The 72,089-nt window shown below is 30.0% G+C and overlaps 2 protein-coding genes and 2 pseudogenes across 7 annotated transcripts; 2 read left to right on the forward strand and 2 right to left on the reverse strand.

The window, feature by feature from the left end:
- The first annotated feature begins 4,986 nt into the window (after positions 1 to 4,986).
- Positions 4,987 to 26,258, forward strand: HEN2 (RNA helicase, ATP-dependent, SK12/DOB1 protein). 4 transcript variants are annotated; one of them, XM_022897723.2, is made up of 17 exons: positions 4,987 to 5,102; positions 5,411 to 6,456; positions 7,889 to 8,203; positions 8,337 to 8,441; positions 8,528 to 8,596; positions 8,859 to 9,026; positions 9,103 to 9,174; positions 9,247 to 9,363; positions 15,055 to 15,261; positions 15,346 to 15,504; positions 18,933 to 19,022; positions 19,177 to 19,269; positions 22,484 to 22,637; positions 23,598 to 23,746; positions 23,839 to 23,934; positions 24,234 to 24,326; positions 25,800 to 26,258. In XM_022897723.2, exons 2-17 carry the CDS (start codon positions 5,485 to 5,487, stop codon positions 25,929 to 25,931), a joined length of 2,991 nt encoding a protein of 996 aa, XP_022753458.2. In that variant the 5' UTR covers positions 4,987 to 5,102; positions 5,411 to 5,484; the 3' UTR covers positions 25,932 to 26,258. The 4 variants fall into 4 exon arrangements, with proteins under 4 accessions (XP_022753458.2, XP_022753461.2, XP_022753460.2 ...); XM_022897726.2 differs by having other exon boundaries at positions 25,821 to 26,258; XM_022897725.2 differs by having other exon boundaries at positions 5,471 to 6,456.
- A 495-nt stretch (positions 26,259 to 26,753) lies between these two features.
- LOC111301778 (cytochrome P450 CYP73A100-like) lies at positions 26,754 to 28,860 on the reverse strand. Its single transcript, XM_022897729.2, has 2 exons — positions 27,900 to 28,860; positions 26,754 to 27,729 (listed from the first exon to the last, which is right to left on the reverse strand). The coding sequence occupies exons 1-2, from the start codon at positions 28,787 to 28,789 to the stop codon at positions 26,994 to 26,996; spliced, it is 1,626 nt and encodes a 541-aa protein (XP_022753464.2). The 5' UTR covers positions 28,790 to 28,860; the 3' UTR covers positions 26,754 to 26,993.
- A 1,318-nt stretch (positions 28,861 to 30,178) lies between these two features.
- LOC111301780 (pentatricopeptide repeat-containing protein At5g66520 pseudogene) lies at positions 30,179 to 39,561 on the forward strand (annotated as a pseudogene). 2 transcript variants are annotated; one of them, XR_016328206.1, is made up of 3 exons: positions 30,179 to 32,191; positions 33,593 to 33,731; positions 38,919 to 39,561. The product of XR_016328206.1 is annotated as a pentatricopeptide repeat-containing protein At5g66520 pseudogene, transcript variant X1 (transcript). The 2 variants fall into 2 exon arrangements; XR_016328207.1 differs by having other exon boundaries at positions 30,190 to 32,191; positions 38,285 to 39,561.
- A 6,306-nt stretch (positions 39,562 to 45,867) lies between these two features.
- Positions 45,868 to 46,629, reverse strand: LOC149514660 (uncharacterized; annotated as a pseudogene).
- Between the last annotated feature and the right edge of the window lie 25,460 nt (positions 46,630 to 72,089).

Here is a 72,089-nt window from a genome sequence, read left to right on the forward strand (position 1 = left end):
ATGTTTTCATGTTCAACAATGTTAATTCTATGTTATCCATAAGGTTACAACATAAAAAAAATGTAAGAACAAATATTAATAGTTAAATATTACCATCATAAAAATAATTAAATGCTCTTTGAAAGATAAAGTACATTTTCAATATATGTATACGAACATAATCATATATATTCACTTGTTAAGTGAAAGTGAAAAGCCAACTTGAATTATTGGTCGTTAAACAAGATCACAGTGCAAAAATTGTTTATTTTTAAAGTGTAAGTCTTTTAACACATCGAAGTGAGAATTCTTTTTTAGAGTTGTACGATGCTTACTTGATTGCTTTCTTATATTTTCTTTCTATTTCTTTATGAGAAACTATTTTCTTTATTTTGTTGTTAAATGGTTAAATGTCTTTTTATATGGGAGATATGGGCGACTACTTCTTTTACTTTTAATGGAAATTTGTAAACTGCCAATAAAGTTTTTATGTCATGGGAATAAATTGGCCAAAGTAATTATTTTCATGGTAACTCACCCATGGACGATCACCAACATTTTATTGTCCATGACTCATGTATTAATGTTTAAAGCTTCGAATTATATTTCAAGCATCAATAATTAATTAACATCTGCATATATGTTAAAGAATCTAAAAAGGTAAAGAGATAAAAATAAAGACAACTACCGTGATAAGATAATAGCTCCAATAATAAAATGTTTGAGTGAGTTGATAAGTTATGATATTAACTAACTCAATGGTCAAGGTTGTACATGGTGAAAGCTTAAATGCTTAAGTGAAGAGATTCATTCAACAAAATAAAAAATTTAGATTTGATTAGTTAATTTTTTTTTTGATTCATAGTAGGAAATAAATACATGTAACAAAATGTTTTACTAGCTTGGTGTATTGATCATGATTTTTCGCAAAAACAATAATTAATTGAATCAATCACATAAAAATTTAACCTCATCACATCATTATTATGCAATATAGAGTGAACTTTATACCTATTACCTCAAATTAAACAGACAATAAAAGAATGAATGATTGAAATTACTTTTTTTCAAGAAAATAAAAGTAATTGAAATCACTTACTCAAAATATATTTATAAGTTCTAAAAACAATAATGACCTTGAAAATTATTTCCTTTTCCTTCCACGTATGAAGAATTTTTAGGAAATCACAAATAGAATTACAAATTGAATGAACAATAAGATATCTTTACGGGGTTATTTCTCTACGAAAAAACTATAAAAATTAGTTATTTTTAACATATAAATACAAATATTTAAAATTCCTAAAAATAAGATAAGATAAACAAATAATATTTAAAAAAATTTTAACTAAAAAATTGTTTAGCGTAAAAAAGTGAGAATTATCCCAAAATTGATATCATTTGTTATAAAATGTGTTAGAAATGTCGTAATATCTTAAGAGAGAGTTGTAATAATTTAAACATAATAAATGTTAAAACAAGCATAAAAAGATATTATTATAATGTAAAAAATTAAGTTGACAATGTAAAAGAATTATTATTCTAAACCTAAAAAATAATTCTAAACTAATAAATAAGTGTTAACATAAAAAGATGAGAATAATTATAAAATTGGGATCATTTAATGTAAAATGTGTTAGAAGTATTACAATGTAAAAAGGTAAGAATAACTTTAAAGTTGGTGTTACTTGATGTAAAATGAGTTAGAAAGATCGTAACACCCTTATAAAGAGTTTTGATAATTCTAAACATAATAAAAGATAATAACAAGTATAAAAAATATTATTTTAATATAAACAATTAAGTTCGCAAAATAAAAGAATTATTATTACAAATAAAAAATAATTTTAAATAGAAAATAAGAGTTAACATAAAATAGTAAAAATAATCATAAAACTGATATTATTTAACATAAAATAGTTAGAAGTATTGTTATACCTTAAAAAAATTGTAACAATTCTAAACATAATGAACAGTAATAACAAATGTAAAAAAATATTTTTGAAACGTAATAAATTGGTAACATAAAAAAAATACTATTATAAATAAAAAATAATTTTAAACTAAAAAATAAGTGTTAATGTAAAAAGGTGAGAATAATTGTAAAATTAATATCATTTGGTGTAAAATATATTAGAAGTATCTTAATACCTTAAAAAAAGTTTTGATAATTTTAAATATAATAAAAGGTAAGAACAAACATGAAAGATTTTATTATAATTTAAATAATTAAGTTGATAATAAAAAAAATATTATTATAAATAAAAAATAATTCTAAACAAAAAAGATGTATTAACGTAAAAATGTGAGAATAATTGTAAAATTGGAATAATTTAGCATAAAGCATGTTAGAAGTATTGCAAGGTAAAAATGTAAGAATAGTTGTAAAATTAATGTTATTTGATGTAAATTGGATTAAAAATGTTATAACACTTTAACAAAGAGTTGTGATAATTTTAAATATAATAAAAAGCAAGAACAAGAATAAAAAAAATATTATTATAACATAAATAATACTTTTAGCAACATAAAAGAACTATTATTACAAATAAATAATAATTCTAAAAAAAAGTGTTAATATATAAAAGATGAGAGTAATCGTAAAATTGGTATTATTTGACATAAAATTGTTAGAAGTATTGTAATATCTTTAAGAAAAAATTATAATAATTTTAAAACTAACAAAAGGTAATAACAAATGTAAAAAGATATTATTATAATATAAGTAATTAAGTTGGTAATGTAAAAAAATTATTATTACAAATAAAAAATAATTTTAAACAAAAAATAAGAGTTAATATAAAACAGTGAGAGTAATCATAAAATTGATATTATTTGATTAATAAAAAATATAATAATTTTAAACATAATTAAAAGTAACAACAGACATGAAAAAAATTATTGAAATGTAATAAATTTATAACAAAAAAGTTAATATTATAAATAAAACTAATTCTAAACTAAAAGTAAGTGTTAAAGTAAAAAGGGTGAGAATAATAGTCAAATTGTTATAATTTAGTGTAAAATATATTTGAAGTATCGTAATACTTAAGAAAAAGTTGTGATAATTTTAAATATAGTAAAAGGTAAGAACAAATGTAAAAGATTTTATTGTAATTAAAATAATTAAATTGATAACATAAAAAAATATTATTATAAATAAAAAATAATTTTAAACCCTAAAATAATTATTAATGTAAAAAATATGGGAATAATCATAAAATTGATAAAATTTAACATAAAATATTTTAAAAGTGTCATAATTTAAAAATATAAAAATAGTCGTAAAATTGGTATCCTTTGGTATAAAATTAGTTAAAAGTGTTGTAACACCCTAAGAAAAAATTGTGATGATTTTAAACAAAATGCAAGGTAAGAATAAGTACAAAAAATATTATTATAACATAAATAAATTGATAAAATTTAACATAAAATGTTTTAAAAGTGTCGTAATTTAAAAATATAAAAATAGTCATAAAATTGATATCGTTTGGTATAAAATTAGTTAAAAGTATTATAATACTTTAAGAAAGAACTGTGATAATTTTAAACATAATGTAAGGTAAGAATAAATGTAAAAAATATTATTGTAATATAAATAAGTAACTTAACAGTGTAAAAGAATTATTATTATAAATAAAAAATAATTCTAAACCAAAAAAATAAGTGTTTATGTAAAAGATAAAAATAATAGTAAAATTAGTATAATTTCTCTTAAAATAGATTAGAAGTACCATAATATCCTAAAAAGAGTTGTGATAATTTTAAACGTAATAAAATATAAAAATAAACATAAAAAAGTACTATTATAAAGTCAATAATTAAGTTGACAAAGTAAAAAAATTATTATTATAAATAAAAATAATTTTGGACAAAAAAAGAGTGTTAATGTTAAAAAGTGAAAATAATAATAAAATTAGTATCATTTGACATAAAATATGTTATAACTATTGTAACATCTTAAGAAAGAGTTGTGATAATTTTAAATTTAATGAAATGTGAAAACACGTATAAAAAATATTCTAATATAAATAATTAAGTTAGTAACATAAAAGAATTATTATTATAAATAAAAAATAATTCAATCAAAGAATAAATGTTTATGTAAAAAAGTAAAAATAATCATAAAATTTACATGATTTGACATAAAGTATATTAGAAGTGTTATTATACCTTAAGAAAAAAGTTGTGATAATTTTAAACATAATAAACTATAAGAACAAGTATAAATATATATTATTATAAAATAAATAATTAAATTGGTAATGTAAAAAATTATTATTTATAAATAAAAAGTAATTTCAAACAAAAAAAAAGTGTTACCGTAAAAAAATGAATATAATCGTAAAATTAATATCATTATCGTAACACTTTAAGAAAAAATTATTGATAATTTTAAATAAAACAAAAAGTAAGAATAAGTGTAACAAAAAATTAAAATAAAATAGATAATTTACTTGAGAATGTAAAATAATTGATATTTTTAAATTAAAAGATTCTAAATAAAATATTGTTAACTTAAAAAGATGAGAATAATTAAAAATTTATATCATTAGGCATAAAATGGCTTGAAAATGTCTTATTCTGAAAAAATTTTAATAATTTTAAACGAAAAGATAAGAAAAATATAAAAATATATTATTAAATGTAATTAATTAAGTTAATTTTGTAAAAAAATTAATATTATAAAATTAAAAATATATTATTTTTTATTTGTAAATTAATAAATTAAATAAAATTATATATACTTTTTTTAATATTTACTTGTTAATCTGTTCTTCCATTTTTTCTTATTTTTTAAAAGATTATATTATTTTTACAATTTATTATAATATATTATAAGATATTATGATATACCTAAATTTAATGTCGATATATTGTTACCTTAGAAAAAAAAAAAAGAAAAATTTGCCAAATCTGTTGAAGTTTGGGCTGGACCTAGGTCCATAAATATTCAGAAGTGAAATTTTCCAATTGTTATACCGTAACAATAACAAGGGCTCGGTCGTGTTTCTCGTGGCCGATGGCTCATCCAAATTCTAAAAATTGAGTAAATCTGTGCGTCAAGTATCAAGTGCGAATCTGCTGCTGCCCCTGCTATTTTCACTCTCAACGTTCACGAGGTACGCAATCAAACACAACTTCCTCTTTGAAATAACCCTAATTTTTCTTTTTCTTCTTTTTTTCGAAACCTCTTGCTGAACTTGCTCTTCGAGTTTATTTATGTGGGAGAAAAAACTTGAGCTCTGGGATTATTTCAATTTTTTCTTTTAAAATATACTTTTCGTTACAGCTAAAGGTTGTTGTTTTGTGTAACTAGCATTATTACTACTTCAATTCTTTGCTTTTTTTTTTGTTTTATGATTTAGTAATTGTGTGATATTCTGTTCAATTTTGTTTTTGATGATAAAATTCCTGATTTATTTAGCAGAAAGAAAACGGCATAAATATTTTGGAAGGTTAAGTGACACTGGTATTTAATAATAATCAGAGTAAACCCTTAGAATGGAAGAAGAATCAGCTACACTAGGGAAACGTAAATCACCTGAGAAGGCAGATGTTACAGGGACCCCTAAGCAAGAATCTGCCTCCAGACGGAGAACTCTAGCTCGTACATGTGTGCACGAGGTTGCAGTTCCAAGTGGGTACATTTCAACTAAAGATGAATCGATTCATGGAACCCTCTCAAATCCTGTGTACAATGGGGAAATGGCTAAAACTTATAAGTTTGAGCTTGACCCATTTCAGCAAGTATCTGTGGCTTGCTTGGAAAGAAATGAGTCAGTTTTGGTCTCAGCACATACATCTGCAGGTAAAACTGCCGTTGCTGAGTACGCCATTGCAATGGCCTTTAGAGATAAGCAGAGGGTCATATATACTTCACCATTGAAAGCTTTGAGTAACCAGAAGTACAGGGAGCTGCATCAAGAGTTCCAAGATGTGGGGCTGATGACCGGTGATGTTACCTTATCACCTAATGCTAGTTGTCTGGTCATGACGACAGAGATTCTGAGAGGGATGCTTTATAGGGGTTCAGAGGTTTTGAAGGAGGTTGCATGGGTTATCTTTGATGAAATCCATTATATGAAAGACAGGGAAAGAGGGGTTGTTTGGGAAGAGAGTATAATATTTTTGCCACCAGCTATAAAAATGGTTTTTCTTTCAGCGACAATGTCCAATGCCACTGAGTTTGCGGAGTGGACTTGTCATTTACACAAACAGCCCTGCCATGTGGTGTACACAGATTTCCGGCCAACTCCGTTGCAGCATTATGTTTTCCCCATGGGTGGGAGTGGATTGTATCTTGTGGTTGATGAGAATGAGCATTTCAGGGAGGAAAACTTTATGAAGCTCCAGGATTCATTCATAAAGCAGAGACTGGGTGATTGGAACAATAGTGCAAACGGGAAAAGTAGTGGGAGAACTGCAAAAGGTGGGAGTGCTTCAGGGGGTTCTGACATATACAAAATTGTGAAGGTGTTGCTTCTTCTTTTAAATGCTGCTCTTCTTTGTGCTAAGCTGTGTTCTAGTATTTTTCAAAGTATGCTGGTCTCTTTTGTTTTCCTCTGGTTAATTATGTTTCCCAAGTTGTCTTCTCCTTTGATTCACTTTACTGGTAGGATTGAATATCTGAAGCTTTTATCTCTGAAATCTGAGACTTCAATAGTTTCTATTAGAAACACAATCAATTTTAGAATTGTGAAATGTGATTGAAAAAGAAAGAAGAGGAGTTTTCATGGGCATAACCGGAGGTTCTGCTTCATGCTTAGCAATCTTCTCAATTAGCATGCAACGTTTTTATTTTCTTGAGGATTTAAATTTGACACTGTAAACTATTTCTCTTCCTTTTCAAGCAAAATCTCCAAGTATAAAATGTTGCTTTTTTACATTAAAATATTAATTTCCATAAGATCTCTCCATTTAGAATGCCCAAAATGTTTTTAGTGGGAGGGTTGCTTCTGTTGATGCAGTTATAAGTAAGCTTATGGCTTAGTAATAATTTTATCAAACAATTTTTATCTTACCGGGTACCTGTACACTATAAGCAGCTGAGTCTTGTTCTCTTTATGTATCTTTTCATACAAAATAAAGTGTTTTGAACAGGGATCAAAATCAGGGTAGAGCATGGGTCCATTTGTAATGTTTGTCAATTTCTCATTAATTTGCTAGTGGATGATGGCCTTATCTTTCTTGATGCTTGTATGCTCACATTTATGGGCATAAATATGTAAACTATTAAATGGTTGCAGTAACTCATTAATGTAAAGGTAAAAATGGATGATGCAACATAGGTTTTAGCTGAGGGAAAATGGTTTCAATGGTTTTCAATGTTTTTATCCTGCAAGTATTAGTGGAGAGAATGAGAGAAATAAAGAAAAAGAGAAGTGGATATTTGGTTTTCAAGAATTGTGTATATGTTGAACATTTTTTTTTTAATCTATGTTATTAATTGTTTAGGATCTTCCAATACAAGAATGCCATGCCATATTATGAATGGTGAGAAAAGATCATATTATTGGGATGATGATGTGCTGAGAAGTTTCAAATCAAAATTCAGCAGTGCAAATCTCTTTACGTCATTCTTAAATCTATGGTTATTGAGGATATTGCCACTAATATGCAATTAACCTTATTTGTGGCTAACATCCTATCTCTCAACATTTAACTTGCACACCATGGATTGTGTGGTCTTGCCTGAATCATTCCTTCATTTAATCATAGTAAAAAGCAATCAGAATTAGTAATGGGAGTCAGACATTTTACGCAAGTGTGAGCAATGATAATATTAAATACTTAGACCTGGTCAATGAACTTTCGGCCATCTATACCAGGTCTTTTTTTTCTGCTATTGTGATCATATTTTATACATCATTAGTTAATGCTTGATTGTACTATTCCGGAATTTCAGATGATTATGGAACGGAAATTTCACCCAGTCATTGTTTTTAGCTTCAGTAGAAGAGAGTGTGAATATCATGCAATGTCTATGTCCAAGCTTGACTTTAATACACAGGAGGAAAAGAATGCTGTAGAAGAGGTTTTTCGGAATGCAGTACTCTGCTTGAATGAAGAAGATAGATGTTTGCCTGCTATTGAGTTAATGTTACCCCTGCTTATGAGAGGCATTGCTGTACATCATTCTGGTCTTCTTCCTGTTATCAAGGAATTGGTGGAGCTTCTTTTCCAGGAAGGCCTTATAAAGGCGCTTTTTGCCACTGAAACTGTAAGATCATCACAAGGCTCCTAACTCCTAACCAACTCTATTTCATTATATGTGCTTTATGTTATTGTTCATTATGTTTTTAACTCAAATATTAATGGTGAATATCTTCCATGATGAATTTTGTGTATTACAGTTTGCAATGGGTTTAAATATGCCTGCAAAAACTGTTGTATTTACTTCTGTTAAGAAGTGGGATGGTGATAGCCATCGTTATATTGGATCCGGTGAGTATATCCAGGTAAGTCAATATTTTGTTACCTTTCCTTTAAAGGAATTGATACTATTTAAAGTTGATGGTCATTTACTATGGCCTAAACCCTGTAGATGAGTGGAAGGGCGGGGCGCCGTGGCAAAGATGAACGTGGTATTTGTATCATTATGATTGATGAGCAGGTGATTGTTCAATTCTTTTAATGTGCATCTGAAGTCTGCAACTATTCATCACCATTTTACCAATTTTTAAAAGCCTTGCAAGATATAACTGTTTAATTTTGACCTTCCAGCATTTTATGTCGTCTGCTGCCTTTTTCACTGCAAATTGATATTTGTAGAATTACTTTCTTGTTGGAGTAGAATCTTGGCTAGCAGTGTATTATATTCTCTTGCTGTATGTTTTCAAAGCAGCAAAAAAAGTTTACATTGCTTCTTTTTATAGATGGAGATGAATACACTCAAGGACATGGTTTTGGGTAAACCAGCTCCTTTAGTCAGTACTTTCAGACTGAGTTACTATTCAATTTTGAATCTAATGAGCCGTGCGGAAGGCCAGATCTCTGCTGAGCATGTGATAAGGAATTCGTTCCACCAGTTTCAGTATGAGAAGGTCTCTGCTAAATCATTGTTCTGTTTATATGAGGATATGGTGCATGCAATAACATGTGGACCTTTGCTTGTTTCAGACCTTACCTGATATAGGGAAGAAGGTTTCAAGGCTGGAACAGGAAGCTGCCTTGCTAGATGCTTCAGGAGAGGTAATTACATTCCTTCTTTTAATGTGTTTTTACAATTTTTGTGCCAATTCAAACATTTATTTATATGTGCAGGCTGAAGTAGCTGAATATCATAAACTAAAACTTGAAATAGCCCAGTTAGAGAAGAAGTTGATGTCAGAAATTACTAGGCCTGAAAGAGTTCTTTATTATCTTGATCCTGGACGGCTGGTATGTGCACAATGTACTTGATGTTGAATATGTTGCACAGCTTTTATGTGTGTGTGTACATATATATATTTATATATATAAATACAGATATCTATATATTTATGTATATTCAAATATACTTTTGTTCCATAAATTTCCATAAAGTAATGCTCCAGATAACGTATTAGTCAAAAGTTTTGTAATTCAAACTGCCCATTTAGTTAATCACTTTTGATATTTCATTGGAAGTGCAGCTCCTGTGTGTGTAAGGTTATTATGCAACTCCTTTATAGACATGGGTTGCTTAATATTAAGTTAAACTCTCATTACCATTATTTGGTTGTCCATCTCTTTTAGGTCTGGCAGCAAAAAACAAAATCAGCTTGTCATTACTTCTTAGAGGCATATAATTATAATTCTTTGAACCATGCAAAAATATGCAATTAGAGCAGGAACTGAAGGAATGAGATTAGATCCTCATGCTCCCTTTCTGTTGGTGCCTGTGTAGGGAATCATTTCAAACATTTCATTTGCCCGAATTTTTTGAAACAGAAAATCTACCAACTTGTTTTGTGGTCTGTGGAAACACTGAGTGTATAGAAAACTTTTCTGTAGAATTATACAAGCATCATAGTTTTATATATAGCTAAGTAGAGGGTAAACTAGACAATCAAATCTTCCTAAATTTGATCCCTATAATTAAGGGATTGTCTATCCTAATTTTTTGTGTTTAATTCTAGGGATTCAATTTCTTAATTCTAGGAATACAAATATATATAGATTACAACCAGCTGTAACTTAGTATTTTCCCACACTCTCCCGCAAGCTGGTGAATAGGTGTTTTCCATTCCTAGCTTGGAAATAATTTCCTAAAATATTGTATTCCTAAGACCTATAGTTAACACATCTGCAAGTTGACCCTGTGTTGATACATACGGTGTGCAAATCAACCCGTTGTCTAGTTTCCCCTTTATGAAGTGTCAGTCTACTTCAATGTGTTTTGTTCTGTCATGTTGCACAGGATTGTGTGCAATGCTTATTGCAAACTTGTTATCACAATAGAGTCTTATTGGTCCATCCCACTTGAGCTTCAAGTCTTCTAGGATAATCTTTAACTATGGTAGTTCACAAATTTCTTGAGCCATTGCTCTAAACTCTACTTCAGCACTTGATCTTGCCACCACATTTTGTTTTTTACTCCTCCAAGTTACAAGATTACCACTTAGGAAAGTGCAATAGCTTGAGTTAAATCTTCTATCAGTTATTGAACTTGCATAATCAGCTTCTATATATGCCTCTAGTACCAGCCTCGAATTTCTTTTGAACAAAATACCTCTCCCAGGATTGGCCTTCAAAAAGTGTAGTACACGATAGACAGCTTGTAGGTGCGTTTCTTTAGGATTATGCATAAATTCATTTATCACATTCACAGCATATGGTGAGAGCTAACTAAGCCTTCCAACTAATATCTGGTACATCTCACTATCTACAGTAGCATCTTCAGTAGCTTTTCCAAGTTTATGATTAGGATCTATAGGGGTGCTTGTAGGTTTACATGCTAGCTTTCTAGTTTCCTTAAAAAGATCCATCACGTATTTTTGTTGTGAGATGACAATACCATATCGTGAGTGAGTTACTTCAATTCCTTGGAAGTACTTCAATCTCCCTAACTCTTTTATCTCAAATTCTCTAACCAAACATTGTTTTAGAGAGCCTTTCTCTTTTTTATCATCTCTGATTACAATTATATCATCAACATATACTAACAGAATTATGACTCTCCTTGAATTTGAGTGCTTGAAAAATAGTGCGATCCCCTTGACTCTACATATATCCCATTACTAGCATCAATTTGGCAAATCTCTTGAATTAGGCCCTAGGAGATTGTTTAAGGCCGGATAAAGCCTTTTTTAGCTTGCATACTTTGTTTTTCTCTAGATGACCTCCAAATCCAGGTTGAATCTTCATATGTATTTCTTCTTCCAAATCACCATGCAAAAAAGCATTCTTTACATCAAATTATTGAAGCTACCAATTGTAATTTGCAGCCAAGGATAACAAAATCCTAACTACATTCATCTTGGCAACTGGAGCAAAAGTTTTCTGATAGTCCACTCCATAAGTTTGAGTGTAGCCCTTAGGCACTAGCTTGGCCTTATACCTTTTAACAATACCATCCGCTTTGTATTTTACAGTTAAAACCCATTTACACCCAATTGGATTTTTTCCTTTAGCCAGCTCTACTAGTTCCCATGTCTTATTTTTCTCTAAGGCCTTCATTTCAATTTTCATGGCCTGTCGCCATTTCTCATTGGATAATGCCTTGGATAATGTAATTGGAATAGAAATAGTATTTAGGCATACAAGGAAATTTTTGTGGGATGCGAGAATTTTTCAAATGATATAAAATTAAAGATTGGGTATAGTGGATACTTAGTACATTCTCTTCTTCCTTTCCTAATGTCTATATGCAGGTTATAATCACTAGTTTTAGTTTTAGGAGATTCATTTTTATTTTGAGAAATAGAGTCAGAGACTGTAGTTACCTCATTTATAGAGTTAGGATGATGTTCTTGGACTTGCACCGGTTTAGGAGCTGTAACTTTCCTTCTTGAGTACGCCTGTATTTCTTTCATAGAATTTGAATCTGAACCATTCCAAACACATGTATTATTCTTAGTCACATCTTTTGTGTTTGGAATGATTCAGATTCAGTGTTTGACTTGGACTCAGAAGAACTAGGTTTGGACTTAGAAGAAATAATGGGTGAAAATGTTAAGGAGGATAAGTGAAACAGAAAGAAGTCTTTATCCTTATCTTCCATGAATGAAGTCTCTCATTGAAGATAAGGTTGAGTAAGAAATGGTTTACTTTCTTCAAAAGTGATATCAACAGACATATAGAATTTTTTGGTAGGAGGATGATAGCACTTATACCCTTTCTGAGTTGATGAATACCTCACAAAAATATACTTAATTGCTTTTGGATCCAACTTCCCTCTATTATGATTGTGAACATAAACAAATGATGTACAACCAAATATCCTAGGTGTGAGGTTGTTTGTGGTATTAAAGTTGGGATAGAATTGTGAGAGGAGTTTCATATGAGTTTTAAATCCCAAAACCTTTGAAGGTAACCTATTTATAATGTGTGTGGCAGTGAAAATAGCTTCCCTCTAGTGGGATTTGGGTATGTTTGCTTGAAAAAGTAAGGCTCCGGTTGTGGCTAGTAAATGGCTATTTTTCCCCTTTGCCGCTACATTTTGTTGTGGAGTATTAACATAAGATGACTCATGGATAATCTTCTCTTTTTGAAAATTGGTAGATAGATTTTGGTTGAAATAGTCTTTACCATTATCAAACCTAAATCTCTTGATTTTCACTCCAAATTGAGTTTGGATCATGTTTTGCAAGCTTAAAAACACACTATTCATATCTGATTTAGATTTAAGTAAAAAAATCCAAGAAACCTTGGTATAATCATCTATGAATGAAGCAAATCACCTTGCACTAGAAATATTAGGAATTGTAGAGGGACCCTATATGTCACTATGAATTAATTAAAAAGGAGTAGAACTTCTTTTATTGCTAACTAGAAAAGACACATTTCTATGCTTTGCAAGTTCACAAACATCACAATGAAAGTTTTCGACATTTAATTCTTTGAACAAAAAGGGAAACATGTTTTTCAAAGTTCCAAAAGAAGGATGTCCAAGATGAAAATGATAAAGCTAGATTTTGTTTTTATGGAGATTTTTTAGAAAGAAATGACAAAGGTAGACTATTCTTGATATTATTTGTGTTGTTTGATATCTCAAGATAGTATAGTTCGTCCATCTCTTTAGCGAGTCCAATCCTCTTCTCCGAACTTTGGTCCTAAAATTCACAATAGGAGGGATAAAAGTCACTTTGCAGTTTATATCTCTAGTAAGTTTTTGTATAGATATCAGATTAGTAGACAATTCAATAAACAATCCAGGAACATGAAAAACATTTTTAAGAACAAACGAGAGATTAATTTGAACATCTTTTAATCTTGCCATTGTAGGAAGTGAATTATATGCAACAACAATTTTCTTATTACTAGGACACATGGTATATGCACTAAACTTCTATAAGGAATGTGTCATGTGGTCTGTGACTCCTGAGTCAATGACCCAAGAACTCATAATAGACTTAACCAAGACATTTAATCCATAGGAAGCAAAAGCTTTACCTAAACTAGAGATCTTACGCAAAGAACATACCCTATTAGGCTTTTTAAGGGTTTTCAATAAGCTTCTCAGTTTCTCAATCTCTTCTCTATCCAACTCTCTTTGTTCTTGAGAGACTTTTGTAGTACTTTGATGGTTTTACCAGTTGTCACGTCCTCAAATTGGGTAATAGTGGCATATTTTGTTATCTCTGGTGTGGTTATCTGTCTCGGGACTGAAACGAGTCTTGATAGTAAAAATTTAATCAGAGACGCATTCTAGGCAATGAAGGGCAAAGAAGGAAAAAATAAGACTGTGAAAGACTTAACAGGATTTGGCTATGAAGGTTGAAAAATTTTTCTTCCCAAGAAAAGCCTAAAGTTTTGATACCATGTGTGGGGACCTGTAGTTAACTTACGAGGTATTATCCTATTTGACTCGAAAGTTTTACAGTTTTGTCCCACAAAAGGTGCCTTACAGATTTGGGTTTAGATTTTTACATATATATCATACCATATCCATGCATTCTTCCAATGTAGGATCAGGGGAGTCACAATCTCCCCCCCTTAAAGTTCGACATTCCTGTCAAACTGAGTCCAACCATGGGACCAATATCACACTGAATGTTGGGATTTAGAGGTGGCTCTTCACTGTGTAGCACTTAGTGGCTTCCACAATGTATCTTTGTAGAATCATACAAGCACCATAGGTTTATACAGCTAACTAGAGGGTAAACTAGAAAACTAAATCTTTCTAAATCTGATCTCTATAATTAAGGGATTGTCTATTCTAATTTTCTGTGCTTAATTCTAGGGATACAATTTCTTAATTCTAGGGATACAAATATATACAGATTACAATCAGCTGTAACTAAGTGTTTTCCCACATGGTCTTTATCACATCAAAATGAATTTTATTTGAATGCCATCCTGGAATTGAGTTGCTTTTGTTGGAACATTTCTTTTGATAGATTAATGAAGAATGCCATTATAGATTATATTATTTTAATATTTTGTAGTATTTTCCTGATTTTGGTTGCAACCCATAAATACTTTTAGGTTTTTTATTAAACATTCGGCAGAGTGCTTTGGATAGAAATTTTTTTCCTCTAATTAGATAAATAACTGTGTGCTTAATGGATGTTTATTTTAACTAAATGCATTAATTCATGTCTAGAATAATTTATTCTGCTTTCTCACAACTTATTTTAAGTTTTTCCAAATGCTTGGCAGTCTGTTTCCAGAAGAATGTTTTCATTATATATATATATATATATATATATATACACATCTTGCCTTTCCAGTTGAATTTTTTTCCTGTCCCAGTGATGTCTAGGTTTGGTTTAAATACATGGATTCATGCTTAAATATTTTAACTTGCATAAATTATCATGCTTTTAAGTGTTGGTATTGGATACACATCAATTGTTGGGTCACTTTATTGCACCTAACTTGGAGATATACAGTTAGATTTGTAACTTTGCAGTTTTTGATACTTGGATTCAACATTGCTTATTTCAGATCAAAGTAAGAGAAGGCAGTATAGACTGGGGCTGGGGAGTCGTAGTTAATGTTGTTAAAAGGCCCTCTGCAGTAGGTACATTGCCGGCACGTGGTGGTGGTTATATTGTGGATACATTACTTCATTGCTCTCCTGGTTCTAGTGAGAATGGTGCCCGACCAAAACCATGCCCACCCTGTCCTGGGGAGAAGGGTGAAATGCATGTGGTAAGTTGCCTCAGCCAAGTTAAAAAGCTAAACTTCAGTCTTGGTTATCTGAAGTTTCTGATCTCCAATTTGCATCTGTTTTAGGTTCCAGTCCAGTTGCCTCTTATTTCTGCACTAAGCAAAATCAGAATATCCATACCTCCTGATCTTCGGCCACCCGAAGCCAGGCAGAGTTTATTGCTTGCAGTGCAGGAGCTAGGAACTCGATTTCCACAAGGGCTTCCAAAACTTAATCCTGTTACGGTAACTATTCACGATATTAAGATATTGTGAGGTATTTTTTACTAGTAAAGCCAAGAGTGAGATAATGCTGAAAACTTTTTCCTTTTGGTTCATTTGCTTTGATAATTGGAACTCTTGCACTATTTGTTACTTTGTTCCATTTTATCATAGTCAAAATGTCTCATGTCTAAACTATTGGGCTGCACCTAGAGATACTCCATGCACCAACAGTTCTGCTGGAAAGAAAAAGACATAAAACTCCCTGGCAAATGTCAAAATAAATAACTAAAAACAACATAAATAGGCATCAAACAAATACCAATTGAAACTCCCAATACCATCACTAGACTCAAGAAATAAACCAATCATGTTGATCAACATCCTCCTTACCCAACCCTTCAGAACAATCTATTTTCTCTTAAGATTTGTTGAAATTTGACAGTCTTTGAACCAATCTATCTTGTTGAACTGCATCCAGAGTTCCCAAGGTCTGCCAATTGAACTTATGACCCATTATTCAGCAATAAATAAATCAGTAGAAGTTTCAATATGTTTTCATGTTAATCATATGATGGCAACATTAGCAAATGGGTCAGTGGTTTTCCATATCTTGTATTCAGACTTTCACTTATCAGCAAAGCAGGTGTACATGGATATGCAAAATCCATAACAGTTTGACTGCCTTGCTTCCTTCCTCTCATTTCATTCCTTTGGTTTGCCTCATAGTCTGTGCAGAATGCTCTGGATATAGGACAGATTATGTGAAGTCCACTGACTTAGGGTTCATGGTGGGCCAAGATTTGAAAATCAGTGATTAAGAGTTAATGGTTTATAGTTGGGGTAGTATTAGAGTTTAGAGATTGATTATGGTTAATTTAGTTGAGATTTGAGCTCAAAAATATGAAGGAAAGATTGCTGGAATTTTCTAGTTGCAGTAGAACTAGAATGAAACAAGTTTATGGGTGCCATTTTTGTGCTGCGTCCAGTGTAAACTGAAGCGTTGTTGCTGTAGGAAGAGAAAGAGGAGAAGAAATTTCCAACCACTTAATCATATGCTCTAAGAACTCAATAACTCAAATCTTGGTTAACAATAAACTCTAACAAATCTAGCTATACAAAGATATATATGCATACATATATATATATATATATATATATATAGGTATGTATGTATATGTATTTGTATGGGCGAATTCTAACTTGTCCTACTTGGACTAAGATTCCTGAAACTAATAGAATTAGAGAAGACCTGACTAATAGGAATTAAAGTCCAGAAGAAACCTCAAAATATTTTCTAAACTCAAAACAAGACCAGATGCAACATGTCTAAGGTTCATTTCATGAAACAAGAAATTATCAAAATGACCCTAGGGTGTGGGAATTGAGAATTTACAATTCTTCCTTTGTGTATCAAGATAACCCAAATTTATACGATAATCTCCTAAATTGCTAGTGCTTAATTATGTCTATGAAAAAAAAAAACTATCTTCTTTCATGGATGCATCCCCCCCCCTCTCCCCCCCAACAACATTGGAAAAAACTTGACCTTGAGTTTTGAAGTGTTGAAGTAGAAGAAACACCAAGTGTGCAAATCGAACTAACTTCATTAAACTTGAAACATTTCTCTGGAACCAAGATTGATAAGTAACAAATTTTCCTTCCTTTTCGTCTCATTAAGATTTTCCTTAGGTTCCGTAGAAATAGTGTTTTACACAGTTGACTTCTGTTTGGTAGCCTGGACAGCCAGAAACTTGAGTTTTTTATCCTCACCTGGTGCTAGAAAAGTTTCTTGAGTTCCAGATTGCAAGCTTTGACATTTTCATCTTCAATATTGATCTTGGCTTGCTCTGGGTGGCTGAATGGGGCTGGATTCTTCAGAAGTGGAAGGAGTAATCAGTTTAATGCTTGGGTAGTGTCTGATTTTGGGCTCAAATCAAAGGCCTTATCTCTCTATTCGTGACTGCATCTAAAATTACCTTGCCTGAGACAGCATTAGATAGCTTCTCAAGGTGGTCATTTATCTCATTCAAAGCGTTTTTCATTGTTATCGTATGAACACTTAATATATAAACTTCAGCTTTCAACCATGCAACATCCTTGACAGCTTCATGATCCTGATAAAATGCCTCAAAAATTTTGATGAAGTTTGAAACTTTGATGGAAGTTAAATATTGGTTACCATGGTTGCAGAATAAAATAGAGAAAAGATGGTTGTGGTGACAAAAGATGGACCTTCCACTCTGGTGGCAATTGATGTAGGGCATATTGAGAAAAGTCTGCCTTCTTGAGGTTTATGATGAGATAAGGCTGGAAAGTTAAGGAGTGGAGGTTTATGGTTTAAGGTTTGAATTAGGATTAGGGTTACGAATTAATTAGGTTTTAATTTAGTTGAGTTTTGATGTCAGAAGAGGCTTGAATGTCATGATAAGGTTGCTGGGATTTTTTTGGCAACATTAAAATAAGAAGGAAACAAGTTTATGAGTGTTGTTTTTGTACTGTAAACTCAGATCCATGGCATTGTACGGTAGAGAGACAAAGAAGAAATGAGAGAGGATATTTCCAATCATTTAATCAGAAGTTGTCCAAGAACTCTTGATAATTGAAGTTTTAATTATAGATCAACTCTAGCTACTCTAGCAATAGAAAGAGACATATATAGGTAGATATTAACCTGTCCTGCTTGGAGAATCATGTTACAATTAGGAAAGACTTGACTAACTAAAGAAAGCAATAAATGCCCTAATAATTTATCTAAACTCAAAATAACACCCAATGGACCATAACTAAGGCCCAGTTTGGGATTTTTAATTGAAATATTGTATCTTGTTTTGCATTGCATTTGCAGATCAAATTTGGTGATTGAGATGAAATGCAGTTGAATTGCAATGCCAAATGGGCCCTACAACTCATTCCACCTAAAAATGAAATTACCAGAATTCCTTTAGGATGCACTTTGCCTTATACAGTACAATGCCATATTCATGAAATATGGTCCCAAATTGCTAGTTCTAAAATTATTACAAATATGAAAATAACAAGGCATCTTGTTCCATGGCTGCATCATCTGTAGTAGCTATCGCTTAACAAGCATTACTGCAGATTTTGTCTCTATTCTATAATTTTCATCTGTTGTTTTTTTTTTTTTATCGCATAACAGTATCCTCTTTATTCTGTTTTTCCATGAGCATCATACATTTTGAGGAGTGGTAGCATTATATTTCAACAACAAGCTTTGAATTCTAAATTCATTTGTGTGAGAGAACCTTGGATAGGAATAAGTAATTAATTGCTGATTTAAATTGATTTACAGGACATGAAAATTGAAGATTTGGAAATTGTTGAGTGGTAGCATTATATTTCAACAACAAGCTTTAAATTCTAAATTCATTTGTGTGAGAGAACCTTGGATAGGAATAAGTAATTAATTGCTGATTTAAATTGATTTACAGGACATGAAAATTGAAGATTTGGAAATTGTTGAGTTGGTGAAACAAATTGAGGAACTCGAAAAGAAGTTGTTTGCTCATCCACTCCACAAGGTTTTTTTTTTTTATATTAATTAGAATTTGGCTTTTCTGTTTTTATTGTTTCAGTAGATAATATACCTGTACATATAATAATAGATACTAACTTATAGTGGTTTGAGGCAATCTATCTAGCCATTTTACTTATGATATTTGGTGCGTTTTGCAGTCTCAAGATGAGCATCAAATTAGATCTTTCCAGAGGAAGGCAGAAGTGAATCATGAGATTCAACAGCTCAAGTCAAAAATGCGTGATTCCCAGGTATTGCATTTGTGATTACCTCATTTATGTAGATCTGATATGACTTTGAAAAATGGATGATGCTTGTATTAGATTTGGCTTCAACAAATGTGAGTTTGTTTTGCTGAAAAAAAAAAATGAAAATCCTAAAACTCCTTCCGACATAGTTCACCATTTTCAATGCGATTTAACACTTTGCTGAATTGATACGTTTAAGTGTGTATATATATATATATTTGTAACAAATTGTTCTTTCACATAAAAGTTGTTATTCAAGTATCTATTTTCTACATCTCAATAATCAGTAAATGATCAGTTAGTCTATTTGAAAACTTTAATTGCTCTATAAATAAGAACTGAGAAGTGTTGATCATTTGATGAAAGCATAGTAATTAATTGAAGAAATGAACTGTTAACAATTAAAAAATAATATTAGGGAATAAAAAACTACTTAAATTAAATTGTTATGGAATCAAATAAAAGTATTAACTAAATAATAATAATATAAATAAATACCCCTGATTGAATGCCCACTTTTCATGTGTTAAAAATTTGAGGAATGGTGTATTTTGTCTCTTTACAACTTTTATTCCTCAAATGTCATAAAAGTTAGAGGAGCTCATCTAAAGTTGGTTTTTCAATGAAGGGCAACATTGGAGACACGTTTTCCAGTTTGAAAAAGTGGCATTATTCTGAAACATTGAGAAATAGTAAGATGGAAGGTTAAATGGAGGGCGTAATATTTAATTATTAAAAATACTATTTAATGTAGGGAAGGGATTTACTTACATCATTGTAAAACTAATTAGTTTTATACCCTTTACTAACCGTTAGATCAATATTAAATCTATGGCTGAGATTAATACATTCTTTTTACCTATCTTCCTTCTCTCTTTCCCTTTCACTATTCTTCTTAATTTTCTTTCTTTTTACTTCTTTCACAATTTCTTTGACTTCTTTTTCTTGGCTAATTTTTGTACAAAAATTAACCTTTCTAGAAGCCCAGAAACTAAGAGCAGTTGGATGGAGGATTAACCACCCAAATAGAATGTTTCATGAGATATCTAAAATTAACCCATTCATCCAATTGTGGAAAGTGAGTCTAATGTCAAACTTCCAATTTCTCTAAAGGAGTTGACCCCCATCAATTAGAGGGATGCTATGAGTAAATAATTGAATAAAAAGTTTCATGATCTGTTTTAATGTTCAAGTTGGATCTTATCATGAATTTTAGAAAATAAAAGAGATATCTAAGAAGTATAGGAAACAAGAAAAAAAAAGAGATGAGTTTAATCTTGATGAAAAGATGATGAGCATTAATTCTAAGATTAATGGGGTGGTGAATTACAAAATTGTTAAGAACCAATATGCTGTTAAAAGCAATAAAGACATAGAGAGAAGAAATGTGAAAAAGAAAGTGAGTGATGAGCTCTAAAAATAATGGTTCTATTAAGCTATTAGATTTATTCAAATCAACGGCTAATAAAAGTGGTAAAGCTAATTAAGTTTATAGTGGTGTAAATGGATCCCTCCCCTTTAATGTATTTTTTTAATTAATTAATTTTGTATTTTAATTATATTTGAATAGTTTTATTGTTATATTTCAAGTGTAGAAAGTGTATACAAATCTAAATATATTATATGCTTCTTCATTTTTGTTTTTGATGTAATTATAATTAGATTAGGCCATGCAATTTTTGTGTACTACAGTAACATTCTTAAAAATATATTTGATTGTAATTTTAATATAATTACATATTAGTTCATATAAAATAAGATTTTATGACTAATGTATTCTTTATAATTATTTTTATGTGATTGTATATTTAATATTTTAGTTGCAGATTGGTATATCTTTACATTTTTATATACTATTGATTTTTAAATAGTTAATATAGTTTACATGTATATCTTTATAAATTATTATAATCTTGTATCAAATTAATATTATTATAAATAAATATAATTTTTTTTTTATTTGAAACCCTGGAATAATGATGTTTTTCATAGATGGATGTATTCATCTACTTATGAACAATGTTAGAAATGGAAGCATTGTTTCTAAAACTATGTTGCTTTGACTCTTCATTTTTTAAAGTAATATTTTAGACATGTTCAACATGTCAAATTGACAAAGGTAGCAGGTCACCTTCCAAATAAAATGGAACCTTTAGTTTTGAACAATATTTTACATTGTCACTTTTACTCTAGATATGATTGGTGAAATAAAGTAAATAACTAAATTTGGAAACCTTTATTTTCTAATTTTTTATAAAATTGAAAAATAATTTTTAAGATACGATCAATTTTCTAGAAACTTGGATACAAGGGTTTCAAAATTTGGTTATAGGTCCTATTTTGTTCATTATTTTCAAGAGTAAAAGTGGAAATAAAAAAACTCTAAACAACTAAGTAGTCCAAAGGGTTTTCCTTAGAAAAACTAAATGCACCCATTTTGGATGTATACCTCTATTTAAACCCTATATTTAAAATTACTCTTGCATTTAATCAACATAATTGAAAACAATAGAAACAAAAAGAAATTGTTGATTCAAATGTTGTGAGCAATAATCTTTTGGGAAACAAAAGATGCTAGTAGACGTGTATTATATTGCCTTTTTCAAAAATTTTAATCTAAAACAGATAACACAAAAAAAATTTTTGCCAACTGAGACCTAAGATGTCATTTTTTAATGGATCCAACAGTTTTCAGCTGTAATTAGATATGCTGCGAATTTAGGGAGGAGGGTATTAATATGACTTTCTTTTAATTATGAAAGTTTTCTGTATTATTCTGAACCAGCAAATTTTGATGGACTTTTAAGTGTTGGTTTGATAGCTTAAACATTGTAATTGTGCAATGAACCGATACTAGAATGAGTACCTTCTCACACATTTCCTGGTTGGTCGATTAGATTAATTTATGTATGGTATGCGAAGCACATAATACATGTGATTTTATCTTTGCTAGAAGAAAGGAAAAAAAAAAAGTACATCTGATTTTAGAATAGCTTGAGTATCAAATCACCTTCTGTTTTCACATGCACAAATTTACTTTATGCTGGTTTTTTTTTTTTTTTTCCCCACGAGGGTGCACAGAAAGAGATATCATCTTTGAAGCTCTTTCTTGTTAGTAGTAGTAGCTTTAACGGTCTTTCAGTAGATCAGTAGAAACTTTATTAATTTTGTTCAATTGGTCCATGATTTTAGTTAAAGTTTCCTTTTCCTCTTGCAGCTTCAAAAATTCCGTGATGAACTTAAGAACCGTGCGAGGGTCCTGAAAAAGCTAGGCCATATTGATGCTGATGATGTTGTCCAGTTAAAGGGACGGGCAGCCTGTTTAATAGACACTGGAGATGAATTGCTTGTAACAGAACTGATGTTTAATGGTGAGTTTCAACTACCGTTGCCCAACCCATTTTGTAGTACATAGGATTTTATCTTATCTATTAAGGCCAGTTATTCCCCACCAGGTGGGCGAGGCCTTTCTAGAGATGCTAGCCTGGTCAGAATTTCGTTTAGAGAAGTGCTGCTAATGCAAACCTTATGAGTTGGTTTTTTAAAATGCAATCATACCTGTTATCATTGTAATGGCTTAGTTTCATCAAATTCTTTTTAAATTGAAATACTAGTTAAATTATCATAATTCTACTAGTAATTTAAAAAAATTTGCGCAGATGAGGTTCTTTCTTAGAAGAAAAATAAAAATGAAATTCCTTCATCCATCTATATTCATAAACTCCACTGCTTAATGTTAGTCCTTTCCATTTTTGAATTGTGCCAAGATTTGTCTATTTAAAAAGGGGGATGTTTACCTATTATTAAAATTGAATAAGCAATTGATTACTGATTTATAACCATAGCTATCCTTGGACTTTGTGCATGTTTCAAATCAGAGTAACACAATAGGATTGAGGAAATATTTCTCTGGAAATGCCTAACTGAAAAAAAAAAAAAAACAGCAAAAATTCAAAAGAGCAAATAAAATATGGTACACTAATGAGAAAAATATTAAATATGACTAAATTTTATATTATATAATCATATTGATTTTTTTTTTCAGATATTTACTGATAAGCTCAATAATTGATAACATAAAATTTATGAACTTTTTAATATTATAGGAGCTTAAATAAAACTTGCAATTCTTTGTTGAATTATCAAATATACTAATTAACTTGTAGAACATGCATCATTAAGGGGTTTTTCAATTTTTTAACATTATATGATTTTCATGGCTTGTCATTTTGTGGCTGAATGCAAGGTCAACTTTAGAGCTGATAAGGCAAATCTTTGCATCTATTTTTTTTTTTTCCTTGTGTTTAAAGTTTTTAACAAATTTTAATCAGGTACATTCAATGATCTTGATCATCACCAAGTAGCAGCCCTTGCAAGTTGTTTTATTCCGGTAGATAAATCAAGTGAACAAATACAGTTGAGGACAGAGATTGCTAAACCATTACATCAACTTCAAGAAAGTGCAAGGAGAATCGCAGAGGTTATTCATCTGTGAAGTTTTCTACTTTTCTTCATCTATGTTATTCACTTACCATAAATAAAATAATTAGAAAACTTTTGAAATGGTTGCAGATACAACATGAATGCAAATTGGATGTAAATGTAGATGAGTATGTGGAATCAACAGTGAGACCATTCTTGATGGATGTGATTTATTGTTGGTCTAAGGTTAGTGCTCTATGAAATTGGTTCTGCTATGAAAAGATTGCTGCTTCTATGTGTGTTCAAAGTTTGCTGCTGGATTCATTTTAAAATTAAGTTTTGAAATCTAATTCCACTATCTTCTTATCTGGTTGTCTATGTTTTCTTTCTTTCTCATGTGTTTTTATCAGATTTATTGTTCTGCTATTAGTATTGTTTATTCAGGTGTCCTTCTAGGGACTGCTCTGATTGGGCATGTTGTTTCTGTTTTTGGTTTCTTTTTAATCTACTATTATTTCAACTTATTTATTGATCGTTTTCCTCAGGGTGCAACTTTTGCAGAGGTAATACAGATGACTGATATATTTGAGGGTAGCATTATTAGGAGTGCTAGAAGGCTTGATGAGTTTTTGAACCAGGTAAATTGATCAGAAATTCCACTGTTTGTCTTCCGCCCCTTCCCACATTATCGTGATACACATGCTCTTCTGCTTTTGTTTTTTCGTTTTTGTCTGCTAGGATTTTTGGAAACACAGTTTTGGGAGTTTCTCTATGGATCCTTATTTCTTTATTTTCCTGTGTTTTCCAATATTCAATTGTTATGGCCATAGGTCTAGCAATTTTGGACACGCTTCAATAACATGAGACATAGTTAAGGGGGTTAGGGTTTTGAATAATTGTGTTATGTCACAATCATGTCAGTGCATTTTTGACCTGGAAATTTTTATCTTAGACAAGTCAACCTGCCTAACCAGTTTACAACCTGCTTAACTTGTTCAACTAATTATGCTGATCCTGTCAATGGATATAACTTCAATCCTCTAACCCGCTTATACACATTTAAATATAAGGTTATAAAGATTATTTTAAGCTTAACACAATTGTTTGAAGAATTGGAATTTAAAGTATTTTATTAGAAACGTAGGGATGGTAATGGTAATCAAATAAAAAAGGTTCTTTTTCTATACGCTGTTGGTAGAGTTATTTTATTTTATTTTATTTTATTTTAACTTTCACAAGTAGTGTTAAAAAACTATCATGTGTATATTTTTTATAATTATATTAGTTTTTTAATATATCCTAAAGGGTAACACTCTAACCCTGTTGGTGGAAACTATAAGTATCACGTAGTATATGAGATGATTATCCATAAAGAAAACCCTAGCATAGATACCTAGCTTTTGTCATATCTGAATTCTGAAAATCTAAGCAGCCGAACTGCTCCTTCCTCCAATATTTTCTCACGACCTCACCTCAAATTGAGTAGACCCATCTTATCTTTTCCTTCAACTGTCTCTCCCTCCACCATTCATTCCACCTTGATGTCCTTCTCTCACCCCTCACTGTTTCTTCCAACATCTCTTCCATTTCCTCATCTAAGTGTCTAAAGACTCTAAACGTCTTTTACCCTTTTTTTTTCTTCTTTTTTTTTTTTAATTTTAAGAGCATATATGGTTAATCAGCATCAAGATGTATGGTATAAAATGGTTTATCTCGATATTTTTGTTCATACAAATGTTTTCATATTTTAAAAATAATTTTATATCATATTAATAATGATTTTGTTGCCACTGACTTTCACTTTTATAATTTCAATTTTGATATTTGAATTTATTTTGATGCAAGTTTAAATGGGTTATGAGTTTCTTGTCGTGTAAACATGTTGTATCAAGTGGTGTCTTAGAACTTTTGTTAGGACCTGTTAAATAAACATGTTAGTCGTTCCATGCCATGGAATGTGTTTCATAAGCATGTTTCATGCCAAGGGTTCATATATCTGTTTGTTATGCTCCTATCTTGACACAACACAATTATAACTTGCAAACATGAATTGTGACCCCTAGGCATGGGTTTCTCAACTTAAAATACCTCTTGTTTGAATGTTTTACTAGAGATTTACTTATTGTACTCAGCTCCGTGCTGCCGCTCAAGCTGTTGGAGAAGTTGATTTGGAAAACAAGTTTGCTGCGGGAAGTGAAAGCCTACGGAGAGGTATCATGTTTGCGAACTCCCTTTATCTTTAAATGTGCTTTGTGCAGGCTCCTTGTGTTACGGAAGACAACCACCTGTGGGCATAAAGTTTTTGTTGGTCTTGTGCACTGTCATATGCTGACTTAATAGATTTCTCCTCTTTATCTTCTTAACTTTTATCGTGCCTCCTCATTCTTTAGCTTTTTAGTTTCTATTTAACGGACTGCAGTTATAAATTTTGTTCCATGACGATGTCGCTGCATATTTTTGTTAGATCAGATATGTAATAACTATACCCATGATATTGTTTTCTGTTCAAACGAAAATTTTGTGAATAGAAGGATTTTTTTTAATAAAATTAAAAAAGAATATTGCAGTAACTCTTCTGAGGGCAGAGGCTTTCTTGTTAAAATTGGTTGAATGGGTTTTGGTGAGATTACCTTTTATAGAATGCTGAAATGGTATAGCTGGATCATTTTGGTCGGTCGGACAATAAACACTGCATGCTTAGAAGGCTTGTGCTTGCTTCTGCTGAAGTACCTAAATTACTCAAGCCACCTAGTAATGCTATGACTTGGCCTTTATTTGATGATGTTTTTGGGCTTGGCACTTGTATGCATATTTGCTCATATTTGGGACATAACAGGATTGTTATTCTTTTCTTTTGTACTTTTAGTTTGGGAATGGGTGAATCGAGTCCATTTCAACATGACCACGTATCAATTAACTGAATCAAAGGCATGGGCGGATAATAGGATTAATAGGTGCATCCTGTGCCAACCAACTGTTCTTTATGCATCTTAGTAAATGCTTAATATTTATTTTAATTTATCATGAGTTTTCTATTTGCTGTTATAAATCATTGAACATCAATATTATACCAAAAGAAAAAAAAAAGGGTTTAACTTCTAACGTTAGAACAAATCAACTTTTTTCGTAAATTTTGTCCAAACAAAAAATAGAGGAAAAGAAATGATACAGGACAGCAAATAAATACAAAGGAAATACTTTTAACTTGTGTGGCATCTGCTTTTTCTTGAGAAACTTTTCGTTGTTAAATAGTTCCAATGAAATATGAAAATGAAAAATTTACGGCCAACATTCTTCAAATGAGATCATACCATAATCGGGCTGAATGCAACCGTTGAATGGTTTGCTATGTGCAAACTGAACTGCCCTCCTTTACCACTCACATCAATCTTGTCTGTTACGAGGGGAGTTTTCATTTCAAAATTTGTAACCAATTTGGCAATGATAAGCCCCAGGATTGGCAGTGCTAGTATGATTCCGGGGCAGCTACGCCTGCCCATTCCAAATGGCAGGTATCTAAAATCAACTTTCCCTCCAGCAACGGCATCTGTGCCACGTTCTTCTTCCAAGAATCGCTCTGGCCTGAATTCCTCTGGATTTTTCCACCATTTGGGATTGTTTGCCAACCACCAGGCATTGACTATCACTTTGGACTCCTTTGGAATGGTGAACCCTCCAAGCTTTGCTTCTTCAAGGTTCATGTGGGGCACCAACAATGGGATTGGGGTGTGTAACCTTAATGTCTCTTTTACCGTGGCTTGCAAGTATGGCAATTCATGGAGGTTTGATTCTGTGACTGGCTCTCCTTTCAGGACATGTGAGATTTCTTGGCGAATCTTGTGCTGAATAGCGGGATGGTTCACCAGCTCAGCTATAGCCCACTCCATCGACCAGAGTGTGGTTTCAATCGCCGCAACATTGATGTTTTCCACAATGTAGAGCACATTTTCTTCACTAATCTCTCCCTTCATTTGAGCGTCTATGATGTGATCAATAGCACAGCTAATCTTGTGTTTCTCCCCGTTTGTAGCCATTATTTCCCTGTGAAAATATAAATCAAAACCGATCAAATAGGACTTAAATTTAGTTTAGCATTGTCGTTGAAAGTAACCTTTTCGTTCAAAAATTACTTTTGATCACAACTTAACGTTAAACTATCCCTTGATCACAAAACAAATAATAAATCAGGAAAAGGTAAAACAATCAATCACCTTCTTTTCTCAACATAATATTTGTTGAAAAAGGCGAGCCTCCTGAGCTGTAAATCTCTGCACTTGTTCAAGTACCCTCTTAAAAATGGTCTGAGCAATGGAATGAAGTCACCATAATTGTACTCAAAGCTCTGAGCCAAGCGGCTTCTCTCCGAATTGAATTTGGTTGCCTTAATGAATAACGGGTCTTCCTGTGACTCAAACTTGGCATCAAACATCATCCTGTACATGATATTATAAAGCATTAACTGCAAACGTTTTCTGATAACAATCCCTTTGGTCTTCACTTTCTCATCTTTTTTCAGGTCATTAACCACCATCTCCATTTCTTCCTCCCACATATTACTGTACTGATGTACGACTTTGTTAGTGAAAAATGGCAACGTCATAATTCTACGCATTTTGCGCCAATGCTCCCCGTAAACTGTGAACACCATGTCCTGTCCATTGCCAGTGAAAATGTCGAAAACAACGTTACGCGGCCTCGAACCGAATTCCACGCCTTGTGTGTGCAGCACCTGGGTGGCTAGCTCAGGGTCTGATACCACAGTCAGATTTTTTGAGCCAAGTTTTAGGAGGAATACTGGTCCATACTTTTGTGCCATGGAAGCTAGAAGGCAGTGGTTCAGGTCATTCCCAACTTGGAACCAATTTCCAAATATTGGAATAGAGAGAGGGCCTGGAGGGAGGGCAGCCGAAGACTTGAAAATGGTGTGGAAGAAAAAGTAGATAGCAAGTGGAACAAAGGTGATGAGTGAGAGAAGGGTTGGGGGCAAATTTGCGTAGAGCTGGGGGTACAAGAAGTTTCTGGTGAGTGCAAGAATTATAAGTAGGGTGAGAGTTGTGCCAAAAATTGGTTTGATAAAAAGAAGATAAGGTAGATAAGCCATGTTTTAAGATGGAAACAGAGGGATGAACTGATGAAAAGGCTTGGGATATACACTAATGTTGGGGAATTGGGAGGAGGGAAACTCAAAAGTATTGAATTTATACAGGAGTAGGCAAGTGGGTAGGAGGGTTGGTGGCTGCCCACTGCCAATGGTTTGTAGAGAATCCGTGGGCTGATCTTTCAGAATCAAGGTAGGAGAGGAGAAGAGTGGACTATTTTCAAAGTCAAGTTGGTTTAGTTGGTAGGTGGAGGCATGTAGGGCCTTCAAATGTCCTACTCCATTTCTCCATGCTATTCAATTTCAAGTTGCTTCCTACTTTACAATTGTTTCAGTCTAAATTCAGCCGCAACCTTCCAACTTGAACAAACTAGTTCTATACTAGAAAAGAATCACAAAAGTAAGGAATGAATATTAGGGTTCAAATGCTAATGGGCAATAGTGCTAATAAACATTTCATAAATTCACTCATCACTTATTATTCCAACTTTTTCCTTTTAGTTTTATAAAATGGCATGAAATAAAGAGTTATAACTAGATCTAATGATTTATATATTTATATTTATTTATTCGTAGTTAATACATATAAAATATTTAATACATATTAAATATAAAAATTATTGTATTACAGTTCATATCGATATGTTAAATATAAAATATATTTTTTGAGTTTTTGATAAATTCACATATAATTTTTTTTAATTTTAAATTATATTATTTTCGTAACTTTCTTAAAAAAAATATAATTTTATAAATTTTTATAAAATTTTCGTAACATAGCACAAGTTTACAATCCAACACTCGTAAAGACTCACATTTTTTTATGCATGTTAATATATATCATAAAAATATAGATAAAAAATTTCAATTAATGAATTTAAAAATATATATAATAATAAAGTAAAATTTTGAAAAAATGAATTTAAAGAAATACAATAATTATTTTCATGCTACATCTTATATAAAAATAGAAATGTAGAATGATATTAAATAAAAAATTAATTTTCTTAAATTTGAGTTGAAAATTAATGAAGCATTTTGTAATAACTTTTTGATAATTTAATTTCAAAATTTTAAATTAAAATTAATAAAAAAAAAAATTTTTATTAAAAAAAAATTAAAGGTAAATAGATTGTTTAATTTCTCAAGTCAGAATAAGATGTATCGTACTTGATAATCTAAAACAAGTGATTATAAATCATGCATTTAAGATGATCTTAACAAATAATCACCGATAAAATTTGAACTTAAAATTTTTTCATAAAAAAAAAATAACTTTAATCGAATTAACCGATAATTGTTACTATAAAAAAATATTACAACCAAAGTGCGGGCGCTTATTCTAGTTACAATTATATATATATATATATATATATATATATATATTTCATTATTGAGAGACCCCGAGAACGTGCGGATAAAGAAGCTTGTTTGCACTATTTGTTTAATGTTTTTAAAGATCGGTGGAAAGCAAGGATGATTTGGTTTGACAATGTCAGCTTCAAGCCTTGCCTCCAAATATGTGAAGGCTAGCCAAAGAAGTCTTTCCTTGCTGGACCAGTGTTGTACAATGTCTCAAATCAAGCAGATGCAATCTCATCTCATCGTCTCAGCCACTCTTTTGGACCCTTTTGCCGCCGGTAAAATCATTTCCTTCTTTGCTGTCTCCTCCAATGCTGATCTCTCTCATGCTTACAAACTCTTTCTTTCTCTTCAACATCGAACCACCTTCATATGGAACACCATCATTAGAGCTTTTGTAGAGAAAAACGAAAATGCCACTGCCCTTTCTCTATACAAAAACATGCTTCACAGTGGGTTCTTGCCCAACAACTACACCTTCTCTTTCGTTCTTCGAGCCTGCACTGAGAATTTTTCTATGGGTTTAGCTTCTCATGCTCAAGCGATTAAGTTGGGTTGGGAATCTTATGATTTTGTGCTAAACGGATTGATCCATTTGTATGCTAATTGGAGCTCAATGGACGCAGCTCGTAAACTATTTGATGTGAGCACTGACAGAGATGTCATTACGTGGACCGCTTTGATTAGCGGGTATGTTAAATCTGGCCAAGTTGAGTTTGCAAGGGGACTGTTCGATCAAATGCCTGAAAGGAATGCAGTTTCATGGAGTGCAATGATTACTGGGTATGTGCAAATGGGGGTGTTTAGAGAGGCTTTGGAACTTTTTAATGATATGCAGCTTTCTGGGCTTCGCCCAAATCATGCTGGGATCGTGGGAGCTCTCACTGCTTCTGCATTTATTGGGGCTTTGGATCATGGAAGGTGGATACATGCATATGTGGATAGAAATGGAATGGAGTTAGATAGAGTTTTGGGCACTGCCCTTGTTGACATGTATGCCAAGTGCGGCTGCATTGAGCTAGCATGTTCGGTATTTGATGAGATGCCATATAAGGATGTTTTTGCTTATACTTCTCTGATTTCAGGCCTAGCTAATCATGGTCGAAGTGCAAGTGCGATTGAGTTGTTTGTGAGGATGCAAAGTGAAGGAGTTCTTCCTAACGAAGTTACCTTTGTATGTGTCCTAAGCGCTTGCAGTCGAATGGGATTGGTGGATGAAGGGTTAAGAATCTTCAACTACATGAGCAAGGTTTATGGTATTGAGCCTGGTGTCCAGCACTATGGATGTTTGGTAGATCTTTTGGGGAGATCTGGACAGCTTGAAGAGGCAAAGAAATTAGTGAGAGAGATGCCTATGGAACCAGACTCCTATGTGTTGGGTGCATTACTGAATTCTTGTAGAGTGCATGGTGATGTTGAGTTAGGGAAGGAGACAGTTGGGAGCTTGGTTGAGCGAGGTCTTGACCATGGTGGGGTTCATGTCCTGCTGTCAAACATGTATGCCTCTTCTAACCAGTGGGATTGGGTAGTGAAGGTGAGGAAGGAAATGGGAGCAAAGAAGGTCAGAAAGGTACCAGGCTGTAGTTTGATTGAAATTGATGGCAAGGTGTGCGAATTCATTGCAGGAGATATGTCTTATTTGCTTATGGAGGAGGTCATGCTGTTTTCGTTAGGGATTGATAATCACTTGAAATTCCTTTGGCTTGATGATGACAATACTAATTCTAATATGACCACCTATTAAGTTTTAACCAAGGGTCATATTATATTGCATTTTCTGCCATGAAATTGAAATTCATAGGAAATCAGGCCTTGTAAAGGTGTATTTGTTATGATGCTGAGTAAGGACGGGCAGAATGCAAATACAAATAACTTATCAAGTTGTTTGGCTGCAGAATAGGCTTGTAGCTTATAAGCATTCATATATTTCCTGAGCACTTGTTAAATTCGGATTTGAAGGATACAAGTTAAAAGTATTTCATGCAATCATGCTATTTTGCAACTTCTACTGTTTTCAACTTGAGCGGGTTTACATCTTAAATGGTAAGGGCCTTATCATCTGCCTTATTGGATTGAGTGAACTGCTGTTTTACTTTACTGGTTTGCTCAGAATATTAAAATTGTGATTTTCTCCTATGGTGTTGTAGTTATGAAAGTACTTGGATTTTTTACACTTAGCATCCCTTTTGCTATTTGATTTTTATAGAAGTTTCCATTGGAATGAGTTGGATTCCGTTTCCATTTCATGTTCCCCTGCCAATTTCTAATCATCATGAGAATTCCTACTGTGTCATTCCTTGCTTTTGGTGATATGTGGTGCCTGCTTTGGTACAGGCATCTTTATTTACTGATTTAGTGGTGCTTGATAATTTTGTCCTAGCTTGTCCACTCTTAGGAGTAATGGAAACTTGATTGGTGGAGCACTTGGCAGTCAAACGGAACCTTTTCTTTTTCGGTAGAGCTAGGCCTAGATCTTTATGATGTTCAGGTGGTGAAAATGAAAAATAAGGGCAACAAAAGGAAAGAAATAAAGCAAATTATTTGTGGGAAAGTTAACTTTCAAGTGTGACCAAAGATTCTGTTATGATATTCTACAGGCATAGGGTGCCAAACTTATATCACCTTAGCTTCTGAGTGTGTGCTATGGATTTAGTTTCACCATGATTCAAAAATCTATTGCTAAATTCTGGTTGTAAGTATAGCCAGTATTATCTGAAGTGTGATTCCTAACCCTTTTCATATGATTTGTTTAGATTCTTTCATTAATATTTTTGTGTCTGCATAAGTTTGTGGACAAGTCACCACATGCATAATCAAATCTAACATTCTTATTGCTATGTTTTGGAGCATGAATTTGGGAGAATATAAGTAGATAAATTTGAGGGATGAAAGTAAATACTATATAAAAACTAATTAAGGTTCAAGACACTTATGTCTTTGAGAGGGTATAAGTAGATGCATTACAAATTTTCAAAATTCTAAGGTATTTCAGATCCGTCATTAAATAGAGATCTAGAAAATCCATAATTTGAAAATAATCAATAAAGTCAACCTTTCATGAGTTCATCAGCCACTTTTGTACTAAATTTATTATCCAAATGACTTCTTTCAAATTCAAGTTCCAACAACCTATGTGAATATGAAATTTTTATAGTGTTGCACTTTGGATCAGTAAATGTCTATGTCATTATTTGTTATTTCGTTTTGTACTTGTGAGTGCTTATTTTTCATTTTAAACATTCAGTCTTCGGAGTCTGATAGTTGGTTTATGTCTTTGTACATGTTTTATGGGTGATAGAATGTGGAATCCCAGTTTAATGGCATATATGACATTGAGTGGATCAAATAACATAATAATGGAGTTCTTTTTTTTTTTTTTTTTTCATTTTTAATTCTGTAACTAGTAATCTGGATATTCTGTTTGTTTACTTCTTTTGTTTCTAGGCCTTTGAGTTACTTGACATCAAAATGTTACACATAGTACTGTTTCTACCACCCACCAGACAACAACAGGGAAAAGAAAAATCAGAAGTAAGCCTCCCCAAGCTGGATCCACAGATAATTTTCTTTGCAGCTTAATACGGTAACTACTTTTTCTTGATGTGGGACATGAATATACTTGCTAGAGGATAATTTAGAGTTTTTTGTATTAATTTTATATATTTTTTGGATTTGATTGTAAATTCTAGTATTTGGGGACCATTAGGGCATTTAAAGTTACAATTGTTATTTTGAATTTATTTCAGGTTTAGAGAGTAGACTATAAATACTTATATTATTTTCACTTTCAGTAGCTTAAGGTATAAGAAAATAGCCATGAATTATTTTGATTAACAAATAATTATTTTAGGTTTGAAAGTAGAACATAAGCATGATTATTGAGTCCATTCCAAGGCTCTTTATGATTGAGATAATTTGAGATTTGACTTTTACCATTTGGGTTAAATATTTATTTGCTTCCGAACATGTGTAGTTTTATCACAATAGTACTTCTAGAAATTTTCCATTTAATTAAGTATTTATAGTTGTCTTCCGATGGATACTTTGCCCCAAAAGGTAATACTTTTAGCTTACTTTGCCTAAGAACCAATCATATGGTGCCACATCATAGCAACATCATTATGGACCCCATTGCCATGTTATCATTAACGAAGGCTTTTTTGTTTTTTCATAGTTTGGGGGTTTTATCAAGGAAAATTTCTAATTTGTTATTAGTGATTTCTTTAGGTAGGAAAAAAAAAAAAAAACAAAGGGGAGATTCTGTTGAGACTTGATTCAATGAGGAAAATATTGGGGTTTTCTAGGAATTTGATTCCAAAGTTATCAAGATTTGATTTGAAAGGGGAGATTGTGTCTGTCAAGATTGACTTGTCTAAAGATTCGAGAGGATTTGAGTGGATATTTGAAAGACAGAATATGTTGTGGGTTATTCCATAAAAAATTAAAATTTAAAGAATTTTAGTTGTGCTTTATTGAATAGTTTTCTATTTTATAATAGTGTTTTTGTTTGTATATATTGTTTTGGGTTCTGTGATGGTTCTGGGTATATTAAAAAATTTGAGGTATGTTGTGTTTTATATTGTGCTTTGGATATTGTGATTTTGGATCCCACTTGCCTTATTTTTGTATGCTTTAAAGTTAAGATAGTATTATGGTATATTAATATATACATTTTTATTAAGATAGTATTACGGTATATTAATATATAAATTTTTATATTCTTCATGCTATATACAATTATGGCTTGGTTGAAGTATTATTATTTATGTATTTGGGTGGTAATTTTGAAAGAAAACCTAAGTTTGCATGAGTAGGGTATTGATCCTGATTTTTTGTCTTATGGACTATTATGTGAAATGTTTGAAGAAACTGGTTATGGCATTGTGAAGTGGTTTTTTTACCTTGAACAAGACATGCCTTTTGAGGATGGACTTAGCGTTTGTTATGATAATTTCTTCCTTTGTCGATTTGATAAGTCTTATCACACATGTAGAGAGTATACATGTATATGTGGAACATGTTAATATAACTGATATTGTTGAGGATGTCCAGGTACTACCAAATATTGAAAATGATGTGTGGGCATCAAATGGAGAAGGTGACACTAATGTGAAATTAAATGTGGTAGGTGGTGCATTAAGTTTAGATGGTCTAACTATTAGTGTAGGTGACGCATCAAATGTTCGTGTTTCTACAACAAGTGATGTAAATGATGTTAAAGTAGTTAGGTCCAGTGGTTTGAATAATGATAAAAAATATAGGCATGTGAATGGAACATTGCTTGAAAGGCCTTTGAGGATTATTTAGAAAAAGATGAGATGGGCTAGTGATGAAGATAATAGGATGTTAGATAATGATGATGAGGAAATACAGAAAACAAGGGTAAATTATAAAGAATTTAAAAAGAAAAAGAAAAAGAAAAGCTTTACATCAAATGAGGTCCCACTAGAGATGATTTTTAAAGTCATTGTGAAAGAAATTAAAAGGAAAAAGAAAGTCGCAAGCAAAGAAAAAGGTGAGAGTTGAGCAAAACAACACCACAGGTGATTGTAATGGGATGAAACAGAGTACTTGGATTCTTCTGATATTAGGAGTTATGAGAGTGATGAGGATGGCGAGCTTGTGTGCAAGAAAAGCAAAAAATTTTTGATCCTTCAAATTTAATTCCTAAATTTGAGTTTGGTATGATTTTTGCAGGTCATAAGCAGTTTAAAGGTGTTTTGCATAAATATCCATGGCAAACAAATTTGATTATATGTTGGTTAGGAATGAGAAAGAACCATAGCTAGATGCAATGCACCCATTGGGTCTTTATTTTTTATCTATGTTTTAAAGGATAATAGAGATGGGTTATTCAAAACCGAGACATTAATAGATAAGCATGAATGTTCCATTAGCTTTGTAAACTTAAAGGCAAATTATGAGTTTATAGGAAAGTACTTTCTTAGTAAGTTGAGGATTATAACTACGTTGAAGTTGCTTGAGATGCAAAAGCTTGCTAAGGATGAGTTAATGGTTGAGATCAATCAGGCAGTATGTAGTAGAGCCAAACAATTGGCTATGGAAAAGACAAATGGAAGATTATAGTATAAGTTCAATATGTTGTTTGATTAGGCACATGCATTGAGAAAGGTAGATCCTAACACTAATGTTGAACTTATGGTTGAAAGACTTGTTCCAACTTAAACCTCAAAATTTGAGATTTTATGTATGCTTTAATGCACTTAAGGAAGGGTTTAGGAAGTGTTATAGGCCTATAGTCTGTTTAGATGGTTGTTTTCTAAAAGGGCTTTTTAAGGGTGAGTTGCTAGTAGCTTTTGGCAAAGGTGCTAATAACCAAACCTATCACAAATTAATAAGAAAGTGGTTTCCTATAAACTTATAATTTGCCCTTATGTTTACAAAGGTATCATGCTTACCAATTTCTTGATTGTGAACAATTTATCACTGTTATCCTTTGACGCATAGATAAGGAATAGATACCCATCTGCCTTGATCTAGCTTTGGTTCTATCTTTATCATTCTAAGGGAACATATAATCAAAACTGTTTATGACTGCCTACTTTTCCAAAGCACATTTGAATTGCTTAGGACCTTCAAAAATCATTCCAAGCTCAAATCTGTGAATTGAATTTGAAGGATAGAAATTTTTTTTTTCTTTTCTTGCATACAAGCTCACTATCCTCATCACTTTTATAACTCCTAATGTCAGAAGAATTCAAGTAGTCTACTTTGTTGTTTTGCTCGACTTTCATGTTCTTTTTCATTGGAACTTTTTTTTTCCTTTTAATTTCTTTCACAATGCCTTCCAAATTTATATGGTGGGACATCATCTGAGGTGAAGCTTTTCTTTTTCCTTTTTTTTTTCCTAAAATTTTTATATTTTGCCCTTATTTCTTGTATCTATTTATCATAATTATCTCACAACCTATTATCTTCTTCACTAGCCCCATCACCATTTTTCCTAAGTAATTCTTAAAGGTATCATCATCTTCAAGCATTGTTATATTGACATAACAATCTTCTTTATCATTATTCAAACCATTGGACCCACCTACATAAACATCATTTACATCAATAGTTGTAAGACCACCAACGTTTGATGCTTCACTTATATAAGTAGTTGGACCACTGACACTTGATGCATCACCTACCATATTTAATTTCAAATTAATGTCATTTTCCCCATTTGATGCCTCTACTTATTTTTAATATTTGGCATTGCTAGGACATCTTAAACAACATTAATATTTGGCATTGCTAGGACATCTTAAACAACATTAGCTATATCAATAGTATGTTTCACATATACATGTATACTCCTATAAGTGTGATACAATTTATCACATTGACAAATGAAGAATTATCATAACAAACCTTAAGTCCATCCTCTAAAGCAATATCCTATTGAAGGTAAACGAAATTACTACCGAAATGCATAAATAATGAATATTTCAACTAAGTCATAATTGTATACTGCAAGAAGAATATAAAAATGTATATATTTTTACATCATAATACTATTTTAATATTAAAGCATATAAAAACAAGGCAAATGGGATCTTAAATCACTATACCCAAAGCACAATACTGAACACAATATACCTAAAATTTTTTAATATACCTATATCCATCATAAAACCTAAAACAATATATACTAACAAAAATCATTATTATAAAATAAAAACCATACAATTAAGAGACAAGAAAACTATAACCCACAACTATAATTCTTTAAATTTGAATTTTTTTTCTAGAAAGGGACCAACCTATTTTGTCCTTTGAGCTTTTTTCGCAATAACACGAATGGCTTTGACAAACCAAATACCCTAAACTTTGGAATCGAATCAAAACTCCAATATCCACTCAAATCCCCCTTTCGAACCTTCAGACGAGTATATCTTTTTTGTTTTAAGTTTTTGAGAATTAGTTAAAGAACAAAGTCAAATTTCTTATCTTTAGGAATTTGATTCTGTTATTATCTTCTTGAATTTTTTTTTTATCTTTCTATTTTTAAAGTCTAAAGTTTTTCATTTTTTTTGTTATCCAGTTGAGTTTATTTAAAATCTACAGCTTAGCATTTTTTTAAGTGAATAAAAAAAATTACCTGTTCTAAAAAATTCAACATGTTATCAGAACTAGAGCTTTAAGTCTTTATTGGAAGACTTTCAGATGACAAAAACAGCCATGGTTGAAGCCACTAGAGGCGCAACAACTTCTGTGGATGATGTGGATAGCCCTCAATCAACATCTAATTTCAACAAATTGAGTTTGTGAATTTGAACTCTGTACAATTAATCATTCACAAATTGAATGGTAAGAATTACCTAAAGTAGACTCATTGTGTAAAACTGGTGATTGATGGCAAAGGGAAGCTTGGTCATTTAACTAGTGATGTGAAGAAACTAGCAGCAAATGATCCGACTTTGAAAGCATTGACGTCTAAATTTCCATGATGATTGCTTGACTCATCAATTCTATGGAATCAACAATCAGTAAGCCATTTATGTTCTTATCAATGACCAAAGAAGTCTAAGATGCCATTCATGATACTTATTCGGATTTGGAGAATTCATCCCAGATATTTGAATTAAAAACAAGACCTAACAGCCTAAACAAAGAGATTGAGAAGTAACCACTTATTACAATGAAATGACAACTGTGTGGCAAGAGTTGGACTTGTGTTGTGATGAGGAATGGGATTGCACCAATGATAGTGTGAGATACATGAAGTGGATGGAGAATGATAAAGTCTATATGTGCTTGGCAGGACTTAACGGAAATTTGGATAAGGTTTGGGGTAGGATTTTGAGCAAAAAACCACTACCATCCATTAGAGAAGTTTTCTTGAAGGTTTGAAGGGAAGAAACCAGACATAGAGTGATGTTGAATGAAGAATCACGGTTGAGTATTGATACAGAAAACTCTACACTTGTATCAAAAGGACCTGACGAAGATGGAGATCGAAGAAACACAAAAAAGCCTTCCTGTGATCATTGTAAAAAGGCTTGGGAAAGCTGGGAAGCCTGCTAGAAATTGCAAGGGAAGGCTTAAAACTGAAAGAAAAAACCAGGTGGAAATGGTTGAGCTTTCCAAATGTCCAATATTGATCAAGGGCACCAAATTGCTTCGAAAACTACTACAGAAACTACTACTTTCACCAAAGATCAATTAGAGCACCTATACAAACTTTTTCAATTTGCTTGTTTCAATATAAACTTTAATTAGCCTTTTGTTCATTAGCCTAGAACGGTAATTACCTTACAATTGCTCTAGTTAGTGTTAATTCCACTTTTAGTCATCCTTGGATCATCCTTTCCAGTGCAACTGATCACATGATCGGACCTTCCAATATGTTTTCATTTTATAAAACTTGTGCAGGAAATAAAAAAATCTAAATATGTTATAGGCCACTTTCGGCTATTGATGGAAAAGGGTCCATAGTTCTTTCTTCCTCTTTTACATTCCATAATGTTCTTCATGTTCCTATTCTATCATGTAATCTTTTGTCTGTTAACAAGCTAATTCATGATCAAAACAATCAAGTTAATTTTTCCTCTTCTAAATGTGAATTTCAGGATTTGAACGATTGGCGGTTCTAGATAAAGTAGAGGACTTTACCTATTTGAAGATGGAACTAACTTGATGGGACAATCTCAGAGTACTTGTCTCAAATCTATTTTTGTTTCTAGTAATAATGAAATTATGTTGTGGCATTTTAGGTTAGGACATCCATGTTTTCATTATTTAAAACATATGTTTCTTGAATTATTCATTAATAAGAATCTGTTTTCATTTTGGTGTGAAATTTGTGAGTTAGCCAAACATTACCGTGTATCATTCCTCTCACAACAATATAAAACATCAAGACATTTTTCTAAATTCATAATGATGTTTAGGGGCCTTCTGGAACTTCAACACTTCCAGGAAAAAGATGATTTATAACTTTTATTGATAATCATACTCGCGCGTCTTAAGTGTATTTACTGAAGGAAAAGTTTGAATTTGGCTATATTTTTAAAGTTTTTTATAAAATGATAATGACTCAATTTCAAACAAATATTTAAATTTTTCATTAAGGAATATTTTAATGAAATCTTGGGGAAAAACTTTGAAGAAAATAGCATCGTGCACCAAAGTTCTTATAATGACATTCCTCAACAAAATAGGGTGGCCGAAAGAAAAGAAAAAAAAAAAAACCTTCATTTTGATGTTGCTAGATCCTTAATATTTATAGCTAAGGTTCCTAATTACTTGTGCGGGAGGCTATTCTTACAGCCACTTATTTGATCAATCGAATGTCATCGTGGGTTTTACATTTCCAAACGCCTTTAGACCTTTTCAAAAAAAAGTTTTCCCACATCAAGGATTTTGGTTAGTATTCCTTTAAAAATTTTTGGTTGTACTGCATTTGTTTACATTCACAATCATAATCAAGGAAAACTTGATCCAAAAGCTAAAAAAATGTGTTTTTATTGGTTATTTTCTAACACAAAGGATACGGATCTATTGATCCTATTTCAAAAAGGATGTTTGTTAGTATAGATGTCACTTTTTCTAAAACAAAATAAAAAAAAAAAAAGGTTTTAATCATCATCTTCGAAGGGAGAGTGAAAGTGAATTCTCTTTCTTTAAATTTCAGATAAAAATTCCACTTATGATATTTGTCCCAAATCTAGATCCCACTTTAAAGAAACCAATGTCAAACTTTAGAAATACCCGAAGTAACGAAGGAAATACATACGTTAACCACTAAAAAAGAATGAACAACTACCTATTGTCTCATTAGAAACTTATTTAGAATCAGAAATGTGTGAGAAATCTAGTAGAAAACAGAATCAGTTCATTGTCTATTTAAGAAGGAAACTTGATCAAAGAAAAAAAAATTCACCTTTTAGCAATCCAGGAGTCTAATCAAAGAACATATTATATTTCTATCAATTCCCTAAGTAAATTATTATCTGAGTCAAATTTCAAGTAGCTTGATTCCCAAATTAAATCTTTTAATGATTTAGATGTTTCAATTGCTCATAGGAAAGGTACTAGAGAATGTACTAAACATCCCTTGTCTAACTTTGTGTCTTATGAAAAATTGTCTCTCTTTTTTTGTATTTACCTTACAATTATCCTAGATAGAAATTCCTAGGAATGTACAAGATGCTCATAATGTTCTCAAATGGAAGGAAGTCATTCTTGAAGAGATGAGAGCTCTTGAGAAGACTAAGACATGGGAAGTAGTGAATTTACCTGAAGGCAAATTTCCAGTTGGTTGCAAATGGGTGTCGACAGTAAATACAATTTTGATGGCTCCCTAAAAAAATATAAAGCTTTTTTTATAGCAAAGGGATATACTCAGACATATGATATTGACTATTTAGAAACATTAAATTGGATGTAACAAATGAATTTTTTAACAAAAATTTGGAAGAAGAATTTTATATGGACTCTTTTCCAGGCTTTGTTGAAAATTTTGGATAAAGGTGTACAAGCTATGGAAGTCATTATATAGACTCAAACAATCACCTAAGACATAGTTTGATAAATTCACTCAGTCAGTAAATAGGCAAGGTTACACTAAGAGGCAAATCGATCACACCTTGTTCATGAAATTTTCAGTCGAAACGAAGATAACAGTATTGATTGTTTATGTGGACAATATAATTCTTGCAGAAGTTGAATGGCTAGAAATAAAAAGATTAAAGTAGGTTCTAGCTTCGGAATTTGAGATTAAGGACTGGGCGTCATTAAGGTACTCTTTTAGAATGGAAATTGCACATTCCAAAAAAGGCATTTTTGTGTCACAATGCAAGTACATTCTTGATCTCCTAGAAAAACAGGTCTGAGTGGTTGCAAACGAGTTGATACTCCTGTAGAATACAACTTGAAGATAGGGGAAAGTGATAAAGGAACTCATGTGGATAAAAAGCAGTATCAGAAGTTGGTTAGTAAACTGATGTATTATCACACACTCAACCTGATTTTAAAGCTGTTTACAGGTTTCTAAGGTACTTAAAGAACACTCCAGAAAAAGGGTTATTGTTAAGAAAGAGTGAACAACGAAGAGTTGAAGTTTACATTGATGCTGATAGGTTAGATTAATCACTGATAGAAGATTTACCTCCAGATATTGTACATTTGTTAGGATGACCTGGTTACTTGGAGGAGTAGAAGACAAAGTGTGGTAGTACAAAGTAACGCCGAGGCAGAGTTCAGAGCTAAGGCACATAGAATTTGTGAGATGTAATGGTTGAAACATGTCCAAAAAGAACTAAGGAGGCCTAGTATTCTCCCTATGAAACTGTACTGTGACAATAGAGTAGCCATTAGTATTGCACACAATCATGTACAACCTGATAAAATCAAGCACGTGAAAATTGATTGGTGTTGTTATTTTTGAAGCAAAGAAAACTTTACTCACTGTTGCATATCTTAACATCAGAAATATTACAATTTAAAGCCTAATTAATAACTACCCACTAAAATCATAGTCCTAAGATTAAGCCATGACCACCAGCATGAATAACAAAAAAATAACCAACACAAAAAAAAACAGGAACAACATGAAACATTCAACTAAGCAATATTCATGAATCCACATTAGCAGTCTTAAACACATCTTCTAACACTCCTCATTGCTTTAGGAGCTGCAAACACTAAGTTTTGTCCTCAGAAATTCAAACTTGCTAGCTGGCAGTGGCTTGGTGAAAACATCTGCAACCTGATCTTTTGTTTTCAGTAGACAAGAACAACAACTCCATCTTTCTGTACTTACCTTAAAAGAATAATTTAATATTAAAATGTTTAGTTTTCTCGTGAAACACAGGATTTTGAGAGATAGCAATGGCAGCTTGGTTGTCAACATGAATCTTCGTGCTTTCCTCCTACTCTAAGTTAAGATTGATTAAAATCTTCCTTAGCCACAAAGCTTGATTAACAGCAGCTATTGCAGCAATAAACTCTGCTTTAGTTGTGGATTGAGCTACAATTTCTTGTTTTTTCGAGCTCCATGAGAAAACACCAGAATCAAGTGTGAAACAATAGCCTGAAATGCTCTTCATATCATCAATCGAACCTCTCCAATCACTGTTTGAGAAACCAACCAGCTTGAACTCTTTGCTCTTTGTGTATTTAATGCCAAAATCACTTGTGCCTTTCACATGTCTAAGCACCCTCTTTGCAGCCTTGAGATGCCATTCACTTGCACAATGCATAAACTGAGACAAAATGCTTACAACATTCAAAATGTCAGGTCGAGTTGTTGTGAGAAACATTAAGCAACCAGTTAGGCTTCTAAAATATGCCTGATCAATCTTCTCTGTTCCATCTTCTTTATAGAGCTTTTCCTTTGAGTTCATTGGTGTCCTCATTTCTTTATATTCTTCGAGTTTAAACTTCTTCAGAATCTTCTTGGCATATTTCTTCTGACAGATGAAGACTTCATGTTCATTCTGTTTGATTTCCATTCCAAGAAAAAAGGTCATCAATCCAAGATCTGTCATTTCAAAAAACTCCATCATCTCTTGCTTAAACTTCTCCACAATACTTGTGTTGTTTCCTATCACAAGTAAGTCATCCACATATAGTAAGATGATAAGAATGTCAGCTCCATTGTGCTTTACATATAATGTTGATTCAGATAAGCTTTTGACAAATCCCAAGTTCTGTAAATGTTCATTAATCCTGCTGTACCAAGCTCTTGGAGCTTGCTTCAATCCGTAAAGTGCTTTTTTAAAAAGATAAACCTTGTCTTATTCTCCTTTCTTGACATAGCCTTCTGGTTATTCTACATAATCTCCTCATGCAGAAAACTATTCAAGAATGCTGACTTGACTTTTAATTGGTGCACTTTCCAATTCTTTTGTGTTACAACGGTGAGTAAGAGCCTGATGGTGTCGAGTCTAGCGACTAGTGCGAAGGTATCTGAGTAGTCCACACCGAGTATTTGAGCATATCCTTTGACCACGAGTCTAGCTTTATACTTGTTGATTGAGCCATCAGCATTGAGCTTGGTTCTATACACCCATTTGACTCCAATTACTTTTCTATTTTGGGGTCAATCAACCAACTCCCATGTTTCAGTCTTTTCAATCATGAATAGCTCCTCATTTATTACAGTAATCCAATTTTGATCTGTTTTGGCCTCTTCATAATTTGTAAGTTCACACACAGCAATATTGCATCTTTGATAAACATCAGAAAGTAGTTTTATACCTCTGATAGGACTGTCATCCACCATTTCATTCTCTCAGTCTCCAATGCTAAGAAACTTGAGCTGGTGCTTTTTTAAGGTTGGATCCATCTTTTTTGTATCATCCCAGTTCCACTCTTCATCTTTCATAAAGTGCACATCCCTGTTTATAATAATTTTTTCAGTTTGTGACTGAAAAACTTTATAAGCTTTTGCAACTGAGCTGTAGCCAATGAAGATACCTGGAAGTGCTCTTTTATCTAATTTATCTTTCTTGGTCTATAAAACATAAGTGAAGCACAAACATCCAAATATTTTAAAGAAATTCAGAGATGGTTTATAACCATACCATGCCTCAAAGGGTGTTTGATCCTTCACTGCTTTTGTGGGAAGCCTATTTTGTAAAAAAATAGCAGTATTTGCTGCTTCAGCCCAAAATTGCTTTGGCAGGTTTTTCTCAGGTAGAATACATCGTGTCATCTCCAATATGAATCTATTCCGTCTCTCACTTACTCCATTTTGTTGTGGAGTGTATGGAGCGATTAATTGATGTTGGATGCCTGTCTCTTCACAAAAATGAGTGAAGGTTTCAGAGGTGTACTCTTTGCCATTGTCTGATCTGAGAGTTTGAATTCTATAGCCACTCTCGTTCTCAACTCTAGCTTTAAAGTTCCAGAAGACTTGAGCCACCTCTGACTTGTACTTTAAAAAAAGATCCAACACATACGGGTGAAATCATCAATGAATGCAACATAATAAAGACTACCTTTCAGAGAAGGCATTCTTTGTGGGCCAGCAATGTTAGTATGAATTAATTGTAACTTCTTTGATGCTCTCTATGTTACCTTGGGAAATGGTTTCTTACTTTGCTTTCCAAATTGACATGCTTTACAGTTTGGAATATGATCATCAAGTTCTGAAAAATCATTTACCATATTCTTGGATTTCATCTACAGCAGCCCCTGATGATGATAGTGCCCGAGCCTCTTGTGCCATACTTCAGTGATATTTTCTTTGATTGGAAAAGCAGTTTGCTCTTCGTACAATAGATTTAGACCAAAGCTTTTCCCTTTCATTTTTATTTTGAAAATATCTTGGCCAACTGCATCTTTAATCAAGCAACTTTTATCTTCAAACACAACTTTATAACCCTTTTCAATTAGTTGTCCAACACTTAACAAGTTTTGATCAATTTCAGGGACATATAATACATCAGAAATGAACTTTGTACCTGAACAAGTTGAAATTGCAACTGTTCTTTTTCCTTTCATAGTTATGTACTTGCCATTACCAACTCGAACTTTCGATGAGTTTACGTTGCTTAGTTCCATGAATAGATCCTTGTTATGTGTCATGTGGTTAGTACAACCACTATCTATAAATCAACTCTCACTTGATTCGATGCTGGAGAAACATGTAGCTACGAACAGATGATCCTCTTCCTCTTGATTAGCAATCATTGCTTTTTCACCATGTTATAGATTTTTATTTTTACAGATAACAGCTTCATGCCCCATCTGATTACATTTAATGCATTTAGCATCAGGTCTTTTCTAGCATTTAAATGGAGGATGACCCTTCTTTCCACAATGTTGGCAAGATGAATAAGATTTCTTCTGATTTTCATTCTTTCTTTTTGCATTGGCTGATGCAGTACTTACCCTATTTCCTTCAAAATCTTTTTTCTTCTTTCTTTTGCTTTTGGTCATATTTTGATGCTTGACTACCAAAGCTCCTTCAATTGTTGTATCTTTTCTCATCAGTCTTCTTTGTTTTTGTGCTTGCAAAGCGTTAAGCAATTTTGCTAAAAAAATTTTTGACAGATCTTTTGTATTCTCCAAGGCAGTGATGGTTGCTTCATATCTTTCAGGTACTGTAACAAGAATTTTTTCTACTATTCTTGAGTCAGTAAATTCAGATCCAAGAAGCCTTACTTTATTTGCGATACTCAGAAGCCTATCGGAGTAATCTTTAATCGTCTTGGAGTCTTCATTCTTTGAAGTTCAAATTCTCTAATCAAGTTAAGGACTTGCATCCCTTTAATTCTTTCATCTCCTTCATATTCATTCTTGAGATAATCCTATATCTCTTTTGCTGACTTCAGAGACAGGATTCGAGTGAAGATGATTGATGAGACTGCAGCAAACAAGCAGGCTTTTGCCTTTGATTTCTTTGTCTTTTTTTCTTTCTGTGCTTTAATCTGTGCCATGGTAGGATTGTTTAGAAGTGCAGAAATTTCATAGTCTTCTTCCACTACTTCCCAAAGATCTAAAGGTTCCAAGTATGTCTTCATACGTACTGGCCAAATCTGGTAGTTGTCTCCGTCAAACACCGTCGGAGCAATTACAAAGAAACTGGCTTCAGCTTCCATGACGCGTCAATTTCACACACAGATCCTTTAAGAAGATAGCTCTGATACCAAATGTTATTATTTTTGAAGCAAAGAAAACTTTACTCACTATTGCATATCTTAACATCAGAAACATTACAATTTAAAGCCTAATTAATAACTACCCACTAAAATCATAGTCCTAAGATTAAGCCATGACCATCAGCATGAATAACAAAAAAATTACCAACACAAAAAAAATAGGAACAACATGAAACATTCAACTAAGCAGTATTCATGAATCCACATTAGCAGTCCTAAACACATCTTCTAACAATTGGCACTTTATAAATGAGAAACTTGAGGCTGGTGCTAAATGTTTGTCATTTGTTTTTACAATGCAGCAAATAGCAAACATCCTAATCAAGGGAATTCTAAGACCTAACTTTGAGTTTCTTATTATCAAGTTAGGAATGATAGACATCTATACATCAACTTGAGGAGAATTGTCAAAGTTTTCAAAAATTAGTTAAGGAATTAAGTGAAATTCCTTATCTTTAAGAATTTGATTTTGTTGTTATTTTCTAGAATCTTTTTTCTTTATATGTTTTAAAGTCTAGAGGTTTTTTTTTTTTTAAATTTTTTTGCTATCTAATTGAGTCTATTTAAAATTTATAGCTTTGCTTTTTTTTCGAAGTGAATAAGAAAACACAGAATTATCTGTTTTAAATAATTCAACATTTATAAACATAATCTCCCCTTTTGAATCATATCCTATTGACTTTGAAATCAAATCCCTAAAAAACTCAAATATTTTCCCTTTTTGAATAACTAGAAATGCAATATTGCCTTTGTTTAATTTTTTTTTTCACTTGAAAAAATTCCTAAGAACAAATTAGAAAATTTCCCAAATAAAACCCCAAACAGTTAAAAAAAAAATCTTTCATTAATGATGACATGGCAATAGGGCTTAGTGATGACGTTGCTATGATGTGGTGCCATATAATTGGTTCTTGATGGCATGTAGGCAAAGTAATCTATCGGGGTTCTTTTTGAGGTAAGAGTATCTGACAAAAGACAACTATATGCACTTAATTGTGTGCAAATTTTTTTTTAATTATCAATGTGACAGAACTACATAGTTAGGGGGCAAATGAATATTTAACCCTTACCATTTTGAAATTTAAAAGTCAAAATTCTATCGAGTTATGTTGTGAGATTACTAGTTCTGCTTCACCGTTTTTCGTAGATCATAGTTCTTGTTCAATTGAGGGTCTCTTCCATGGACCATATTCTTGTTCAATTGAACCTTTGGTAAAAAGGAGAACATTCAAAAATTTTTGGAGAGTTTTTAAGTTCATATTTTTATAAGAAAACATTGTAATACAAGCAAATGTTTGTTTGATTGAAAAGTTGCACAATTTGCTTCACTTGCCTAGCAATTTGTTCTTCTTACCATCCCTAAGCCAATGGTTAATCCGTTAAAAAAAAATATAGTTATGAACTGGAAATAAAATGTGTTGGATTACATTCAGTATCATGAAGAGAAGGTACCTCAACTGTTTAGCAGTATTATTTCTACAATGGCTACAACATTGCAATATTATGTTACAATATTTGCTTCTATTTCCCCTTTAAAACCAAAATGTTTACTGTAATAAATTTATACAGGAAATGTAAGTTCGAATGGATGATAGAGTAAGAAAGAGAAGTTGGAGCTGAAAAATGCACAATATGTGTGATTCTTTGATGTAAACAAAGGAACAGTATAGAGTTGCTATGAATCAGAATAAACAAGGTAATACATAAGTACTTTCTAAAATGAAAAATGTTATGTAATATATATTTAAAAAAAAAATGAATAAGACTAATTTTTCTAAATTGATGACAAACAACCTACTACTTAATAATTAAAATAAAAGAGAGCTTTGTCAATGCTGTTGTTGGAAATACTTGATTCAACTCTGGAATATTGATGGCCTAGTAGCTTTGTTAGAGACATCTCATGCACATTCAAGTATTTATGATCTAAACCATTTAACTTTATTTTATCTACTTTTTTTTTTCCAATTGGGTATCGGTATAATAATATTAAGGTGACAAGATAAAAGAATAAAGCAAGTGATTTGGTGCATAAAATAATGAGATCCTTGATATCTAACCAAATAGGAGTTTACCAAGGGTATTTATCCTTGTAAATGAAAAGAACACTACAAAATTTTGCTGAAGATGTAGCTGAAAGTAAGTTCCACTTTGTTAGCTTTTTAGGTAAGATGATGATTAAGAGGGGGTGAATTAGATTTCTCTAAATACTTTTCAAATAATGATTTCAAACTAATTGAATGAAAAATTAAAACAATAAGTTCTTTAATGAAAATTATGATGCAAACAGCAACAATTAATAAACCTAGAAATAAATATAAACAACAATAAATGTAAAATGTATATGGATAGAGAAATCAAACAAAAATATTTATAAATGTTCGGTCCTTCTCCTCAAGTCACCTACATCCTTTTTTTTGGTTGTCCTCACTAGGGCTTCAATCTAGTAATTGAAGAAAAATTACAACTCTGTCTTTTTCTTAAGGCTTAAATAGCAACCTAACACTATATACTTTCTGGGTTAACTAGCAACCTCTCAATATCACAAATAATGAGGATACCTTACCTCTTGATTACAAAATCACTCAATTAAAATGCAAACTAGAACACCTCTCAAAGGCTAAGTGTTTGCCTATTGAAATACAAGGATATTGATGAATTAATACAACAAAGATGGCTTGGATACAACAAATGTGGAATTTTGGCTCTAAAACTCTTGATTTCTTTAAGAGAATGAAAGTATGACTTGTCAATGCTTGCTCTCTTATTTCTTCAACTTTCTTAGTGTGTTGGAATACTTGATTTATCAAGGAATTGAGGTATTAGCCATTTGAGAGGCTTGGGAAATGAAAACACTTCATTTTTTCCTTTGAAACTAGCCATTGGAGCTTGTTTAGGATGAAGGGATTGATTGGTTCTTGAATTTCATTCAATTTTTTTGCTGTTACAACTAAAAGGATCGATTGGTTTTAATACCTGATTGATTGAGTCAGCTAGATTTTGAATACTGAATGATTTTAGAGGAACAATGCTGCTGATTGTCTATTATTTTGCCTTCTACTCACTAATTTAATCATATCTTGAGTTATATAATTCTAAATAAAAAATTATTTGAAGATTTAGAAACTAGAATTAAAGGGCTTTTTATCCATATAAAATTCATCATATAATTCACTGTATTCAAATTATAGTAAATTTTCAAATCTAATCTTTGTGCAGTTTTTAGATAAATGCATAGTATCTAATAAAAATTCAAAATCTTTTCTTAGAAAATTTTGATTTTGTTTGATCCATTAGAAAGTAGACTCAAAGAGCTTTCCAACTATATAAAATTCAAATATTAAAACTTTGTGAATTAATATAGAAAAATAAAATAAGTTCAATGTTGAAAAACTTTGCTCTTTTAAAATAACTTTTTTAAGTTAATCTATTTCTCAAAATCAATATTATCAAAATTATATTGAGTCCAAAATGAATAAAGTTTTTTTAAAAACAACAATTGAACTTTCATCTAAGCTCAAATAAATAATGTTGAAAGATAGTTTTGATTTGAAAAATAAGAAAATAAAAAGAAAGGTTTGTTTAAACATTAAAAATCATATTATTTATTTAGTACCAAAATAATAATACTTAAGAGCATGTATTAAATAATTTATTTTTTCAAAATTTTAATCCAGCTTATTTAGCTTAATGTTTTGTCATTTTAAAATAAGAATCAATTCAAGGCTAACAATCTCCTCCTTTCTTATATGACAAAACTTAAAGATAAATTTGTTTAATAAAAACTTTATTTAAGACATTTAAGATTTTTGAAATCTCCCCTTAAACTTTGTATGGTAAAACTTTCCCTTAATTAATGCATCCTAATCCAACACAAATCAACAAACATATGTTAGTCAAATATATCAAATAAGTACAATTAAACATATGTATATCAAGCACAAGCAAATTTGTCCATATGATATTTTTCCCCCTTTTTGTCATAGTAAAAAAGGCATGAGCATATTAATAAACAAATAAATACAAAGGCATTATTAACAAATATATTCATGAAATATTTCTCCCCCTTTTATTTAAGCTTTTTATACTAAATGTTAAAGCTCATGTACCAATTGCTATAAGCATACAAGAAGAAATATTCATAAACTCTTTATTTTTTGTCATAGCAAAAAAAAAAAAAAAAGAGATTAATTCAAGGCATGGGACAAAATGTTTGATACCAATAATATCAAGAGTATTTTGAATGCATGTAATCAAGTGTAATATACACAATGAAGTTCAATACATGTATTCAAGTATAAAAGCATAAATGTATCCAATTTAAACATTATAGCATAAAATCATTCAATCAACCTAGCCATATGAAATTTATGAGTAAAAAAGATAATAAATGATATGCAACCTACTCATAAATCATGTTATCATAAAATGTGCTTAGAACCTAAATATTAATAGCAATTAAGCATAAATTCAAACACATTCATACAAGCTCATATCAATTGTTAAAGATAAGTTATCACAAAACATATCAATTGTTATCATAAATAAAGCAAAATTGTATTTTAAGATTTCTCCTCATTTTAAAAATAAAAATTAATCAATTTAAGGCACACACAATTTTGCATGAAAGATACAAGTTATATTAAGGATAGGCACATAAACAGATATCCATGAAAGTTCAAAATTTCTTTAGCAATTTTGATATCAATTGTTAACAATTGTTAGCTATTTTGTTCACAAACTTTCAAGGATCACAATATATTTCAAGCATATAAAAAGTTCATTCAATACATGCATAATAACATTCTTTCATAAAACAAATATTTAATCATCATGTTATAGCAAAGAATTATACAAGCGTGATTTTTCAAACATTATGAACATATATGTTATAACAAAGAAAAAATGAAAGCATAATTATTCAAATATATTCCTATTTATTTCAATGCATAACAATGAACTTAATCTAAACATATGCAAGTATCTAAATATATATTTCAATCAAAATCATACAAGTATATACAAAAATATTTCAAATCACATATAGCAATATACCAATAACGATACAAACATATAGACATAATGTAGTCTATGCTATTTCAATAATCTTAATCAATGAACATGTTTAAAGAAATCAATCAATTTAACTCATATCCATGTTCAAAGATTCATGCATTGATCAAATACTCATGCATTTAAACTATCAACTTCATCAAAGCAATTAAGAACTAGGCATGAATATTAATCAAAGTGAATTAATCAATCCAAAGTTTTAACAATGTTAAAACATATTCTATCAAGTAGTTTGATGACTAATTTGTGCAATGTGTTCATTTATTCAACCTCAAAGTCATATATTTGCTTATATCAAAGCAAGCATGTATATGTATTCAAACTCATATATTATAGGCATAAAGTCAATGGATTTACCTCCATCCTTTTCAAGCTTTGTTGTTGTGCTTATTTGACTTTGAATTCTCCAATCCACTTCATTTGAGCAAAACTAGGCTTGATTGATGAGGATAACATGCTTTGCTTGCTATACTTGAAATTTCAAAAATTTAAGCTTAATCATGCTTATTTAAAGTTCTCCTAGCATAGACTTAGAAAATATTTTTGACAAAGAAATATTCATTAATAGTGTCAAGAATATCAATTGATAAAAATTATACCAATTGTTAGAAAATAAATTTCATATTCTAAGTCATAATAGGGAAAGGAAAATTTTATTATTAAACACAATTGTCAAAAGCAAAGGAGATATATACTTAAGCTAAATGTCATATATCAAATTAAATATCATATATCATAAGAATGGCACAAAAACTAAAGTTCTCATGTAATGTACAAAAGTCAATTTGGGAAAATAATGAACATAAAGAAGACATGTTCAATATTCAAAATTATTTAAGAAATCACAAAATAATATGTCAAAGGCCATATAGAAATTAAAAAGCGCAAGGGAGATATATTTATCAACCAAATATATTAAAAAAAAATTTCATCACAAAAGCATAAATATGTCTACACAAATTATAGGCCATAATGGACAATGACTTAAGGTAAAATAAGCATCATAGGAAAATCATTCACTTATTTTAATCATATGACTTCTAGGCATAAAAATTCAAATATCAAATCAAGTTAAATCATATTTAGCATACATTTAACAAGAACAATATATGAACCAACTATATATTTGATTTAAAATCAAATAGTTCATCCTATATCAAATTTAAAAGCAAAAGTCAAAGAATAATTCAATTAAGCATACAATAAGCATATTTCAAAACTATTTCAAAAATTAAGAAATAAAAATTTTAAGCATTTTCAAATCAAGCATTTTGACCACATGAGCATTGCATCAAAAATTAATTTCATTCATATATGAATTTGAGATTTATGAAAGTAATAAAATTGAATTTAAAATATAAGAAATAATAAATTCAAGTATTGAAAGCAAATTTTCAATTTTAGAATAAATACTCATTCCAAGGTAGCATTTAAAAATATAATCAAATAAATATTAACATGCATACCTTTTTTAATTCTAAAAAAAATTTAAATTATTGAAAAATTCAATATCAAAGTCAATATTGAAAGTCCAAGGTCAAAGGTCAAATGTCAAAGAGTCAAAATGGCTGTAACATAAGCTTCAAACATGTGATTCCAACCCATTTGAATAGCCAAAACTCAATTTGGTGGCATTTGCTAGAATGGATCGATTGCTTTCATGAGGGGATTGATCCTGTCATTAGGGTGATTGATCCCCCATGTAGGGTGATTGTTCTCTTTTTGTGATTTTCAAGTCCATTTTGCTTCTAGTAAAAAAATCAATTGATCCTTTAAAAAGGAGATAGATCCTTTTTTCTATTACAGTAATAAAACAGTGAAAAATTATAGGTTTTTTATTCCAAATTTAGGATTTTGATTTTTTAGTTAAAAATAAAATTTAAACATGTTAAAAACATCATTTTAGATTTATAGAAATAAGGCCTTTGGATCAAAAATATTTTGAAGCAAATTTTTGGTATGATTTTGCAAATGTTCTAACTTTATGCCTTTTTGCAACTCAAATGTGAAAATGTGTTTAGACAAAGTTTATGCATTGAAACCATTTCAAACAAGTTTGAAATGATCAAATAAATATGATAAAAGCACAAATATTCAACAAATGCATGTATTTTAAATTTTCAATGGTTCAAACCCCATTTATGCATAAATAGTGCCAAGAACACCCTTGAAACATTAAAAAATTTGTTAATTTCACTCATCAGACTTTGGAACAAGTTAGTAAACATTTTTTTAAAATAAGAAAACTTGTTTGAGTCATAAACATGTGCAATATAAACAAATTTCTCAAGTAAGCTCTTTAGGCCTTATACTATTCAAACATCAATATATACCACACAAAATGCTTTAAAACAGTGAAAATCATTTTTGTAGCACCAAACTTATGTTAACAAATTTAGTTATGCAAAACAAAATAGGATAAATCATTTAAAGCTTAATATGTCCAATATTTTGATTTTTGACATTTTAAAGCTGATTTTTGCTTGAAAAAGACCTTGAAAACTATCATAACTAGTCAGGTTCATTTTTAACCATCTTGAACCTTTCCAACAAGTTTCAAATGACAAAACAAAGTTGTTCAAGTGGTCATTTGGATCTAGAAACAAGGAAATCAACAAGTCAACTCTTAAACCCCATATTTCCTTAAAAAAGGCTATAAGGTGGACAAAAATGTTAGAAATATATTTTAAGCTCTCCAAACTATTTAGAAACCACAATTTGAAAATATTCAAATGGTTTTTATGTCAAAAAATGTTAAAAAACATGATTTAAAAAGCTTTGAAACTTACATGTAATAATATGAGAAATTAAAACAAAAGCAAGTTATCAGGTTTCTTTGTTTGAGTAAGTTTAAAATATTGAATACAAGATATTCAAATTCATTTTACACTTAAAAACTTACTAAAACAAAATTTCATATTTTAAAGGCTTGACTTTAGCATAAATCATTTTCAAAGCAAAACATATAAATTTAAAATCATTAGGCTTTGAGTGCTCCCTCTAAATTTGTGCATAAATATAAAAATAATTAAGCACAAAAATTATACACACCAAACATATAACATCAATACCAACCATTTAAAGTAACAAATATACATAAACGGTCTTCAAAATAAGTATAAACATACCTTAAGCAATTAATATTTAAAATAAAATTCAACAAGTATATAACAATTTAGCATTCAATTTAAATCAAGAATAGGCAACCAATGTCAAATGCATAAAAGTTTAGAGGTTACCCATTTCTATTATGTGTCTAGAGTTCCATTCTTCAAAAACACATTGTAACTTTTTGCTTTAGCATATCTATAAAAGATATTCTTCATTTGATTTTTGGTAACCAAATTGCTTTGGGTCCTTAAGAGTTAGTGACCAAGTCTCTAGTTCTTTTTTGAACCCATACTTGTCTAATTCTAAATGAAACTTTTCTCTTTATAAGACAACTATGTGTACTATGCCCATGAAAATGACAAAATTGCATTTAATCATTTTAATACTTAAACTCTTGTTTAAAAGCTCTTGCTTTTCATTCATCAAAACTTTAAATTTCTTTCTCAATTCTAAATTCTCTTTTTCTAGCATTTCATTTCTCTTTTAACAAGCTTCAAAATTCATTTTCAATTTATCATTTTCTTTTTCCAAATCATTCTTTCTATTTATTAAGAAATCAGTTTCAACATTCAATTTTGAAATAATTTTATTATATTTCATTCTCATTAACTCAAATTCCAAAACTAACTCATCATAGGCATCTTGCAATTCATCAAATCAATTAAGTTAAAGGTTACCTTAGACTTTTTAAGAGCCTTGAAACATGATACATTTTGGTTGGAAATTTATTTTTCACATAGCTCATCCAACTTTCTCTATATCTCATTTAAAGTGGAGTAATTTAAGACCAAGTTGAAGTTATGAAAATCAAGAGTTTCATAGAGTAAGTACTTGACCTTGGCATCATTTGAAGAAAGACTAAGCCTTTTTTTTTTTATCACATTTCAAGCTCTAAAATCTTAGACCATTATGAACACCTTCATCCTCATTCTTTATTCACCAAATTCATATTTATTGAACATGAGAGTTTTGAGGATTACCTCACCATCTTAGAACCTAAATTGAGCCATAGGATCTTTAATCAGGATGGTTAAACCTATAAAATGATATCAAAGCTCTAAAACCAATTATTAGCTTTTTAGGTGAGATTATGATCCAAGATGAGGGTGAATTAGATTTCTCCAAATACTTCCTAAATAATGATTTCAAAACAATTGAATGAAGAACTAAAACAATAAGTTCCTTAATGAAAATTATGATGCAAACAATAACAATTAATAAGCCTAGAAACAAACATACACAACAATAAATGTAAAAAGTGTAGGGATAGAAAAATCAAACACAAGGATTTATACAGGTTCAATCCTTCTCCTCAAGGCATCTATATACTCTTTTTTGGTTGTCTTCACCAAGACTTCAATCCACTAATTGAAGAAAGTTTACAACTCTATCTTTTTCCTAAGGCTTAGATAGTAACCTAACACTTTTTACTTTCTAGGCTAAGCAACAATCTCTCAATCTCACAAATACAAGAGGATATCTCACCTCGTAATTACAAAATCACTTAATTGAAATGCAAACTAAAACAGCTCTTAAAGGTAAGTATATGTCTAATGAAGTACAAGGATATTGATGAATTAATACAACAAAAATAGCTTGCATACAACAAATATGAAATTTTGACTCTAAAGCTCTTGATTTCTTTGAGAGAATGAAAGTATGACTTATTGGTGCTTGCTCTCTTATTTTTTCAACCTTCTTGATGTGTTAGAATACCTAATTTATAGAGGAATTAAGGTATTAGCCATTGAAAAAGCTTGGGAAATGAAAACACATGATTTTCTCCTTTGAAACTAGCCTTTGAAACTTGTTTGGGGCAAAGGGATCGATTGATTGTAAGAAGGGATTGATTGGTTTTGGTACTTGATCGATTGGGTCAGCTAAATTTTGGATACTGAATGATTATGGATGAATAGTGCTACTGGTTATCTTTTATTTTGCACTCTACTCACTAATTTAATCATATCTTGAGTAATAAAACTCCAAATCAGAAAGTGTTTGAAGATTTAGAAACTAGATTTAAAAGATTTTCTATCAATATAAAATTCATCATCTAATTCATTGTATTCAAATTATAGTGAATTTTCAAAACTACCTTTTGTGCAGTTTTTAGACAACTGCATAATGTCTAATAAAGATTTAAAATGTTTTCTTAGAAAATTCAGATTTTGAATTTTGTTTGATCCATTAGAAAGTAGACTCAAAGATCTTTTCAACCATATAAAATTCAAATATTAAAACTTTGTGAATTAATGTAAAAAATAAAACAAGTTCAATGTTGAAAAACTTTGTTCTTGTAAAACAACTTTCTTAAGTTAATCTATTTCTCAAAACCAATTTTGTGAAAATTATATTGAGTCCAAAATGAATAAATTCACTTTGAAAACAATAATTGGACTTTCATTTATATTCAAATAAATAATGTTTAAAGCTAGTTTTGATTTGAGAAAAAAGAAAACATAAAGAAAGAGGTTTGTTTAAACTTTAAAAAATATATTATTTATTTAGTACCAAAACAATAAAACTTAAGAATATGTACTAAATAAATCGTTTTCAAAAACTTGATCAAGCTTGTTTTGTTTAATATTTTATCATTTCAAAATAAAGATTAATTTAAGGCTAACACATTTGACAATTTTATCTAGTCCACTCTCATCTTTTATATTTTTAGTTTTGATCATTGCATGTACATAAAAAAATGAGACATATGCGCCTAGGTAACATTATTGCTGTTACTGAGTTCATTACATTTGTTAGTTCTTTCTATAGTGTATGTTATATATGATGTTAAATAAGAAGGTAATGCCATTTGTGTTTAATGTCTTTAAACTACTACAAATATAGAAGGTCAATATAGTGTTAGGATATTCTTTCTTTTTCTCTCTCTCTATTTATACAAAGAAAGCCACATTTTGAAAATAGAAGAAAGAATTGCATGTGCTAAGATTTGAATCTTAAACCTACTGGATACCACATTTTAAGGGTGACTACATAAATTAACTAAGTTAAGTTTTAGTTCTTTGCTCTCTTTTTCAATATTCACTACAAGAAAAATGTCAATAGTAGTAGAACAATACCAACAAAATTTTTTCATCACCAAAAGTTATTATTAGTGATGGATTATTAATGGAATAGCAATGGATTTATATGGAGTAGTATTTTACTTTTAGCAATGGATTTCGTAACAAAATTCTGTCGCCAAAATATCAAATTACCAACATAAACTATATTCCATTCCAAATTAGGGTGTGCCAAAATTTTGAATATGGCACCAAAATTAGCAACAAAATTTTGTAGCTAATAGCTTTAAACCATTTTTATTTTAAGAAAATAGTTTTTTTTGTAATTTTATTTTTTATTAACAATAAACTTAGCACTAAAATTTTTCTTGCTAATTCTTTTATCATTTGTATTTAAAGAAAAATAAAATTATTTTTGAAATTTTTATTTTTTTATTAGTGACCAAATTAACAACCTAAATTCCATCGTTAATTCCTTCAAAAAAAAAATTTTACTTAAAAAACATTTTTTAAGATCTTTTTGTTTTTCCATTAGTGATGGAATTTTGTCGCTAGTTAGCCATGAAAATTTCGCAGCTAACAGCTTTAAATTAGCAATAGAATTTTTATCGCTAATTCTTTTATCGTTTTTATTTTAAGAAAAATAAAATTATTTTTCAAATTTTTATTTTTTATTAGTGACGAAATTAGCGACTTAAACTCCATTGCTAATTCCTTTAAAAAATAAATTTTAGTTAAAAAACATTTTTAAGATCTTTTTGTTTTTTCATTAAAGATAGAATTTCGTCACTAATAGGTCAAAATTCTATCACTAAATGTCTACAGGACCTTTATCGATGGAATTTTGTTGCTAATTAGTTTGGTTTTTATTAAAATATAATTTTGTAAGTGATAAGGCATTAACAATGGAATCATTTTAAATTATCCCTCTTTTTTTTTCTTTTTCATTTCTCTCTTTTTCCTTTTGTTCTCCTTCCTAACCCGTTCAACCCTCCATCATACGGAGGTTGCCTAAGCTAACTTTAATCACATTTGACCATATCTAACCATTGGCATCATTCCCAAACTCAACCGAATTGAACTAGACCTAGATTAGGACTAAAATCACTCCCAAATTGACCCAAAACTCCCTCACTCCTTTCTTCCATTAGCAAACAATCGACACCATTGCTAATTTCCTCCAACCCAAATTAAACCCTAAAATGTCACTACTCTTCTCTCCTAAATCTCCCTTAGAAACCCCTATTTTTACGGTGATAACAATTTAGAAAAGACTGGATCAGATTTGGTTCAGTTTTTTAGATAATGTAAAAAATTATGAAGTTTTAAAATCTAATTTGAATCCAAACCGAATCAAACTTCCATATAATCCAATCTGATTCTAACCAAATTCTACCGATTAGGTTTGGTTTATCAATTTTTTGAATTTTATTTTTTATATATTATTTTAATATGATATTTAATATATTTAAATAGAAATAGGTATGACATAATTATTTTTATTTTATAAAAATTTAAAAAATATAAAAGCTAATAAAATATATATAATTTAGTTCGATTCTTTTTTTAGCTTTTTACTACTTGATCCAAACTTAATATATACTTTTAATATCTTAATCCAACTAGTTTGAGTGAACTTTTCAAACAACTAATAATTTTCTTTTTAATGCTAAAAGCTGACTCAGAAACCACATTCAATACTAGAATTGCCAAAAGATCACCAGTCAATAGTGAAAGCATTCATATATAATTAGGCTTTTACTCAAATAATCCAAGATATCAATATCACTATTCAACTAAAATGCTTGTTCTTCCAAGTAAAGATCCAATTCTAATTTTTTATTTTCAAATTTGGATTTACTTACAAACAGTTTGCAAACATCACTCTCATCAAAACCTAATCTCATATCAACCCCATTCATATTAAACTCATGCAAGATAGATTCAATGAAATTAGTCCCAAAACATTAGAATTTCTAACCAAAGATGAAGAATCTGATTTAGAGTTCATCACATACTCATCAAATAACATTTTAAAAGTCTCAAGAACTATTTGCACAAACTCTAAGGCATGAATACCATAGAATCCTGTATAATAATATTACAACTAGTTCAACTTGTAAGGAGAATTTAAAATGACAGCACATGATAAAATTAAACTATTCTCAACCCAATATATGTTGAATTTTTCTTGCATCTCCTTAACCAATGAACTTAAGAATATGTGTAAACTTTTAACTATATCTACCAAGCAATTATGAATCTTTCAAATCCCTCTAAAATAAATGTTTTGTAGTGGGGTATTTAGAACAAGAGAGCACATGATACATTATAGAAAACTTCCAAAAATTTGCAAAAAATGTGAACATTACCCATTTTTTTATCAATAAGTGCAAAGAGTTGGAAACTTAATCCCATTACCCAAATAAACTAACACTTCTTTATAATAAAGAGCAAACTCAAGCCTCAAATATATAAAATTCCATCTTTCACACACATATTATTGTAACCTTTTAGTTCCTTTCAATTTCAAACTTTTTTCAACAATATCATAAAATCATTTCTTATGAGGGCTTGACTTTTTTATGTATTTGATCTCATTAAAAATTTTACAAACAACATCATTAATGAGATTCATACTAGCTTGAATGATGAGATTCAATAAATGTCCATAACATTTAATTTGAAAAAAAAAAGGTTGCTGGAAATTGATTATCATGAACAAAGTATAATGTAATAGAATTTAAAAATTTTTAACTCCCAAATCCAAAGATCAAGTTGACAAAATTATAAAAAATTAGTATTAAGATTCGATATAGGCAGTGTTCTTACTTTGCTTGTAATGGCTTCAAAAATATTTTAAAAACCACCAAGCTTAATTGTAGCAAACCAACAGATAGCTTGGACCTTTAATTTAAGCCCAGACCTATTTAATGGGTTTGATATTTATGTTACCCTGACTTATCAACTTACTTCCAATTTAAAAAGTTTTTATTGGTTGATCCACTTTTCCATTAAATAACATTAAGTTAATTTTCAAATCCTTCAATATAATCTATTTATTTGTTGGTTGCATTAAAACAAACACTTATGTACATAAAGAATAATAATAATAATAATACTTAGTTAGAACTAATTATAACTAAATATTATTAGTTATGTACATATAAAAAATAATAATTCTTAAAAAGAACTAAATATTAAAACAAAAAAATTGTTTCTATTTATATTATATGGTGTAATTATAATATACATTACATCTTAATTCAATGATTATTACTCCTATTTAAGCAGTTTGCAAAGTTTCTTAATATTTTGAAAATAATTATTTACTTTTATAATTCAAAAACAAAACTTAATAACTTTTATATTTTTATATTTGTTCTTATTAAGTATTAAAACTTTGAAACAACACTTAACATTGACTTTTTTAATTTATACATAATCCTTTTTTCTTTCCATTGATGAGATTATCAAAATATTAGATAATTTTTTATTTTATTTTAAAGTATCCTGTTCAAAACTTTTAACATTTTTATTAATTATTGATCATATTATTTACTCCACATATATCTATGTAATGATATGTTTTCGAGTCAATGAATGGAAAAATTTTCATAATATTTCCATGCATTCATATTTATTTTTTTAAAAAGAATTTATTATCTTAATAATCTGTTTACATCATCTTATAGGTACTTAACAACTAAGAACATTGTTGATCTCATCCATTGTATAATAGATCTTTCAATTAAGAAAACAGTAAACTCTTTTTTCTTTAAATGAGTGCATTTTAATCAGTTTATAAAATTATTATTTGATATTAATTAATAAAAAAATATTTTATTGATTAAGATTTTTTATTATGAAAGTAACAATTTAATAGCATATATACTCAATGTTGGAGAAGAAAATAGAAGATTTGGAAATGAGTTTCCAAAATCATATGGATCCACGTTTGTGATTACAAAGGTGAAAATAATAATTATAATATTTATTGTTATATAATTATTTCTCAATATTATTTTTGGAATACTAATAAAAGTTTATTTAATTTAGTTTTGTAAAAAATTTTATATTCATTCAAAGCTACCATAATGGACATCACTAATATAAAGTAAGCATGGTGTAAAGCTTGAAAAGTCTGCAATAGTAAGATTGAAATTAATGGTGACATTAAATAATGGTGCAACAAACACATAAATCAACCTTTTTTTCTTTTTGAAGAAACAAAAACTAACAATTAATTATGGGCCAAGGTAAATTCATACATGACTTACATAAAATAAATTTGTATTTATACTATAAATTTGCATTTTTGAGTTGTTACTGTCTTGAAATTTGATTTGATTGTGATAGAAGAGGATCTTAAAGCTTTAAAGATAAAGAAAAAGACAAAAAAAAAAAAAATCAAAGAGAAGTGAATGAAGATGATGACTTAAAACTATATGACTTAAAAAAAAATTAAAAATAGAATGACATATAATTTTAGAAAATTTCAAGTTTTGATTCTACTTATCTCTTTTTGAAACTTAACTTTAATTTTTTTTGTTATGTTCATTTGAAACTTAGCTTTAAACGTTTTTGTTATGTTTGAACATTTTATTTAGGGTTAGTTTAACATTGAAATTGAAAATGATTTTACGTTCAAAATCTACTTTTGATATAACTTCAATACTAAATAACAAAATCTATTTTTTTGTTTAAAACCTCATTTGCAAATCTAAACAAAAAAACAAGTAAAGGCATGCTTTTGTGTTCAACCATGATTTTTATAAGTAAATGGCTTTATTTTTCCATGTCTATACATTTTATTATATATATGGACATTTCAATTCATTGTAATAGGTTTTTTCATAATAATGTCAAATACTTAAAAATCTTAAATCATATTTTTCTCACCATACTTTTAAACGTATTGAAAAAGGTATTTTATAGTCTAAGGGGTAAAATCATCTTTTTTTTGTATAGACTGACCCAACATACTAGTAAGGGTATTTTAGTCATTTGAACTAAATTGACATAACTAGCTAAGTTGATGTGGCAAAATGACTAGGTTTTTTGAAGCATACCTCACTAACGTCATCATGGTAGATCACCAATCTCTTAGGTATAAATACTCCTCTCTCTTTCTAGGTAAGGGGTCACTCATTTTCTCTCGATTCTCTCAATTCTCAATTTGTATTTTTTACTTCTTTCTCTCCTTCTTTACCTCACTAGCTTAAGTGTTAAAACTCAAACAAGGAAACAACTTTAGCCTTTATTTTTAATCAATCTTGTGCTTGTGATTTCATGTTCTTAATCTCCAATCTAATTTGGCACCAACACACTTTTATCAATTTAAGCATAGTAGTATGGTGGTTATTTCAATCAAAACAATAATGCTAAATTACAAATAGTAGTTTGGTGGTTATTTGAATTTTATTACTTTGAAAACATTTTAGAATTATATTTCATTATATTATTATTTGAATAAATCAGTTATGAAAACTAAAAAAAAAGTTAAATTTGATTTTTTTATATGACAATCAAAGATATCTTTGACTTTGTCTAAATCTTATCTTTTTTTTGGATAAATGGCACATTTTCTTGTATTAATTAAATACATTTAAAATTTTACTTTCAATAATGATTTTCATAAGGATTGAACCTAGGTTGAAAAAAAAAAAAGAATTTACCTTACCACTAACCCTATGGATAAGTTAAATTTAATTTTACTTAATATATAAAGTATCAATCTACACAATATGTTTAATATTTAAATGATTTACTATTATTATTAAAAAGTTTACTTTAATATTACTTTATTCCCGTGCAACGCTTGTGTTATTAAAATTAATATTATTAAAACTCAAAAGAAGTATATTGTTATCTTTGGTGGATTTCATATATAAAAAAAAAGATGGATCTCACGACTTATTTCTTTCTTAAGTGACTAACATCTAACCAAGAATTATAACTAATTTTATTTTTAGATTTTATGATGACAAACTACATTTACAGCTATTATGGGTTTCCTATTTTTCCTCTCAACACCTAAACTTTTTTCTTTCACATTTATCGCCCTATGAATTTCTACTTTATTCTTATAGAAGGCTACGGTACTAATTTCCTTTAATAAAATAAAAAAATTATTCTCATGTAAAAGGAATCTTTTTCACTCAAGGGTATTTTTCTTAGATAAAATTAACAGGGAATGAATAAAAACAAAAGTTGGTAAATGCCAAAAAAAGAAAAAAATAAGGTGTTAAATGGGAAAACTGTAAACCACAAGGGGTGTAACATGTAAGTGTAGTTTAATGTTTTTATTATATATTTTGTTTTATTTTAGAGTTAATATCATAAATGATTAATAAATTATAGTAAAATATTCAATATGATATATGAACTATCAAACTATTAACTAATGTGTTACTTACCTCTAACATGAATAACTTAAAATGATGACACGTGACAAACAAACAATCCTCCAAATACCACATTAGCTACTAGATTCATAATTCATAAACCACAATAGAGATTTTTAAAGTTTAGGTATCACATTAAAGATTTTATTATAGTTTAGGGACCATTATTGACATTAACCTTTTATTTTATACTTGGAGATTGAGAGGTTAAGGTGAGGATCCAATATAATATTCAATACAAGAAAACAAACTTCTAGCTATGAAATTTTTTGTCACTAAAATCCTCTTGACTATCAAAAAATAGTTTTAGTGATGGAATTTCCATAGCTAAAAGACAATTGGAAAGTGAAATTAGTAAAGTATTTTGTTGGTAATGGGTGGACCATTAGCAATGCAAAATTCCATCGCTTATACCCTAATTTTGTTGTTAAAAATAATTATTATTATAACTAAATTTCAAAAAATTAAAAAAAAAAATTGTTGCTAAACCTATTTAGTGACGAAAATTTTAATCTATTTACAAAAATAAAATTTTGTTGTTAAAGGTTTTTTTGGAAATTTTTTTAAAAATAGCAATAGAATTTTTGTTAAAGCTTGGATATTTTAAAAAAATAAATCATACAAATCTATCATTAAAATATATTAGTGATAAAATTTCCATATAAAAAACATTAATTTATAATATTATGAGGATTGATCTTATATGAACGAGGATCAATCCCTTTTGATTTTTAGTATCTAAAACCAATTAGTGATGGACAATTTTATTCCAAAAATATTTTTTTGAAAATTTAGAGGTTGATCCCTATTTATAAAAGATTGGTCCTTCCCTCAAAAAGCTTGATCTTTTTCACTTTTTAGTTAAGTTTTCAATGATAATTTTGATAAAAACCATTCATTTAAATCTTAAATCAACTAAAAGATACATGAATTCAACATTTGATTTATTTTCGTATAAATTCATAATATCCATCACACAACCAATATAAACATTCTTACATAATTATCAAATAAATTCACAAACATTTATAAACATTTATAACCATCGATAAAAATTGAATCGCTTTAGTAGTAAGAATAATTAAAATTAGATGTATACACAAAGTTTTTATTGTTAAGGACATACAACACACCAAGGTGTTCAATCAAGATCTATTTACAAGACCATCAACTGATTGTGTAAGACACTTGTATTACAATTTACAATATACAAGGCAATAAATGTTTAATTTACATTAAACATTAAACATAACTGTAAAAGATTTTTATTTTCACTCATCAACAAGTGATGTTATTAAATAAAGTTTAAAGCTATTACTTTGAACCATCATCCTTATGGCTTCCAAATTAAGGTGTACAAAATGAATAAACATTTTTCTTCATTTTATGCGGGAACTTATAATTGCTCGGCAAAAAATGAAATATTTAACAAATTCCACATAATCCACATAAATTACTCAAATTTCACATAATTATCTAAAATTCCTTATAAATTAGACAAATTCAATATCAAATCCACATCAATTTCAACTCTTTTGGCACAAGTTTCACATAAACCCACACAAATTCCATAAATTACTGAAATAATCCTAAGTTTTTGTTTGACAATCAAAATTTAAAAATTTAATGGAAAAGGAAATTACCTAGAGTTGTTGAACCACAAGGTGAAATAACTAAGTTGTTGTTGTATCCTAAGCCTTGCACAATAAAAATTTCAAAAAAAATAATATTAACCATCAAACATAAATCAAATTTAAAATTTAACATAAATATATTTATATTAAAATATCAAAAATACCAAAATAACAAAAAATATTAACAAAATATAAATTAAACTCATAACCCAAATTTAATATAAAATAAATAAATAAAAATAAAAAAAATAAATAAACCAAGAGAAACATAAACAAATATGGTAAGGGTTAGAAAAAATAAAAAAATAAGAAACCGATTTGAAATCGTATTGTTGGTTTGATTCAAATTGGCTTAAGTTATTTTAGTGATGATGACAAGATGTGTGCTTGAGGTTTTTCAATAGGTAATTCTTTTTTCATTTTTAATTCTATTTTTTTTATTATAACACTATTACTAGTTTGGAGTTGCTAATGATTTAATCTATTTTTACCCTAAGATTGAAAGATTATTTATCTAATTCTAGTGATAATGAGATAATGATGACAATTATGCTACTTCTGTGACTTTCTATGTTAATTTTTGGATTAAGAGATCCAAAGTTTCTTTTATAATAATTAATTTGATATTTTATTAATATGATGTTGTACTTTATAAGTTTTAATAAGATTCTTCAAGACATGTCAAGCAAGAAAACTATTGGCAAAAAAGCTAATGCTTTTTTGAAAGTATGTTGGACTTATTTTATGCTGTAATTTAATTTGAATTATGTGTTTTTTAAGGCTAATTTAATCTTTTAAACTCTTGTATTGCTGATTTAAATTTATTCTTTTATTAGTTATCATATGTGTTTTAAATTTTAATTTAAACTTTAAAGGCCAAACCTATCTTGCATGGCTAAATTATTTACAATTTAGATTCCAAATACTAGTATTAGTTATTTATTTTGCAATAGTTAATACTTAATATATATTTTATTTTTATTATTTATTAAAATGGAAATATGAGCAAATTAGGACTGGCCTAGATTGTTTATTTTCTTTTAAAGCTAGGCCAGGCTAAGGAAGATTATTGGGCCAAGTCTAGGTAGGCTCAGCTCGACTTATGGATAGGCTAAGTGAGATAGGGATTCTTGAAAAAGAGGAGAAAGAGAAGGTTGTCATCATAAATAGCATATCTAAGAAAAAGAGAGAAAATGGTGTGATCTAAATAGGTGGATATTATCGACACATAGTTGATATGGGTAAATGTATAAGTATATAGGCCAAAAAAGTAGTAAAAGTGACCTTTCGGTCAGAATGTCAATCTTATAGAGATTAGATAAAACTTCGTAAGCTAATTACTAGTTATCACCTTACTCTTGGTAAAGTTGGCTCAATCAAAAAATAAGCACGAAACTAGACTAGCTAAAAAAAATAAAATCAACCAACACAACACACATGATTTTAGTAAAATATAAACAGGCAATATGTGTAGACACTGAATTTTATCTGGGATATTTTTCAACATGATTGATCTGGGCTCATTTGTAGATGAAAGGCCAAAACTATTTACAAGAACCATTTAAGACTTGTAAAGACCTCATAAATTTTTCTATTCAAATCCCAAAGTTAACTTGGATCAAAGTGGGTCAAACAAAGTCAAATTATGTAAAATTCGATCAAAATGAATAGAGCCCAAGTAAATTTTGAAACTTCAAAACCTTATTGAAATCAAGGTATTATTAAATTGAATTTGAGATTTTTTCAAAACACTAAAATTTTTATTGTGCCTCGAAAAATGCCAAATTATCAAATACCTTTGTATAAGTATTTTTGTAATTTAACCTTTCTAAGCTCAAAATCTCATGAAACTTTTCAGAGCTCACTTTTGTAATATTTTATTATTTTTGGTGAGCTTGAAATCATATCAATACCATGAAAAGTATGAAATTAACAAAATACCCTCATAGGGGTATTTTCATAATTTAGCCTTTCTAAGCTCAAAATTTCATGAAACCTTTCAGATCATAATCTTATAATATTTCATGATTTTTGATGTTTTAAAATCTCAAAAATGACCATGGGAACCTTGATTTCTATGAAAATATCATAAATTCTAAAACTTTGTATTAAAGGGTAAAATGGTCTTTTTTACGAGTTTGAGGGGGTGTAAAAACTCAATCTTTCTAATCTTCAATATGAGCCCTTGGATTGTTATTGACTTTTGATCCAAGGCCCAAAGATGGCTCCTTGAAAAAATTGAAGAGGAGAAGGTTTGGTCCTTGGATGAATTTTCATCCAAGGGCATTTTTTGATCAAGATTCAAATCTTGATTTCTTTGCTTAGCCAATTGGATAAAGAGGAAGAGAGGGAAGCTAAAAAAAAAGAGGTGAGATAGAGAAGAGAGTTTCTAGAAAAAGAAAAAAAATAGAAATTATTTGAAAGAGGTGAGCAGCCCATGCATGGGAGTTAGTTTATAACTTTCTTGTTCATTCTTTGCATGCTTGATGTTTGGTGTTTGTTAATATTTCAAGCTCTATTTTCTTTGTCTTTGCTTTCATTTTATGGTTGAAACTTAATCATTTTCTTGGACCGTCGAACAACCTCTATTTCCTTCTATGGTAGCAGCTATTCGACCCCTTAGAAAGCTCCCATTTTGGTTCTTTTGCTTCATGTTTTTTCTCTTTCATCATACATTCCTTATGTGTTTTGTGTTTGATGTTTTTTTTTTTTACTTGCTCTACTTTCTGTTTTGTTGTGTTTAGCTGGATCATTCTTGGATTTTCGGATGGCCTCTGCATCCTCTATGATAGCAATTGTTTGATCCATGCCACCAACCTTTCCACCCTTATTCTTCCACCTTGCATGAATGGTTATTAGGCAACAGCTGTTCGGTTCTTATCACAAATCCCTCCACCATTGTGTCTCTATCTTGGTTTCTTCAGTGTTTACACGCTTGTTACTCTATTTCCTGCATGACTTGTTGATTGAGAACCTAAAGTTTTGTCATTTTTCATGTTGCTTGCTTTCTTTATGCATGTAGTCTATGAATGCAAGGTTGAAGATTTGTTTTTTTTTTTTGTTTCAATTTTTTTTATGTATGTTGCTGCCTATGGCCTTAGGAATCCTTAAAAGCCAAACGTGGGAGACCAAGATTGTGTGTTTGCCTTGTTGTAGTTTGAGCTAGAATGGGGGGAGTGGTAGTTCAAGGAAAAAAAAAGAGAATGAACATACATTACAAGCCAAACATGAGGGGCCTTGTCACCTTAGAGTTGTTTTCAATAGCACCACATAGGTTAAAAATGTATGGTTTTCTTTTTGGTATAGAAAACATACAGTGTATAAACATTCATGGCAGACCAAAACGTAGGGACCATACATAATGCAATTGGAGTTTGTGTTTTTCTTGATCTTGACATCAACAATAAGATAGGAAGAATACTAGTGTAGAAAGTTTTTAATTAGAACATTATGGTAAATGAAAATTTATAGAAGTATAAAATTAAAAATTTTGTTTTCATAAATTTGCTTTTATGTGTATTTGATTTTAATTATACTCATACAATTTGTTTATGATTGTTTAAATTCAATTATAAGTTTAATTCTATGCACTGTTAATTTCTTTATTGTTTAGATTCTCATGCTTGTTTTAATTTTTTATCTTGGGTTTAAATTCATGTTTGATACATTTTCCATGCATATAATAATGATATGATTGAAATTTACCAATGATGATATTTTAGAGAAGTCCGAGTAGTGATTCTCTAAAAATGTCTAAGTGAGGATTTTTTCTAAAAATACTACTAAAGTGATGGAGTACTTAGGAAAATATCCAATATAAAAAAGTTTCATTTGAATTTTTTCTAAAATTTTGATAGATGTTATTAATAATATAAATTGATTTCTTTAGGTAATGAAATTGATATGATTAAAGTTTAAAAATATAACTAAGTAGGAAAGAACAAAATGAAAAAAAATTTTCGAGGATGAGATTCTAAGGAAGTCTAGGTAGAGATTCCTAAGAACTCCCCAGGTGAGAAAGTTCTTCTAAAATACTGCCAAAGTATCGGGGTATCTAAGAAAATTTTCAATAAATTTTATTTACTTTGTTCCTTCCGAAAGTGTTAATGATAAATAAGAGATAAGTAGGATGATTAAGGCTTAATCAATATATTGTTTTGTATGCATGATTGCATCATATAATTTCCTCTGTTCCTATTAAATTTTAGTGATAATTGGTAAATGTAATTTCTAATGAATATATTTTTTGTGTGCATATTCTGCTTTATTGTTTGCATTACATAGTTTAATGAAATTTTCTGATGATGGGTCCCTTTGAAGTCTAAGTAGTGATTCTCGAAATTTTCCTAGGTGAGAAAAGTCTTCTAAAAATTGTCAAAGAATTAGAATATTTAGAAGTTTCTTTTCAATACAAAGAATTGTCATTGTTTTATTGTTGGAATAGTTTTTTTTTAAATAAAAATGTTTTAAGAAATAAATAAATATATTATGACTTTCAATAATTTTCAAAAGTAGACAAAAATGAATCTCTGAGGATAAGATTCTAAAGAAATCCGAGTAGTAATTCTTTATGGATCTTTAGGTAAAAAAATCTATCTAAAATGCCACCAGGGTATTGAAGCATTTAGATTGATTTTTGATAAAGATTTCTCATCTTTTAGAAATAAGTACCAAAAAATATTATTTGTTTTAAAATTACTTACTATTTTATGTTTTTAATAATTATTGGAAATGAACATGAACCACCGAAGATAGAATTTTCGAGAATTTTGTGTAATGATTCTTAAAAATTCCTTAGGTTAGATGGTTCCTTTTAATATTGCCAGTGTGTTGGGATATTTTTAAGAAATTTTCAATATAAGGTTTTTATTTATTTTCAAGTTTACTAAAAATAATAAAAATATGTTTTTTAAAAAATAATAAAATATATATATACATATATAAGAAAATTAATTTTTAAATACCGAGAACAAGTCCATTTTTGTCAATGTTAAAACATAACTCGTAATTAATTGGTACCATTTTAATGGGCGCTATGAGGGTGCTAATAATTTTTCATGCATAACCAACTCTCGAACTCAATCTGTTTTCGTATATGAAAAAATTATATTTTTAATAAAGCTCTAAACATGTTTTATTATTTTATTAAAAGGATAAAATTTTTAGGTGGTCAATCATACCTTAAAAAAGATTGGTGACGACTCCATTTCTTTCATTTTTCCAAATTTGTTTAGCGGTCCCCAAAATTATTATGACAGCTTGACGACTTTGCTGGGGATGTCATTTTTTTAAAGAGTTAGGCCAAAAATTAATAATGTGTTATTTTTAATTTTGATTTAATGGTCTTAATTGATATTTAACTTTAATTTTCTTAATTTTAATTCTTTCTAATATTAATAATAGTGGTCATAATAAAAGGGAAACGAAAATTTGCATTTTACCTATGTCATATATTTATTATTTACTCTTTTATTTTATGCTTCATATGTGCTATTATTGTTGTTATAAAGTGCTTAGAATAAGATTATAATACTTTGTTCCCTTGTTTGCATATGACACATTCACATCATGCATGAGCTTTATACTCAGGCTCTAACCTTTTTAGGAGGGTGTAAAGTACCTATGCTCTCGTGAGTTGATAACCTTTGTAATGGCAAGCGAAATACTCTCACTTAGATTGAACCCTTTTTGTTATAGCATATAATGGGTGAAGATTAGGGTGCCTTAATAGTCCTATATGGATGCCAATAAGGAACAATTTGAAGACCTTTTAAATGTATAAATCCTCACTCAACATATCATGAACTTTAGGGGACCAACCTTAAGTAGAGCCATGCCAATCCTTTTATAAAAAGTTACCCGAATTAGGGCATAAAGAAACATTCCAATACAATTTGTATTTCGGTGTATGAAAATAAAACTAAAATAGTGTAAAATAATAATGGCACAAGTAAAATTAAAATTTTGAAAAAGGAGAAATAAATAAAAAAACATTGTTTAAATAAAAAAAATTTCTTTTAACATCAAGTTCATTCATTTTGTGGTTATCCAAATTTTGCATTTTCAAAAATGTCTTA

This window comes from Durio zibethinus, chromosome 15 (genome assembly GCF_047325235.1).
Source record: "Durio zibethinus cultivar Kanyao isolate XHJ-2024 chromosome 15, ASM4732523v1, whole genome shotgun sequence".
NCBI lineage: Eukaryota > Viridiplantae > Streptophyta > Magnoliopsida > Malvales > Malvaceae > Durio > Durio zibethinus.

Coding starts and splice junctions, on each gene's coding strand:
- HEN2 (XM_022897723.2), top strand. CDS start 5,485: ATGGAAGAAGAATCAGCTACACTAGGGAAACGTAAATCACCTGAGAAG. Junction 15,262..15,345: donor AGAAGGGTGAAATGCATGTG/GTAAGTTGCCTC, acceptor CATCTGTTTTAG/GTTCCAGTCCAGTTGCCTCT. Junction 23,747..23,838: donor GTGCAAGGAGAATCGCAGAG/GTTATTCATCTG, acceptor AAATGGTTGCAG/ATACAACATGAATGCAAATT.
- LOC111301778 (XM_022897729.2), bottom strand. CDS start 28,789: ATGGCTTATCTACCTTATCTTCTTTTTATCAAACCAATTTTTGGCACA. Junction 27,730..27,899: donor TATTATGTTGAGAAAAGAAG/GTGATTGATTGT, acceptor ATATTTTCACAG/GGAAATAATGGCTACAAACG.